Genomic DNA, 71,028 nt, shown 5'->3' with positions numbered 1-71,028 from the left:
ACTCAGGCCAAGGGGGGAGAGGTGTTGTTTTGGTTTTAAACCTACACTTTGGTTTTGAAATAAACAACCTGACTTTTAAAAAGTAAAAATAGAATTTATTAGGGCAACTTTGATTCAAAAGCCATAGCTAAGACTATATCCAGATCTGGAGTAGCTCACAAACTGCCTAAATGAAGAATGACAAACTCTCAGTTAACTCCTACTGGAAGTGGTATTTCCATGCCCTTCAACAGGAACAGACCAGACAGTACTTCTTGCTTTAGGTAATAGCTGTGATCTAAGGCACCAAGTTGCAACATTTCTTATCAGTTTGGGAGAACTGAAGAAAAAGTAAGCGTGTAAGTCCTCCTTTAGGCATGGCTGGGGCCAGGCTCTTGTACCACTACGCCAGCTAATGATCAAAGAGCAAGATTTTTGCAACTACGGCGTTCTGTGTGCAAAATAACATTGTCATGAAACTGATTTTTCCTGGCCTTATTTATTTTTAATCGTTTTACCACCTACTCAGAGAATCTGCACCACATTCTGCTTTGAGCCATGTTCTAGATATTCGGTGCAGACTCAGCTCATGTGCTGACAGCTTTACAGCCGGGTCTTGGACCCTTTAGGCTCACAGAAACAGAACACTAATCTCGTTGTAGAATATTGTTCAATATTAACTTTTTTTCTAAACTTTCTATATGATATATGGGAATATATACCTTGTTTTAAAATTTTAAGAGTCGTATGAAATCGAAGACTGACCAACAACCTCACAAAAGCAGCTGCTGTACAGTGTCAGTTCTCAAACACAGGTAACCCTGGTTCTACTATATAACAAAATACACTATCTTGGCCAAGATGGAAAGAAAAAATCTTATTCTGACAACCCCTCAAAAAGCCAAGTTTTCAGAAACTTTTGGTCTGAAAGTCAGGCCCACTAGGGCTCCTTTAAGGTGGCCAAATATAGGATATATCAAGTCATAAGTGATTTACTAGAAATGTTAGCAGTGAACATTGGTCTCCTTACAAACAAAGTGTTTGTTCCCTCTTCCTTTTTTAATGTCAAATCCCTAATATTTTTTATTTTTCAGGGCCCGTAACAAACTGCCCCAGCCAGTTGCTCAGGAAGGAGAACTAGCTTCCTGGTATGTAAGAACAATCCTTCCAATTTTATACTTTCTAAAATCTTCTATATTTTAATTGCTGAAATATTAGGTAACCGCAGTCCTTAATCTTTAATCTAAGTGCAACACACACTTGATATATAACAATTATTTCTTAATAAAATATAATTATAAAAAATTCAAGGCAGTCTCAGAGAATGTGCAACTGAAACTGTTAATATACCTGAGGGATTATTTCCATGCTCATGTGTATTAGGCATTATATAAACCATAGGATTTCTTGGGACATTATCAACAAAGGAGAGGTTTTTTTAAACCTGCTTTTTACTGATTGCATTATCAAATTCAATTTTATTAGCTTGAATCTTCTGGGAAGGATATGATTTTAATAACGCGTAAAAGGTTTGCCTGGTAGTTGGCTGTTGGCTTTTACTGGATACTTAATGTAATCTGTAATTACTATGGCAGCTCCTGTGTTGGCTAGTGTGTTAAGGTCACTGGAAAGCCATACTGTGTTGTACTTGGTGTACAAGAACATCCTTCTGGTGATTGACGGCTACACCCTACAGAAATGCTTTAATTTTGTCCTTGAAGCACGCCTTTAAGGAACGCTGTCAATATGTATTCTTCCTTGTCAAGCACTACATGGTCCTTAGGAATCTGTAGAGAGCCCAAGATCTGTCTTTCTACCAACGAGCATTCAATAACATCTCCTTTGGATTTCAAATTTGGTTCCCAAGTCTTCAACCGATGAACGTACATACCTCTTATTTATAGAAAGGGCTCCTTTAAAAGGCACATTTCACCTTGCACAAGCATTAAGATGGAAAACACTTGAAGCCCTCACTATACTTAAAAAAAAAAAAAAAATTGTTGCAGGACTTGGCTTCAAGAAGGTAGACTTTCACCTTTTTAAGTATTGTTCCTTCTTGCGATAATTTTTCTTTAAACTGTATTCCTGAACTATCTGAAACACTTGGCCCGAACTTACAGTTGAGAAACACACTTAAAACATTATTTGAACTGGCTTATATTACAAGACTAAACTGTATTTTAAAGAAGTTTAACATTACTGTGCTGTAGCCAAGCCCTGTGACACAGCAGGCTTGCAAGCCAGCAAGTCACCTGCGGCTTCACATGTCACCTGCTTCAGTGGTACTACCGAGATAAACTTGAAAATAGAAGCAAAGTGCTGGAAATATTCCAGAAGTGCAGTATCCCCGAGCTTATTAAACTTGGAGTTTACACTCACAAGATTGCCATGACATAGATTGACAACTAAAACAATGGTCAACATTAATCACAGAATCGGCAATTTAACTGTTAGTCTGCTTCTGTTTGTGATCCTCACTGGATGTAAACCAACTTTTTATCCCGGTGATACAAGTTTGCTACATTAAAAACAGTGTTCCTGAGGGAAAAATCAGTAGGGAAAGTCCTCTGATTGGAGAATGAAAAATCCACTTGGTAGAAAACTGGATGATTTTGAAAAGCTGATTAATGGGTAACTTTTTTTCTGTACTTCATACCAATTTCTGTACTAGATAACATTACTTTCATAGTCTATAAGTTTATTGCAGACAAATGGTTCGCTGAAAGGTTCTCGTGCTTTCACAAAGAAAATCAGGAGCAAGACTCCACTTGTCATTTAGCAATATTTGCCATTCGTTTTCATAGTTTCAAATTCACGGTTGCTGCTCCCTCTGAAAGCAATTAGACACTGATTTATAAGCCATAGGAACAGAAATTTGTAAAATACTTCACCAGTAATATTTTGGTATTAAAAACACCAATAAAGAATCATTATCTTCACCTCCAATAAAACAAAAAAAGGCTCCCTGAGATGGGTATTAAAGATTTTTTTTTTCAGTATAGAACTTCATGCTTTAGCTTGTTGGCTACCTGTTTTTCTCAGTGAAATTCATTTGTTTCCTGTTCACTAAATGACCTGCCCTTCTGCGGGGATGGGTGGCCTCATCTCCAGTCCTAGCCACGAGTGACTATGGGTTTTCTGTATCTCCCAGCTCACGTTGACAATGACGGAGATTCTTCTTGGGACCAGACACATTTAAACCGTAGACAAGAGTCAAAAGGCTTTTTTATAACATCAATTCGTCTTAGCTCTTATTGCAAGTTTAAACCTGCTGCAAGACCGACACAGATGGAAACTAAACAGTTTGTTGTTCATGCCTAATGAAGGAATAGGGAGCTTGTAAACATTGCTCTCTGTAACTGCTAAATGACTGGCACGGACAGACCAATAAGCCTCTGCCTTTGAACAAGTCCTGTGATTGTCTCCACTGAAAATTAATTCTGCCGTACTCATCAGCTGTGTTGCATCATTCTTGTCATCAAAAAAAACCCCAAACAAACAAACACAAGAAACTGAGTAATAAAACACCTAATATTTCTATATCCTGCACGGCCAAGTCTGCGGGTTTACTTTTTTGCTATAAATAAAAACAATCTAAAATCAACATTAATACAGAAAAAAAATGCTATTCAGCACATCAGTGAGAACCCCTGTTACCTGTAAGGCCACTACTGTAATCCCCGATAATTTCTTGGGAGCAGAATCAAAGGACTACAGCATGCAAATTCAATAAAAAAAAAATCCAGCCAGAATAAATAGAGAAAACATGAAAACAGTGATTTTCTGGCACTCTGTTTGAAAGGAAGAGTTAAATTAATACATGAAAAGATCCTATCAGCTCTGACTTGTCTGAGTTATTAATTGAACACCTTCTTGGAAACATGTAGATAAAGACGTGTACCTTAGAGAATACGAGATAAGAGTGAAAGGAAAGGGAGAGAAATTAGCAGTTTTGCCAGTTCACTCCCTTAATTGTCAAGCTAAGGTTGTTCAAAGCCGCCTGGAAGAGTGTAATATGAAATGGTAACTCAAGCGCAGGCTGATGATGCAGAAGATAAAAACTTCAGGACTGTACTTAAACATACTTATCTTTAGACACAGAAGAGGCTGTAAAGCCAGCTGAACGATATAAAGCTGTTCTAAAACAAGACAAATGTATACTCCATGTGTTATAAGCAGTTCAAGCTGCTTCCTGTGATGAAAAACATGGACTGTACGGTAGACATACTACAGCTAAGTACAATAGATCCCATGATACAGTTGTTTAAAGGAATATTAGAGTGATGAAAGAAGTGATGGAATTCTGCTCTTTAGGAGGCTCAGAGGCTGAACCAGAGAGAAAAGGTTTAAGCATGCAGACTTGGTAAATTTTCCGGATCCTGAAAGTTTGCAACCTAGAAGACAGTTTTATGCATGAAGAGGAAACAATAGAGCTCTATGGGTCTATTGCCCCGGGCAAAGGGAGAGGAGGACAGGACGGCTTAGCAGGGCTCATCCATAGCCTCCAAAGGTCAGTATCGTTATCACCGTTTTATAGACGAAGAATCTAAGCAGCTCAGAAGGGCACATCTGGGGTCAGTAGCAGTCCGGGGACCAAACCCCCGTCGTCACTTCGTTTCAGTCAGCTTCACTCCTTTCTGCCTTATTTTGTCCCCCGCGGAGCACAGTGAAGCGTCCAACTGTACAAGTCAGATAATACCAATACAGTAATAAGAAACAACCTTATTAAAATACTAATTGCAGCACTGGAATATTTTCTATGAAATTATCATAGCTGCCAATATTCCATCATTAATGTACAAAAGTCTGATTATCTTTTCAATAAAAACAGAGAAATGCTAGCCTTTAAACTCGTTATCATTGCAAAACAGAATGCTATGATAATGCACGAGAACTTCGGTTTGCAGCTGCAAAATTCCCAAAAGTCTTGTGACTCCGTTATAACTTTGTTATAGATGATTACCTTCCTCGCTCACATAACTCCCACGTTCACTTTTGGGAGACAAAGTGTATATTCCACAAAAGCAAACAGTAAATGTATTTAAATAAATGAGAAATGTGGAAAGCAATTTATCCTACAACATATTACACTAGAAAGGCACGTCTAGTTTCCAATGATACAATGCGCTTTTAGAGGCAAAAGCAAAATCGAAGATCTGCAAATGCTGATCTCTGACGCTATTTTCAGTGGGGTCAAGGTGTCAAACTAATTTGTCAAGGTGAACCCTGAAGTTTATAGACAAGAAATAAAATTATTTAATTTGTGTAAAGGTATGTTTTAATTAATTTCTCAACCAAACACAAACTGAAAATTACTACTGTTGTGAGCAAACTTGAAAAGGAATAAAAATCTAGTGTTAGCCAACATTTCTTCATCACTTGAGTTTATCTAGAATGCACACTGAAAAATGCATTTTTAAGTACCTTTTTAGGTAGGGACAATTCGTTATAGTCCCTTCCTGTGAAGCTTAAATAGCATCTTTCAACATTTTTGCTTTGAATTGGATTCTATGAAAAAAAAAAAATATTTAAATTGCAAAGGTTTCTATTTAATGGCAGTTTACCTGTACTTGAAAAAAGAAGTTTTTACAAATAGTTTCACTTAAATTCCTACCCAGGAATGATCCTACGTGCACATTAAGTTCTGTAATGCACGGAGTTCTACTCTTCTGTTTTACAAATGAACGGCTATTGCCATCTACCGTTGGAAAAAATACAATCAACAGCAAGCGCACATCCAACAGACCTTCACAGCACAGATAAGATGTAGAAAACAAAGACCTCACCAACCATAGGGGAGCAGCTTATCCTGTTGAAATCTGGGAAATACAATATTCAACTGACCAAAGAGAGGTAGAAAAAAGTCTCTTCTACTCCTAAACCATTACCTGGTTTTGGTCTGATGTAACTGGGAACTATAGGAGTCCAAACATTGAAAACTGTTCTTTTTGTACGGATTTGAGGGTTTGTAAGACTCCCTCAGTGACTGCGGCTAGAGTTGCATACGCACAAACTAAAAGATTAACTCATAAAGCTTAATTTTAAGATACTCTTAGGCCCAAGTTACAATCATGCCTCTGCAAACTGAAATCTATAAATGCCGAAGGTAAAAGCCACCCCCCAGCTTTCCATGCCAAGGCCATGCGATACAGAACTCTGGCTCGAAGACGGACCTGAGCTGACCCATCAAGCAGGTCAAAGTCACCGAGCACAGGACCAAGACCCAGAGCTGTTCGCCCAGGCTCTCGTGTCAGGGGTTGAGCGTTGCCTGGTACTGGTTTTCCCAAACTTCTTCTGGATAAAACAGCTTCCCTGCTTGGGTGTGTTAAGCTGAATATGGAGAACCGGGCAAAGAAAGGCACAGAAAGTTGTTATAGGTTTAAACCATCTTTAGTCCATATTTTTAGCTTTTACAAAGATTTGACTGCATGACTTCACTTTACCATTAAATTATTTATTTAAAAATGATTGAGATGTATGCTCCTTCCATTCCCTGTGCTGATAAATCTCCTTAGATACGACATCCAACCACATTTTGAAAGTACCCCTTGTCGAGGCAGTCTACAAACAGAACCAGGGTAGGGTTCTATTAATGTTTGCCAGACCTGTCGGAGGTTAAACAGCCTTTGAATTAAACCATTCTTTACTCTCTGATAATTATTATTTCTCCTTAAGACACTTTCTGTTGTCTCATAAGCAAGGTCAACTTGAACTGTTTTGTTAGACTCAGTAGCATAGTTCAACGTTAACTCTGCTTGCGCTGTTCTTACAAAGCCTGCGTGCACTGCCACCTCTGCGAACAACTTCTGGAAATATTAAGCAGAATTTTCGGTAAGTGAAAAAACGCCAGCTTTTCTATTGCTCATTTCAAGCACACAGCAAAGTCTACTTCAAATTTACTCACAAAGTCACACCAACATATGAATCTATGCTAATTTACTTAAGTTTGCCCATCTTTGCATATAAACCTCTTGATCTAATTTAAATCTTCCTTGTTTTGGTTTGTTGTGTGCTGGCGCATCACATACAACCCAAACAATCATGACTGATTTTAAATTAATGCAAGAAAGCTAAAACGTAGACTGGAAACAGCCTAATGAAACCAATGTAAGATAAAATACTGCTGCTTTCGTATACAGCAAGTTCTTCCAAGAGTGCAAAAGCGTTCTTGTGGAGATTGGGAAGGGTAACGATGTTGAGAGGGGACTGAAGGCAGAGCCCAAGGCAGAGCCAGGAGTGGAGCACAGCTCAGGAGCCCTGCGTGCCACGCAGTGCCACAGGCAGAATAAGCTGCAGCTGAGACCTCATCCTTAGAAACGTGCACTTGAAAATGTGGTGATGGGGGAGGTACGGTCATCCCCCCAGCGTCCCCAAATCTGTCAGTTCTTGAAACGCCCTCAGAAAAGGGCTATTTGCACAGGCACGGTAACATTACACCTCCTGCTACCCCCTCAATCCTATGGGATCTCCTAAGGGATTTCATCCACATTGTGCTGGTTCTTTTTTTCTAGGTTCTACCCAGAAAGGGAGCGATTTCCCACAGTCCCAAGGGACAGAAAACTCTAGGGTGTCTAGAAATCGCACGCTAGAAAGATGACCGTGCAAAAGGAAGGCAACCCTGTACAGGTATTAGCAGAGTACAGAGGAGCTGTTTTGTGCTGGTGGGGTGATCGGCGGTGCTTTGGCCAAAGCCCTTTCCATCTGCCCAGCCTGACAGGACAAATGTCGTCTGCCTGATCTCAGACAGTGAGAACGTCCACACTAAGCAGATGCGAGCAAGGCATCCTTCGAAGTTTATCACCTAAACATTGTTAGAGAACCTCCTGATGACTCGGTGTTAATTTCTGAGCATCTGACACTCAGTAACGAGTCACCCAGGATGCACAATCCTAATTCCCAAACCATCTGAACGCAGCCCAGAGCATGAACCTCGATAACGCGCTTTCATAATTTTATTGAGCACAAGCGCTCCTCTCCTCCCGGACGTCATCACCCCTCTCTGTATCACTTTGTGTCACGGCTAGCAGTGGTGGTAACTTTCTCAGTGCACACAAGCTTCAAAGGAACCATTAGATTTTTTAAAACAAACAAATCTGGAGATATTAACAAGAGCACTTATGCTCTGCGGGGAAGAAAATCCACTTAATGCCAAGTGATTCAAGCACGGCGCTGAGGTGGACCTGCTGCCCCGAGCTGCTGACGCTCGCAGGTAGCTGCTGCTCACTGCCAGCTGAGTTCTGCTTAGAGGAGAGCCATCAACACCGATCTCTTTGACACACCGAGGCGGCTGCCACTTGCAAATGGTTTTAAACTCTTCAGAGGAGAAATTGCCGGGAGCTTCCGTCTTGATTCCTAAAAAGCCACAGTAGCACCTTTTTTGGACTGTTTCACTGGGGCCGGGAAAGCCGCTGCAGGCTGTTCAGAAACAGTAGCGAGCTGTAGCAACAGCAGCTACGTTTGTTGTAGTCTCCACAACAATACCATCTTGCACAAAGTTTTCCTTGCTACCATAAATAGAAACAAAAGTAGACCAAGTTCTCAGTTTCTAAACATTTTTTCTCTGACACATGAATCTGCAGAGCACACGCTTTTTCATGCATACAGAAACTTGGCAGCTTAAGCTTTTTGCCTCTTTCAGAAGTGACAGCGGGGAAAAAAAAATCATTGTAAATGCCACAAAAACAGATACATTTAGGAAACAAGACTTTTCTCAGGGAAATGAGACATTTGTAAGACGAGAAGAGTTTAATTTGAAAACATAACATACTGAGCATGTGAAATATCTTGCTTTGCATGTTTAGTTGCAAGTCAGAAATAAAGCACTTGATGCTAAGTGAAAGCTGTTGCTCAGAAACAAGATAAAACAATGAAAACACAGAAGTTACTTTGAAGCAAGAAAGAACATTACCAGTGGCAGAGCCAGCACTAGTTTTAGCTAGATTGGGTTTATTAAGAGACATTCGGATTCCACTACCAGGAGAGACCTTTACATCCTCAAGTGTGTGATGCCATTTCCTCTTATTCTTACAACAGGTGGTTTCCTTCAAACGGAATTAAAAAAATTAAGTACCCAAGTTCACTCCCACCCTCTGTGGAAAGGGAAAAAAAAGAAGGCCACAAGATGGCACTGGTCAAACGCTCAGGAAATTATTGAAGGGTTGGTAAAATGTGAGCATTGAGTCATGCCCAAGCCCAGTTTCTAGGGCCATGTCTGTTCCCCGCTGAGGCGAGACTTGTGGTGGGGCAGCGGCGCACGCTTGGTTTCCATCACACACGGCACACATGTATGCCTGCGTTTCTGGTAAATGTTCTCTAAGTGGTTGATACCGGCTACGGAAGCACGGGAAAGGTTTGGCCTATGGTGAGAACTACCAGCAGAGGTAACCGAACAGCCTGGTTCCATGATGGCGAGCAGCGTGACATGGGCTCTCTGCACTCTGCTTCAGGGAGACGGTGCTGTGGCTTGGCATCCAGCGGGTAGGTTTGCTGCGTGGCTGGGCCAAAGCCTCGGTGCGGAGAGGAACGGCTGAGGACAAGCCCCGACGCTTTCCCCCTCACAATCCGTTCCTCCACACCTCAACAAAATATTTGTCGCCGGGTCCCCGTGCTCAGAGGCCTGGGTGTTTTTGCAAATTCAGCTCTGTGCTTCTAAAATCGATGAGTAAAATTCGACATTTCCTAAACTCGATGAGTAAAATTCAACGTTTCCTAAACTCGATTATTAAAATTCAACGTTTCCTAAACTTGATGAGTAAAATTCGACATTTCTAAGTTTCCATCGCCGCAGGGCTCTCCCAGATAAGATCGTACCGGCGGCGCGGTGAGCCCAGCCCTCCCACCGCCCGTCCTCTGGGAGGGGAGGTGGGAGGGAGCGAGGGGGTACAGAGCAAATCTCGGCGGGGACTGACATTCTGGGGCCTCCGGCCGGCCCCCTCTCCCCGGCCGGCCCAGCAGAGCAGACCCCGGCGGGCCCAGCGGCCGGACCCCACCGCGCCGGGGCCGCCGCGGCCCCCGCCCGCCGCCCGCCTCAGCGGGGCCGGGCCGCCTCACGGCGAGGAGGGAGAGAAAGGGGGGGGGGGGGGGGGGGGCAACGGTCGCCCGCTGCCCCCCGCGAGCCCCCACCGGCGGGAAGCGCGAGCCGCCGCGCGTGTCGGAGCGGCGCCGGCCGCGCGCCCCACGGCTGAGGGAAGCGCGGCGGTTGAGCCCGGGGGCGCCGCTCCCGTTTTGCTCTGCTGGGGCCCCCCGGCCCGGGGGCGCGCCCCTTCGCTCCCGACCGCCGCCGAGGCTGACAGAGACGAACTCTTCGCGGCGGCAGTGGCGGGAGCCGGCCGACCGCGGCCTCCGGACGGCGCGGCGGCGGGAGCATCCGCGGCGGGCCCCCGGCTGCGGGGAGGGGACAAGGGACCCCAGGGCGGGCCGGGGTGAGGAGCCCCCTCGCTGACGTTTTTTGACGACGGACCCCCTTGTCCCCCCTCCCCCCGGGCTACTCCCCTCGTCCGCTGAAAGTCAGCGAGGAAAACAGCGGACGGGCGCGGGGAGCGCGGCAGCCGCCATTAGGGTTAGTCACCGCGGGGCCTCCCCACCCGCCACGCGACCCGGGGGCGCCCCCGCCGGCCCTCTTAAAGCCTCCTCGGCCACGCCCCCCGCGCCTCCATTGGCCGGAGAGGCAACCCTCCCCCGCCGCCATTGGCTGCGGCGGGGCCAGGTGGGCGGGAGCGAGAGAGTGGCGGGAGTTTGGAACGCTCGGGCCATTCGTTCCCCCGCCGCACCACGTGCTCCCGGGCGCGCGCCTGGCCGTGCCCTCCCCTCTCCGCCCCTTCCCCGGGGCCGGGGGCTGCGGCCGCGACTGGGGCCGGGGCCGGGGCCGGGGCCGGGGCCGGGGCCGGGACCCGCAGCCGGGCCGGGGCCGGGAGCCGCGACCCGCAGCCGGGCCTGGGGCTTGGGGGCGGGATTTGGGAGCTGCTGCCTGGGGTTTAGGGCCGGGATTTGGGGCCTGGGGGCTGGACTTAAGGCCCGGGCCCGCCTTCAGGCCCTGCCCGTCGCAGTCGAGGACCCTGGGGTGAGGAACCCGGCCCGGAAACTGCCCCCATCCGGTTCCCCCGAAGCAGGGCCGCGCCAGCCCCCGCTGCTCTGTTGGAAGAGGGTATTTATCTCCTCCACGGTCTCTCTCCGTGCAAGGCGTATTCCCCCCGCGCGGTACCTGCTCCCCGGAGCGCTCGCCTCGGACGCCGCTGGCTCGCCTCTGCTGCGCCCTGTTCCTCAGATCGGGGTTGGTTTGCTTTTTGACCCTGAGATTTCCCCGGAGAAGCAAGGCGTTTCAAGGCTGCGCAGTTTTGCGGGTACAATGGAGTACGAAGCTCTCGGTCTTTCTAACTTTGGTTGTACACATACTGCACAGCACTGGTAAAGAGGTAAAGAGCCTCTTTAAAAACGTATTTTCCACCTGTTCAGAAAGCCGTATTCGTGGACTAAGAAGGAAGTATCTGTGCCAGACGTTGTGATTTTTATTGGACTTTCAAAAGGCACGCTGCGGACACAGACTTCCCCCTGGGCGCCAGCTTCCAGGCAGCTGCAATCTCGGGTTCTTTTCCATGAAGTGTTAAATAAAATCTGTTATAAAATCACATGTACCCTGGAAACCTTTTCTGTGCACCACGTGAGGCCCAGCCTCCCTGTCTCTGTCACGGTAACCTGCGTGGGCTGGAAGGCGCTGAGGGAAGCGAGGAGGCTTCTGTCCAAACTGAAATCTTCTTGTTAGGAGGAGCGCTGACTTTCACCTTGACACCGCCTGGGACCATGCAGACTGTCTCCTCGTTTAAGCATTCTGCTTAATTCCAGGGAAGAGGCTGAAACCACCAGAAAGGACTGGAGTGGAAGTAAGTCCTTATGCCGACATCGGTTGGAGCCGAGCTTCTCAGTCCCTGGGGACTCTACGCCAACATCAGGAGGGTGAAAGGGGGTTTCAGGACAGTGAAACCTTTAATTCTGAAACATAATTTCATGGCTACCGGGAAGGTGGTAAGTTTTCCCCCCCTCACCAGGATTCTTGGTCATCTCTTCCTCGAGGCTCAGGCACACACAACGTAATTTTAATTTTTATGCCTCGTCCAAGCAGCTCCTCAGCTGTGGTGACTCCTCAAGTGCCGCTTTCTTTCAGAATCCGTGTTAGGCGCTCTGTAAGTTCACAGCTGTCCGAGTCAAGCTGGAGAATACCACGGGGCAAGCAGTAGCCTTCAGACATTGGTACGGTGTGGGTGACGCTGTAACTGGAGTCCGTCGCACGGCCTGTGCTGAGACCTGAAGCACAGAGTGCGAGCGCAGCCGGGAGAGGCAGAGAGCTGGGACCTCGGCGCGCTCAGGGAAGAGCTCTGCTGTTTTTTCTCGGTTAACCAGTGGGTTAAGCGGTGCCTCGGTCAGAGTCACTGGCTGCTCGCTACTTTTCATCCTCGGGTCGTCGTCACAGACGTTCTTCCGCACAGCCTCCCTGTCTCCTCAGGACGTGACAATCCCACGCTCTTTTGGGTACCTCTGGCAATGAAACACAATACAGCGGCACCGGACAAGTAGTCCTCCACCCCGGTCTCCACGGCAACACCAGCATCTCCCCGTGGTCAGGGTAGGCTGGCTGGGGATGTCCCAGGTAAAGGACGTGAGGAAAAAGCACTTCACGTACATTTAAATTCTGTGTGTTGTTTTGAAAAAATACTGGAAAGACATTTGGCCCTTTCACAGGCCAGGCAACTTCAGCAGCTGTGAGAGCTGAGACCCTTCAGCTCCTCGGAGAAGGTTACAGCACGTTACCTAAACAGGTCGTTCCTTCTTTAGCTGTGGTTGTCAAGCCGTGACTGAACATATTATTATATCAATAAGTTAATTCATGTTTTGTGTATTATTAGTTTATTTGCAATTATTAAAATGTAATCCTCAGGGACTGCTGAAGACCTTGCAGGAACAAAATGGGTGTTATTACTATTGGGGCGATATGCGACGGGGCAGAGACGTGGCTGCAGTGTCAGCCTTTTTGCGCCGGGTGCTCCAGCTGTACACAACGGATCTCGTGATCGTGCTGTGCCGCTATGAACACAAGTGCATTCCCACAAGTGTTTTTCCACACGGACCTGAGAGATGTTGTAAGCATGAAAAGAGCCAGTAAGGAGGCTCATTTTTCCAAAATGCTCTATTGTGGCACCTCTTACACACACATCCTTGCAGCTATTAGAAACCCCTGCACGATGACAGCAGTAGCGTTAAGAAATCGTGCAGCTGCCACTGCCAAACTCAACAGAATATTGTCACTGCTTGCTTCCAACTTTCTTCTGTTTCTGCTTTCCCTTCCCTGTCACCGCTTTCTTCTGGAGCCTTTCCTGTTTCATTTCTCTTGGCTTTTCTCACTCCCCGTCCCCCTGGTCGGGGTTTGGCTTGTGTTTCCCTTTGCAAAGGATGGCAAAGCTGAGTTCCCTCCTACAGCTCCTTCCAAGACCAAGCATTTCGGTGCCCGGTGCACTAGAAAATCCAGGAGGATTAGTCACTTCCTCGGTTTCCAAGTGAGGGCCTGCAGGGGAGACGTTGCCCGATGGAATGCCCTCCGTTCAGCTCCCAGCTTGCCTGCGCGCTCTGGCTGGCTGCTTTATGACACTCCTGCCCTGCAAGGCTGGCAGTGCCAAACGCCTCCCGTTCTCCTCTTTGGCCGGGGCTGTCTCGTTCCGATGTTCACACCGAACCTGCCCTGCTTTGCCCCTGCAGGAACCGCGGCGCTCGACGCCTCTCCTCGGCAGCCCTGCCTGGTTTGTCCTGCTCGTCCCACCTGCGTCTGCTGGCACCAGCAGGCAAAGATCTCTGTCGTGCTCTGCTCCTCTCGTGTCCCCGGGCTTTCCAGCTCCTTTTGTCGGAATCTTTCTCCTTGTCGGTGCTTCCTTCCCGCCAAAGCGGCCCTTCCATCCTCCATAACCGCAGCAGGAGGTAGATTTGGCACCGCGAGCGGCAGCGTTTCAGAACGACACGCTGGTGTGAAATATTAACCCGGGGTATGGCTTTTTATTTACAGATATGTTGAAAATCAATTATTCTAGGGAAAACCACCATCAAAGTTCCTCGTTCGCACCGACGCCGTTTACTCCTGGTGCGTGTGGAGAAGGGTCGGCGGATGACAGCCGCGGCGCGGGGGTGACCTGCCGCCGCCGCGGCGGGGCGAGGCGGCCCTCGGCGGGGGAAGGCTGCGGGGCGGCGGGGCGAGGCGGCCCTCCTCGGCGGGGGAAGGCTGCGGGGCGGCGGGGCGAGGCGGCCCTCCTCGGCGGGGGAAGGCTGCGGGGCGGCCGCCGGGTGCCCGGGGAGCGGCGGGCGCGGAGGGGTGGCGGCTCTGTGGGGACGCGGGTGCGGGGGAGCCCGGGGCTGAGGGGAGCGGGCAGAAGGCGGGCCGGCGGGAAACTGCCAGCGCGAGGCGTTTCCGTAGTGTAGTGGTTATCACGTTCGCCTAACACGCGAAAGGTCCCCGGTTCGAAACCGGGCGGAAACACCGGCCGCGCGGCTTCTTTTATTTCCCCACACCGCCTGTTGTTGGAAGTCACCGTCCCCGCCGCGCTGCGCACCGGCGGCGGCGCGTCTCCAAACTTTTAAAAATACATTTTCGGGAGTTCTTTTGTTTTTTTGTTTTTTTTTTTTTTTTAATTGGAAGCGCAGGCGCGGCGAGACTCCTCAGCGCTGCTGCGTTAACAAATACGTTAAACCCTTTTTATTTACCAATCCGGGGCGCAGGGCGAGGCTCTACGCCGCGGGCGCTGCCTCAGGTGACTCCCCCCCGCCCGCCGTGCCGCGGCTCCCGGGTGAGGCGGCCGCCGCCTCCCGCCGCGGGGCCCGACTACACCTCCCGGCAGGCGCGGCTCCCCGCCACGCTGACGGCGGGCCCCGCCGCGGCGCGCTGCACGATGGGAGCCGTAGTCCGCGCCTCCCCGAGCCACCCGGGAAGCCGTTCGCCGCCCGGCCCGGCCCGTTCCCCTCAGCGCGGCGGGTCGCGGCCCCGCCCCCGCTCCCCGCTCTGCCGCCGGTGCCCCCGCTGCCCCCCGGCCCCGAGCCGCCCGCGGGAGCGGGACACCGGAAGTTGCGTCCCGGAAGCGGCGGGGGTGGCGTCATCAGAACATGGCGGCGTGAGGCGAAGGCGCCGCTTCCCTTCCCTTCCCCTCCGCAGGTGCGTGGGGCCGGGCTGCCGCCCTCCCGCCGGCCCCGGGGCGGCCTCGCCGGCGCCGCAGCGGCCCGAAGGGCGGGCGGGCAGCGGCGGGGGCACGGACGGCGCCCCGGTCAGCCGGGCCCGGCCGCGGGGGACACGGGGGTGGCGGGGCCGGGCCCGGGCCAGGGCCGCGGCGGGGGAGGGCCCTGCGGGCTCCGTCCCGGGCCGGGGGGAGCCGCGGCCCTTGGGGCCCGCCGGCACCGCCTCTGCTCCCTTGGCGCCGAGGCGGCCCTTCCCCCTGGGCCCCGCTGAGCGCTGGGGACTCCCCGCACCCGGGGTCTGCCCGTTCCTGGGCCCCGCGGCGGGGAGCGGGGCTGTGCCCCGGCGAGCGGCCGCCCCCGCCGCCCGAGCGCGGCCCGGGCCCAGCCTCGGGTGGCTCCTGTTCGCAGAGTGCTCCTCGGAGCCCCGTTTTGACATGACAGCTCATAAGCTTAGGCCGGCTAATCCTCTGATCTGGGTGGAGGAGTATACGCGTCTGTGCCCTCGCCCCCTAAAATTAGCAGCTCCCCAAGTGAAGAAGGATCCACCCGTCTCGCTGTACCTCGTACAAAAGCGCTGCTGCACAAACTATCCTGCAGGATTCGAACACTGAGTCTTTTGTAATCATTAACTTACTCTGTTAGGGGGGGAAAAACAAAGTTAAATCTTGCATGTAAATCAACTTTTTTTGCTTTCCCAGATCAGAACGAAGAGGCTGCCGCTCGTTATCAAAATGCAGTATTCCCATCACTGTGAGCACCTTTTAGAGAGACTGAACAAGCAGCGAGAAGCCGGCTTTCTTTGTGACTGCACCGTCGTTATTGGTGAATTCCAGTTCAAAGCACACCGAAATGTGCTTGCCTCTTTCAGCGAGTACTTCGGTGCGTTTTACAGGGACGCGTCTGACAATAATGTTGTTTTGGATCAGACTCAAGTGAAAGCTGATGGATTCCAAAAACTCCTGGAATTTATTTATACGGGAAACTTAAACCTTGACAGGTAACGTACGCTATTAAAGGGGGAAAGAAAATAGAGAAATAAACTTTGTGTTAAGGCAGTACGGGGTTTTTTGTTCTTTGTAATAAGTTCTGGAGAAACAGATAGTAGTGGATGTGATACATATTAACAAGTTGAAGATCATCTGTTTGTATGTTTTAAAATACCACATGGCATGCAGGTGCCAAAACAAAGGTATGTTGTGTGATATTTCGCTGATTGATAGTTTCACTCTCTGAATCTTTCTGTCTGGATTGGAAGGGATTAACAATCTGACGTGATTACCGGGAGAGGGAAGGGTAAGTGTGTTCTTTCCGAAGTTGGATTGTAGAAGTCCTTTTTGCAGAGAACACACAGAAACTGTATGTACAGTAGAGACTAAAGTCTGAGGAATGCATGAGGATAGGCATGATTTAAAAAAAAAAAGTTTGTTAGAATTTGCATGCTCTGTTACTTAAATCATATATTACAGTATCCAAAAGGAGTCACAGAAAACGTGTTTCCCCCCTTACCATGTTGATTTTGTGCCCGGTGTGTTGCTTCATGTGCAGTGAGGATTCCCTGCGGTGCTTTTCTCTCGGAGATTATCCCTCACGAGGGAGGTGTGACTGCTTAGAAGTACGCAGGCCAGGATTTTACCTCCTCTCTCAATCTCTGGTGTCAAATGCATTTTAAGAAAGTTTTCTTGCTATCGGTGTGTTGAAAACTCATACTCGATAATTTAAGTACGCGGATGCGGAGTTTTCTTTAAATTCACAGCAATAGAGCAGCGTGTACAGGTAGGTGGTGAAGTTAGTGAGTGGTGCTTTGCGAGTTACGTATGAGCAGAAGCATGCAGCGTTCTTGATGTCTGTCTGGGACTGCAGCAGGAGAGTTTCTGGATTCGTTCTGAGCAGTTGAGATCTCTGAAGGAAGAGGAAGGTGAAAGGACCGTTCCCAGCCAGGGAGAGCTGTTTGACTAAGGATGGCCCCGGCAGCTCTGCCCCTGCGCGCCCGTCACCTTGTGCTGTACCCCTCTGGGGGACTGCTGCAGCCGTCTGCAGATTCTCTTGTCTTCTGTGACAGCGAGTGCCGGAGCGACACCAGGAGGGTGTACTTTGAACTCGGAGCTAGTATAATACCCGATACTAAACCACTTAGATTCACATACAGAGAGTAATTGTGGCTGGTTACTTATTGATTAATTACATTTACTGTGTAATAGACTGTTACAATGATGTTGTTTACCATTAATCTCTCTTTAAAGTGCTGTAAATCTGTAAATGCGTTGATGGTACGAGTTGCCACCTTTTCCACATGATTTTTTTCTAAACCGTCAAGGCCTGAGTTGCAGGAACTGAAAAATAGAGCGCAGTAGTTTAAATGATGACTTCCTCGGTGTTAATGTTGTCTGTGCGCAGGTGATACAGAATTAAGACAGTTTGCAAATCGTTTTATAAAACAAGATTAATACCTGCCTCACAGGAGCGCTGAGGTGAATGCGCCGCTTGCGAATTACTTAAGACTTTTGCCAGAGGGATTACAGGATGGTAATTTATGCATTTTATTCTCCAGTGTTTTATCCCTTTGTGCTGTGATTTCTGAGCTTTTTGGACCAACGGCCCCACGCCTAGCCTCACCACCTTACAATCGGACTTTTAACGTAAAATTCTACAAAAGGCATGTAATTGAAAATAAAATTCTCAGTTCTGTGGATCTGCAGACCCCACTAGGCACGGGCCATCGGTTCGGGAGCGATTGTCATAGCAGCGTCTTCCGGCACTGCAGCACTAAGAGATTAGATCTTGCTGTATGTGCTCTCAAAGTTATGCTTTCTGACAGCGTAACTTTTCTGTAGCTGCGCTGTCTGTATTTGATACAGTTGGTACAGAACGAATATTTGCTTTGTCCAGAATATTGTCACCCACCTCTTGTTTTCTTGCAGCTGGAACGTTAAAGAAATTCACCAGGCTGCCGACTATCTCAAAGTAGAAGAAGTGGTCACTAAATGCAAAATCAAGATGGAAGACTTTGCGTTTATTGCTAATCCCTCTTCTACAGAGACATCTAGTATCACTGGAAATGTTGAAATGAATCAGCAGACTTGCCTTCTCACTCTCCGAGATTACAATAATCGGGAGAAAGCAGACGCTGCTTCTGCAGAGCTGGTTCAACCACAGGCAAAGAAAGCAACTCTAGAAAAGAAATCTCCTCAGACCAAAAAGCGAAAGAAGAATTTCAGCTCCCCCAAAAGCGTACAGAATAAAGCCATACAATATCAGAACGATGTGACCGAGAACACATCCATTGAAATGTTTTTAGATGCAAATAAGCTGGCCACCCAGATAACGGAACAGGCTGCCCAGGGCAGCGATAACGCTGAACTACAGCTGGTGTCTGTGGTGGAAAGCGAAACGCTGGCAGCGCAGGATATCCTCGTTCAGACTATTGCAGCAAAACAGAAGCGGGGAAAGCCTCAGCAAAGCTGTGCGCTGAAGGAGCACTGTATGTCTAACATAGCCAGCGAAAAGAACGCTTACCAGCTGGAGAGTTCAGGGGAAGAACTTGACCAGAAGTACTCCAAAGCTAAGCCGGTGTGCAACACCTGTGGAAAAGTCTTTTCAGAAGCCAGTAGCCTCCGTCGACACATGAGAATACACAAAGGAGTGAAACCGTACGTCTGTCAGCTTTGTGGGAAGGCATTCACCCAGTGCAATCAGCTGAAAACACATGTAAGAACTCACACAGGTAAGCCGCTGGCCTCGTCTTCAGGGACTGCGGAGACCCGTAATCACAGCCTGTGCGTACAGGGCTAAAAAGATCTTTGCATTCTGACTTCTTCCCCTAGAAACTGTGTCTGCTGATGGCACATGCATGGGGACAGTACCTGTATCCTGGTAGCATGGAATGTTTCAACGTTTTTCAGTACAAAATCATAGTTTCTACTTTAAATAGCTAGAGAGGACTTTATTAGTCTGAGCACCTTGATTTCTGGAAAGACTCAGAAGAGGTGGTTATGCTTTAACTGTAGAGTGATTAAATGGGATGGCGTGCCAAAAACTGTTACCAATAGAGCATGAAAAGCTCACTGTACTTGATACTAGAATTTCTGTTGCTTTTTTTTAAACATTAAATCACAATATATGTTTGATAACAAAATTGAGGGGGAAAAAGCAATCTCGTGACAAGTAGGTTACTTCTGCCATAGGGTCTTCAGAAAAGGTAGGGGAGGTGGCTGAATTACTGCAGCATTTGGGATTTTATTTAGTAAAATGTGCAGCTGAATTGTGTGATGGTGTTATCATCTCCGCAGTCAGTAGCGTTACCGGAAGTTTGTGTTGTGTCAAGAGCTACTGAGCAAAGCACCAAAGAGAAATCAATTACAAACACTGAAACGTTAAGACAATATATCTGACTTAAAAAGATTATGAAGAGCAAATCACTGGAGCCTGGGAAGCCGTACGGGAGAAGCACTGTGCTTGCTTGTCTTTTTGTATGTTCTTCCCTAGGGATGAAGACTCGATGCCGGGTTGGTTCGTTCTTCGGGCTGATCTGGCATAGCTGTTGTTCTGCTCTCGCCTTTGCTGCTGTGCTTAGCCCAGTGAGCAGCAGAGGGACCTGGTTTATGTCGTTTTCTTCCTTTTGTGGCTGGCATTCAGAATTCTGAAGTAACAGTGAACCAGATAAAAAATTGTTTACTTTTGCTCTTTTTTCCCTTTGGAAAACTCTGAGCAGAGGCCAGCAGTGGAGCTCTTTCCAGGAAGCCGTGAAGATGTGAGAGAGGTGAGGTGTTGAGGTACAGCTGCAGGAGAGCGCCTTGCTCTTTCAGTAACCGAGGGAGAGGATTTCAAATATTGGCAGCCAGTGACTGACCAAAGATTCGTGTGCGAGATGGAGCTTGCGAGCAGTGTTCAGGGGCAGTTTGCTGGTAGGAACGTCAGCTACGCTTTCTACTTTTGAGGGTGTTGTACTGATTAAAAATTTTAAAAACGACGTTACTACGTAGTTTTTGCATGAGTAGGTAGGGAATTTCGTGGTGTCGGTTGCTAGATGACAGGTTAGATGTCGAATACTTTTATTTTTGAAGTTTTTATGTACACAATATACTTAAGAATTGTGGAGTTCCTGGTTTGATGGTGCACTGCCACAGAAATGCAGAGATAGGCTCTTTTATGCTGTCACCTAAGACCGTGGAGTTGCACGGTCCGTTACATGAGATGGTGTTGACGACTAAGAAAACATGAACAGCCAGAGAAGCACCTGTAGCATTCTACAGCAGATGCTAACGAGAAATTAGTGAGCGCTAGACTGTACATTGAATACTTGTTGCTGTTTGACAGGCAAGAAAAGGCAGGTGATTTACTGGTGGTTCATCTTGAGTATTCGGAATCATGAATAGGCATAACCAGCAAAAAGTCTGAAAATGTAGTAGTAGCATTCTTAACAATTGTGGGGAAAATGGCATAATTAAAAATATTAATTATGACTTTTTTTCCACCAAAGGCAACGTGTTCAAAAATAGCCTGTTATCCGCTGTATTCCTGGCACGTTCCACTTCGGTGGACCGATGACGGGCTGTTCCAAGGTGCTATTTGTAAGAAGTATTAGAGCAGACACTTGAGCTGTGGTCAGGTAATGGGTTGGAAAGCTTCCTTACGTAAATGCAGAGAGCACAAGGGTTTTATTTTTCGCTAGGGGAGAAGCCATACAAATGTGAGCTCTGCGACAAAGGCTTTGCTCAGAAGTGCCAGTTAGTGTTCCACAGTCGGATGCATCACGGAGAAGAGAAACCGTACAAATGTGATGTCTGCAATCTGCAGTTCGCAACTTCAAGCAATCTGAAGATTCACGCCAGGTAGGCGAAAGTGAGATCCTGCAAATGCTCATCCATATGTTGATTTAAAGAAAATATTTTACTCCAGTGCGAGCAAGAGTTACACATTCACATAATTTGGTCATTTCTGCTCCTTTTCTCTCGGGTCTTCTCTCGTGCTGCATAACAGAATAATTACGTCTATGTCCTTGCTCATTAGGGAAACAATTGGCAATTTATGAGTTGTATGAATACCAGCATACGTGCTGTTATCCTTATGGCAGTGATGTCGGGTTTGTTTTATTTTGTTTTAAACTGCTTGTAGCACCAAAGAGGAGAGAGTTCCTTGATGGGAAGTGAAACAGAACTGTTCTCACTGTTCACTGTCTTTTTGCATTTTTGGCAGGAGCAGGAATTACGTTCCCTTGTTCGGAATCATCATTTTGTCTTTCAGTAGACTATTAGAATGCAAAACGTGCCGAGTTCTCCTGGTGCGTGTGATACGTGCAGGGCCTGTCGTTCTGTTCAGCTGCCGTTGAAGTCACGGATGTGCCGATTCCCAGAGTCAACGGTGAATGTCACTCTGTGAGAAACGGCTAACTCAAAACCACACTCACAGTTGTTACCTTTTTTTTGGTTCAGAGAACATTAGCACAAGGAACTTTGGGGATAAAGTACTAATTCAGGAAAGTTACTTAATCGCGGGTGTTGCTTCCCTTTCTGCCAGGAGGTCACTGATGCCTGTGTTCCTTCGCAGGAAGCACAGTGGCGAGAAGCCCTACGTCTGCGATCGCTGCGGCCAGCGCTTTGCTCAGGCCAGCACCCTCACCTACCACGTGCGTCGCCACACAGGGGAGAAGCCCTACGTCTGTGACAGCTGTGGAAAAGCCTTTGCCGTCTCGAGTTCTCTCATCACCCATTCCCGAAAACATACGGGTAAGAGGCGGGAGAGAGAGCACCGCGGCACCAGAACAGGCCTGGCAGGGGAGGGCTGGCCGCCTGCAGAGCGGCGGGAGATGGGCAATGACCGGGAGGTCTGGAGATGGGGAGTTACCCCCGGAGCTGTCATCCAGCTCCTTGCTCAGGTTTTTTCCCTTTGACTCCGGTTTGGGGAGCTCTGTCTCCCAGTGGACGTTACCTCTGTTTCATTTTGATTTGTTCTTTGTGTGTATTCTGGTTTATCTACTGAAATAACAAACTCCTTGTGTTTCCTTTAGGAGAGAAGCCATACATCTGTGGCATTTGTGAAAAGAGTTTTATTTCCTCTGGAGAGCTCAATAAACATTTTCGGTCCCATACAGGTCAGTTTCCAGACAGGCTGCTTCCTGCACTATAAATAATATTCTGCCTTTACCCTTTTGCCTTTAAAACACACCATATTGTGCTGTACTTGAAAGTAGCAGAGTTTCTTAATTTATGTATCTCTGTGTTAACATAATTTAAAGAAAATATTTGTGAATTTTTTTTAATTGCCTTTTTCAGGCTAATATCTGTGTAACAGCGTAGGTGTTGATGTATGATCGTGGCTTTACTTCTAACGTTTGGGGTTTTTTGCTTTGTTTTAATCTATTATTCTGGAAACAATTTTATTCTGAATACAGACACACAGACAAAATAACAGAGTTACAAAGTTGTACTTTAAAATACAACATTGAAATCCATTATCCTACATCTCTAACTGTGTTTTCTTTCAATTTGAAGATTGTTCTAACTGTCAAACGAATTTTTTTTCAGGTGAAAGACCATTTATCTGTGAAATGTGTGGAAATTCTTACACGGATATAAAAAATCTTAAGAAGCACAAAACGAAAGTTCACACAGGTGAGTTCCTTGTGCAAAGAAAGGGTAAGAGCCTGCATCAACTGTTGTGTCTCCAATGCTGAGTAACATTTTCTTTTGCTTATCCAGGCCTAAAATTAGAAAATAAAAGACTTTTGCAGTGTAATTCTCTTTAGAGCCAAAAGTGTCCACTTTAGAGGTACCCAAACCTTTTAAAGCATAAAGTACACGCTTTAAAGTAGATTCAAAACAAATTTTCAAGCATTTGCATTGCTATAGCAAATACATATTGAGCAATGTAGAAGTGGATTGCTGCCGACAAGAATTTCTGTACGTGAATATTTACTTTCTTGTCCCAGTAACTCGTGAGAGCTTCCCACGTGAAGGCGTAGTCTGAATTGCAGGACATTTTTTACCTCTTCTGAATACGTCAAAGGAGTATGTCTTTGCAAGGGTAGTAACTGAGGTGAACAAGGCATACTGGTTACAGGAATTACTTTACATCTTGAAGGCATAAATATTTTTAAGGTAACAGTGAAAGATATTTTTTTTTTATATATATGCAGTCAATGTTAATCCAAGTCTGAGCTGGATTAGCAAACACAGAAGATCAGACAGCTGGCAAAATGTTCCCAGCTGCGAATACTGCTCTAAAAAGACTTTTTCAAATACATTCAGTTCCTATTCTAGATAGCAGATTTTGATTAGGAAGAAATTTGACATATATTACATGCCTATGGTACAAAGCACAGAGGTGTTCAGATAGCCAGCCTCTTTCAATGCTGGCTCCGTACACCTCGTTATCTGTCCATCCTTAAGTGTATTGACCATAATTCCCTTGCCTCTGCCATATGGAAAAAGGAATAATAGGTGTCTGTGTACGTCTGGATTGGGAGGGAGAGGATGAAAAAACAGGAGTCGTACACAGAGGCAGTTTTGACTGTCAAGAGCATGAGGAGCCCCGTTTAGGAAGGCCCCGGTGGAAGCAAGGGCGAGGTGAGAGCAGCAGTGCGTGTGGAGAGAGCCCGGGGGCGTGGGCTGGGAGAGCTGCCGGGGCAGGTCAGCTCTCACGGAGAGGCAGGAGGCAGACAAGAGCGAAATAACTGAAATAACAGTTTCACAGGAGTGAAAACGCTGAAGTAACAGGCTTCGGAGCACACTTTGGTAGAAGAAGGGTCACATATCCAATGTGGCTTAATCGGAAAGCCGTCCAAGAGCAGCGGCAGACTGCATTCGAACAGGAAGGCAGTGAGGAATCTGTGAACAGTGATTTCAATTAAGAATAGAAAATTAATTTCTCAAGTGACTGGATAAAAACTGTAATGGGTCTCGCTGGAATGGAATTAACAAATGTTTTCTTCCGAAGAAGTTTATGGATAAATGATATATTGTACATTGCTATCTTAGTTAAAAGAGGATGCTTGGATGTGGCTGTGGTTCTTAGGTTTTCTGGGGTAGAAAATCTCAAGGAAACCTTCATAATTACATTTTTTCCAAAGCTCCTTTGTTCACTGTGATGTTAAGGATTTGTTATCTTCTGTACCGTGCCAAGTAGAGATCAAGTTGGAATGCACCGTCCGTCTAGTTGTCATGCTATGAGCAGCAGAGGATGTGATTCTCAGTGCTTACATTGTATTTTACAGCTCATTCTGTATTTACAGCTCATTCTTGCTTCGCAGCCTGTTGACAGCACTGATAGCCCTCTTTGACACACTTGACACACCAAGTGTTTGTTTTGACAGTCATTTGAAAAGGAATTTGCAGAATTTGCGCAGCAGCTTTTGAACATTTCTTTCTTTTTTTTCCCCCCCCCCCAGGATCTGAAACTCCCCCTGATTCTAACGCACTTGATAATTCTTTCAATGAACAAGAATCCATTCAGAGTCAGAAAAGTCCTTTATCGGAGTCCATAGACGTGAAACCCTCTGAGATGTCTTTAGCACTTCCTCTTCCCATTGGGACTGAAGACCATCAGATGCTGCTTCCCGTGACGGGTAGTCAGTCTCCTTCATCAGAAACATTACTAAGATCTGCTGTGACTGGATATTCAGAACCTCAGTTTATTTTCTTGCAGCAGTTATACTGACGGTGCAGTACAGAGCCATCCAGGTAGTTCGGTAGTGAACTTGCATACGTTTGGTCAGATGAACATAAGCAAGCAAGCAGTCACGTTTTTTGAATTGGACTTGTTCTTTTTTTTCCTCTGTGTAAAGACACTCGTAAGGCATTTCCATTGTGCAGTGCTGTCTTTCGGGTTTTGTTGAATTGTGCTAATCTACAATCAAATTTCTATTTGTAATTAACACTGATTTCCAGGAGACAATTCCTTTCCAGTAACACTTGCCTTAAGAATTCTCTGTTCAATATGTACTTCGGAGATCTCCTCCCATGTTCCTGCTGATCTGATGTGTCACAATATCATTTGAGAGTAGATATTTTAAGCCATATTTGATAGTTTAAGAATATTAACCCAGAGGTGTAAGGGGAAAATCGTAATTGGAATGTACTGACAAGCTTGTCCTCCTGCATTCCGAGGCGATGTAACGGTACACGGTGGAAGGCAGGCCGGTGCTCTGGTGAGGTGCGTGCAGAGAATTCCCGCTCTCTGCCCGAAGTAGCCGTCTTCAGCTGAGGTCTGACCAGAGGGAAAGAAAGTTTTGTATATATTTTCCTGACAAGGCAAGTAAAGGAGGGTTAATTTTTTTCTGTAGTGTGGTAAGTCAGAGGGTTCTAATGGCATAGATACTACTGGGTATTCTTTCCAACATGTCACTTTTTACTTTTTTTTTTTTTTTTAAGTGAATCCAGCATTGTTGTATCTTGTCCCAGATTTATTTTTCCCATCCCTAAAATGCCCTGGTTTTGGCACAAGCAGCAACAGTTGCTCAAAAGGAGAGCTGGAACATGCATGTTGTAGATGAGACGAAAAGATGCAGTGACTTACTTGTGAGGCACGAATCATAGCTTCATAATCCTTTTTTTACAGCAGCGCTTCTTCTTGTGCTAGACAGTAGGTACAAAAGAGGAAATAAATCCCACCCTTCACTGTGATAATAATAAGTGAACGCTACACGAGGGGGCATTAAGGAAGGATACAACAGAGCAGACTGATATTCTTCCAGGCAAGGTTTTGCTAGAATATGACTGATTTGTTTTAATTGAAATATTTATGTGTTGCTTTACCTCTCATGTCACTTGTCCACAGTAACTGCACAAAACTGGCATCTAGCAAGACACGTGTAAAGGTATGTTTTATTACTAGCAATGTAAATTTTTAAAAAGCCACATTTTTAGTGTCTTGATAGGGTCATCATTTAAAGACTAGTTGACAATAGGAGTACTTTTATACTCCGTTTTGCCAGTTTGTGCCATTAACATAATGTAAGCATTATTTAAGTAATCATCAAATAGTAAGGAAACAGTTATTATACTGTACCAACAATGCATTTAAAGATATTATTTGTTGGTTATTTACTTGGTGCTACCATTTTATTTCCACTGATGCCTTGTGTCCAGACACTGATAAATAGAAGAGCATAGGAGATACCTCTTTAACTGATTCTGTTCTACATGGAGTAATAATTAATCTGCACCTTAATTAAACAGACTTGTGAAAAATTTCTCGGACGATTTCATTTAAATATTCTGCAAATAGTCCCGTGACTCCTGAGCATGACTAGATTTCCCCCCCCCCCGTATATATTTGTACTTGTAAAGTAATAGGCCTTTCGCTTCTTTGTGTTGATCATCTTAGTATGTGGCACGTTTAAAACTCTGCTTCTTGACCATATTTTATGCTTTAATATATGGCCAGTTTGCTGATAAAGTCTACCACAGACAGCAAGGAGTACAACCGTGTTCACCAGGAGTGTTCTTAATGCAGGCAGCTCTAACTCTGTCCGCTGAAGCTAATTATTGCCATACCTGCCCGACCTTTATTTGCTTTGCTTACCTGTACTACACCACTTATGAACAGCTGATGTCCTTCATAGCGCTGGCAAAGGACAATGGATGAAGTTCTCCATTTTTTTTTTTTCCTGTTTGTTTGGCATTTCCCCCTTTCCTCCCCCATTTACTTTTTTAGCTTCTGTTGTTGATGTAGCTCCTGAAGGATTCCTTAGTCTTGCCATTTAAGACTGAAGAACCACAAAGATCAGGGTCTTCACTCTGTGTAAAATAAGCAAATTCTGTGTAGCTTGTCCTAAGGTTCCTCTTTACTTTCTCTCTCTGAAAATAGAGCAGAAATTTGGGAGAGACATAGGCTTAGTCACAAATACTGAAAAAGAACAATACCGTACAATTGATACATTTCATATTTAAACAGCTTTGGAAGATAAACTAATGATATGCTGCTGTTATCTGAGGAAAAGTGTCTGAAGATTAACACATCCAGGATAAATGACCGCAAGAGAGAACTAGCTCTGGAAAAAAAATAAAATAAAAAAAAAAAATCACATTCCTACATAGAAAATGCATTCCATAACAATGTTTGTTTGGACTGTTTTTATATTTCTAAAATTATAGCTTATTACTGTATTCTTAGATTTCAGACTTTTTTAAAAAATACAGTGCTTAGATTTATACAGGATTTGTTTAGATACTTATAACAGTAACGCTTTATTAGTCATTTAGTTTTCTTTATAGACAAGAAGATAATCATTATTTTTTACAAGACAACAATTTTAACCTTTCTTAATAGAATACACAGGCTTGTAGTTTTGTCTCGGAGCAATAATTTAGTGACCTGCACTCTTGAGTCCCCATCTGAGAGTCTTGATTTTTATCCTCATCTTTCGTGAAGATATCTCAGCTGCTGAGGTATGATCTCTATGTATTCATTTACTAGAATATAGATTTTAAATATATATATATATATATTAAAAAAAAAAAATTGTAGGTGTGTTCAGGCTGGGTGCTGTAGGACCTGAAGAAGCAGGTCGGTACCTTACCTTTTGCCAAGAGATGCATGGAAATCAGCTGCACGTCTAACTCCTAGGCGTAAGGGTTCTGAGTTCATTTTGGAGGTACAAGGTTTATAACAGTGTCGATAATTTCTGTAAGGGATTAATGTGGGAAAGCATGGAATCTTTTCAGGCAGACGTCTCCTTCTTGAGACCTACCTGCAAAATGAAAGAGGGAATTTTAATAATTCCATTAACAGTAATTTAGAGAAAATGACGTGATTTGTCACACCATTGTTTCAGTCAACTTTGCGCTGAAGTCGGGGCAAGTTTTGCCTGAATAGGTTATCTGCATCTAGAACTTTCTGAATTGGCAGTTCAGAAATACTTACGTGAGAATAGCTCCTGGGATGATACTTACTTCCAAATGTGTGCCTAAATGTGGGCACAAAGCATGACAACTTTTCCGAAATCACGTGTTTCTAAAAAAACCTTTCAAGTATGGACAAGTCCCTTGTTAAGGATTTCAGGGCTGTGATCTTGGAGAGGCTATCGATAAGCCTTGCAGAATTAAGTTCAGATAAGGACTAATAACTGATTTTTTGGTTAAATTATTTTTAAAATATCTTCCATGTATATACAATTTTTCCTCTGTTATTTGTACATAGCTCAACTCTCGATTTTTATAATCCCCTGGGAAGGGAGGGAGTTGTACATATTTAGCCTGAAGTGTTTTATGTTAGACTTTAATAAACTTGTTTTGTAATTTTCCCTCACCTTGTGTCTCCTGTTTATAACTGCAAGGGGTAGCACCAAAAGGAGGAGGGAAGCAGTCTAACATAACCACCCTGTCAGAAGGACGCAGGGCAGCCCTTTGCGCAGCAGGCTAACGCAGCAAGGGCTACTCCGTTTTCTTCTTGGCAGTAAACACACCCGATTTCTCTCACAGAAGATACTTTGGGTCTGTTCAAACTACATTAAACAAGAACTTCATGCTAAATACAATCTAGTGTAATGACTCTTAGGTTAATTTTTTTTCCGCTTGTTTTGAAGGGCTTGGGGTGAGGTTGTTTGTTTTGGGGTTTTGTTGTTTTTACAGAGTGCTTTGAAGATGTACTTTTTATGTTAAAGTAGATATTCAGTGAATTTCTTTATCACAATTTGTATCTTAACTTATTTTTACTAGATTGTTTAATTTTACAGAAGGTGGTATGGTGGCTAGATCACACAGTAGGACGTAGGGGACCTGCCTTGTACCACTGGCCTGCTGGATCAGTCATTTTCCTTCCCTTTAAACTGGGGCAAAAATGCTGCCTTTCAGCAAGGTACTGCGAGCTCTGGAAGCTGAAGCAATGGTTTACAGAGCAGGATGGTGCTTGCTTTTGCCACTAGAATAACTTACTCGGAAGGCCATGGCAAAAATGTCTAGCCTGTGTAAATTCTCTCATTCCAAAGAACACACGATACATCTTTTAAGAATTTCAAGGTTTGGTTTTCAGAGAAAGGAAAGCAATAAATGTCTCTGGCGTAGGCCTATTTAAGCAATATGGGTTTCTGCATAAATAATTATTTTAGTTTGCAGGAAGCTGTTTATACCTAATTCAGTAAGAATTACTCTGCAGCCCTTTCTTACAAAGGAACGTCACAGTGAACTGTAACACATGAGCTATTTTCATGGATATTGTCAGTAACGCAGAGTGCTCTTTTGGGCCAAGCCTCTTGCTGTCAAACAAGGGTTCAGAGAGAGTAAAAATATTTCAAAAACATACACTAGCAATTTTGAAAGTAGATGCCATTTATCCTGTTACATTTTGTGTATGATATTGTTGCCATCTTACCACATCTACTAAAAATAAAAGACTGCTGTTGGTAGAGTTGGGACTGACTCGGTAGATTTGGTTCCCTGTTACCGCAGCAGATTGACAAATGTCATTCATACAAGTAAATTAAGACTTAATTTGGGCAACAAAATTAGCCTGAACTTCATATACAGGACAAGGGAAAGAAAGATATATGGAAAAAAATACACCTCGATCTGAATCTTGTAGTGGTCTTTCTGGCAAGAAATTGTATCATCAGTGTCTCGGTACCGAGAGCACTCTCTTTAGACTACCAGAGTATAACCGGCAATGCTCCAGAGCAGCAACACTCAGAAAAATATCAACTTTGATAATACAGGCCTATCTGATTTTTTAAAAACTTACGGATTTTCATAGCATGCAGCAGCTTGTCAAACAATCACATGCTGTGTATCTTCAACTTCTGTTTTCATGGCTCTGTTCTTCTGTGCAACAGTATTTGAAATATAAGCTCCTCTCTAGAACAGGGTTTTCACAGTGCCACCTATGGACTTTATGCTTACCAAGATGACTACAGGTTACGATGTCCCTGTGCAGGCCACAAAGATAATTCATTTCTGGTCTCCTGCTCTGCCCTCGCCTTTTGGGTGTCTGTTAAGCTATTCTGTGAAGCGAACGCAGGGGAACTCCTGGTCTGGAGGGTGAAGAAAGCTTGATCAGGTCTTACACATGGTCTCTAGCAGGCCAGAAGGTTGAGCGGGCAGAGAGAGAGCTCCATGTCAACTTGTGTGTAGTAGAACAAACGTACCTGCTCTGCGGCCTTACCTCTAGCTCCTCTTAGGACACTAAGTGCTTTTTGGATGAACAGAGCCTCACTAATTTGTGTTCAGGGGCGAGGGAGAGAAAAGAAAACCCCAACACTTACCACAGCTATCAGTACCGCTTTGGTCATTTCAGCTCGGTAAGGGGTATCCATCCGTCTCCCTGTTTCTCCACTACCACTGTGATAATACAGAATCGGAACATCAGCAGTTACTTGCTGCTTAGAGGCAGTGTTGTTGAAATGACTTTCTTATCTTTTTCCCCTCATACTTCAGTCTCGTAGGTCTTTTGCCTGCATGCACGTACATTGAAGGATTACTCTGTTACTTACTCTGTCCTCGTTTTTAACAGGCGCGTTTAGACATGCACAAGATTGCACTAGTGAAAGCCTTTGAGCAAACCTCTGCTGTCCGATTTGGTGACTTTTTAGGAGCATGGATCTAGTCACTTCTACAGGTGCAAGCAGAGTGGGTGTACAAAGGAAACGAGCTAAGTGATCCCCAAACTTCTAAGAAGTCTGTATCCAAACCATTAAACATTTTTTACCTACCATTATATGCATATGTTGTCTTATTCATGTGTAGGAGTTGCCACATGGCTCTAATGATACAAATATTTTTAAACAGTTTCCAAGAGACGGGAAAGAAATAATGAAACCAAGTGTGGTGTTTTTCATTTGTAGTACAAGAAACAAGTACATGCTGCAAGTTAATCAAAATACCATTTATATACCAGGAAACTAGGTTCACTGGCTTTAAAGTGCCAGCATTATAGTGGTTTAACACTTAAGTTCATTTAACTTGGTTAAAAAAAAAAAAAAAAAGCCACTCTTGGATAAAGATCAAAAGCATGCCATTACTAAGTAAAAGGAGAGAGTATGTAGAGCGCAGCAGCAACAAACGGGTTTACCCAAACCTCTCTCAGCTTCAACAACAGGAGCCTTTTTCTACAGCATAGCTAATTTGCTGTCAAGCAAAGCTGCTGCCCAGCGGCAGTCCGGGGTGGAAGCTTTTGTCAGTTCGATCTGCCTGGCTGTGCTCCAGCCCGCAGAGATGTGGTGACATTACCTGTGGGTTCTCCCTGCTGCCTGGAAACCTGACTGCAGAGAGCACGGCCCAGGAGGGGCAAGGGCAGCTCTTCCTCCGCAGCTGCCGTGTGGAAGAGGACCCGGTGGTCGTGGCGCTCCATCCATCGGCTCTGCTGCTGCTCCGAGCCAGCCTCTGCAGCTTTTTTAAATAAGAAGCACTTGGCAAAAGTCCTGATCTGAGAAATAGAGCGGAGTAGTTCAGCTGCTAGGAGTTCAATTCATGCATCTGCGCTGCTGCAGTCTGACCTCTTCACGCTGCCCTGGGCAGTGACTGTTCTACTCCGTTACTGATGAGAATACCTAGCGTCACTCTCGGTGCACTATGCTGCGGTGAAAATGTTTTCCTCTTAGCGTGTTATTGCACTAAATTCATCTGTCACCTGGGAACCCTGAACTACAGCTAATCACGGTAAGGCGAAGGAGACAGAGTCTGCAATAGAAACGACTGCAGCAAAATGAATGCATTTTCATATTAATAGGCTTTAATAGCTTGGGCATTTTTAGCAACAAATTTTAAGGTCACTGGTTTGATATTTTACCTCTAATGCCACTTCAAGTGTTGTTAAATTCCTTCTACACTAAAGACCCTGAAGAAACGACATTTGGCAAGTTTGATCCTGATCTAATCTATTTTACTAGAAACAAGATAGGAAAACTTCAAGCACGTGGAGTGCATCCGGCTGCTACCTCACTCACAAGTGTTCTGAAACCGCCGCAATCGCCAGACTGGCGTTAGCATCTTTGTTCGTCACCTCCCCACAACGCGGTGTCCAGTAGTAATGCTTCTTCAGGCCGTGGGAGAGCTCCGCGAGGTGAACGTGCCCATCCACTTCATACGGTTCCACGTCTGTACAATTAAGTTTCAAGCGGCCCGTCTGAATTAATTCTGAAAATGCCTGAAATGAATAAGAACAAGAACCTGACATATAATATCCCACTTTGATTGCAGTGAAGGCTCTAGAAGATAGCACACCACAGGTGAGTACTTGATCATTTCAGTATGCTGATGTCCAGCGAGTCTCATTACAGCACCACCATATTGTAATTACTTTAAAAAACCCCAGAGTGAATCAAGTATCTTGTTCACAAATTGCTGTAGTCTTCCCAATGACTGTAAAAACAAATTAGAACAAAACTCAACCCTCTTAGAAGAGTTCAGAAACAAACACTTACCATACAGGTGGCTTCATCAAATTTGTTACCCCAAATGTAAATATAGGAAAGTTCCATGTTTGTTTTCATTGCATCTGAAAGAGCTACAAGTCCTTTGCCACTTATGTTGTTGCTTACTACTGACAACCTAATAAGCAGAGAAAAGAATTATGCAAATCTGTGCCAAACCACTGAATTCCCATCTCCCAGTTAAAACTAAGAGTTTAACTGTGATTTTTTAAATATTTTATCATTATATATCATATATGTATATTGAAATTTTATATTTGTTATTAAAAAGGTATTTATTTATTTGTATCAAGTCCAGGCCTACTATAAAATCTTTTTCAGGTTGCTAAAGGCAGTTTGGACTACGGACTTGTACTATTTCTCAAGGCATTTCCATGATGCATGCAGCCAGGTTCTTCACTATTTAGTTCTTCAGCATCAGTGACTTACTGCGCGGTGCCCAGGTCTCATCTCTAGTCTGCTTTGAAGCCCCAGCCTTGGCATTTATCCAGGCTAAGCTTTGATCTTTGTGGAGTGGCAGTTATTTTTATATTAGTGAACCTGGAAGGCTTTCAGAGGCACCTAGCAGCCGCCACCTCCTCAGTCTGCTACTTAAAATTAATGGTTTCAGGTAACACCTTTGATCAGCTTTTACATCCTGCCGGCGCACGGTTTAACGTGGGCTACAAAATACACCCTGACGGAGGGATTACAGCTCTTCTGGGTTCACCTGGAAGCTAACTTAAACAGAGGATTTTCTTAAGTGTTGAAGATCAGAATCAACAAATATAGTGCCTTATCCCTGTCTGGAATATGATTATCTTAAAGTTCTGAAGACGTACAGCTCTTGGTTTGTTTTCGTTTGCGCGCCACAGGGGCCTACGCTTTAAAGATGCAAAAAGAACTAAGATCTAATTGTCTTCCCCCCTCCTTAGAATGACTGCAAAACCTGTGAATCACATGTAAGCAAGCTGAACCACTACAAAACTGATCTAAGTGTCAACCCCAAAAAACCCTGACATAGGAGAACAAGCCTATGTCAGGCCACACAGCAATGGGTACCAGACGAAAAAAAGGAAGTATAAGGAAAAAGGGATAAAATGAGTTATGAGTAGGGCTGGCAGTGTGGGAAGGTGAAGACGATGCATTCCCACCCAATCCGTCATTCCCATTTTTTTTCCTGAGAAAGAAAAACAGACTAAAAAGTTTGGAACTTCCTGACTTTTCCATTTTGATCGGTAACGTCAAAACACACAGTTTTGATGTCAGTTCAGCCACTGCAAAGTCTGAGCTGCTCCTACTCTGAGCCGTTACACCTGCAGCCTCCGGGGAGGTTACGTAAATACTAACGCCCGAAGAGTCCTGTTGTACAAAGCCAAGGCGTCACTCAGGTAGATGGCTCCATCATCTTCTATTCGGTTTGCACTAAGATCTAGGATTTCCAGGGTTTCGTTCCATTTTAGAAGTTCTCCCAAAATTTTCACACCATCACGGGTTATTTTATTACTGAAAGAGAGATGCACACATTTTTTTCAAAGGGTGCTAAGAAAATGAGCGTCTAATGTTAGTCAGGGCTATGTCGCGTAACGACTCTTACCAGCTAAGATCAAGGTATCTAAGGCTGGAGTTTTCACCCAGTGCCTCACACAGTCGCTCTACACCAAAGTTTTTCATTTCGTGCTTGCACAAATGTAGTTCCACAAGAGAAGAGTTATTTTTCAACATCAGAGCTACATGAACCGTGGTCTCTTCCTAAAAACATACACTCAGTTTTATTAAGCTGTACTTTAGGATAAGGTATGGTCTTGCTTCAGTAAAAGGGAGATGCACAACCAACGGCAACATTTGGTCATCCGTAGTGTCCTATTTTGTATATTGCAGCTTTGTATTAAAAATAGCCAGGAAACAATATGTTATGATAATGCTGAAAATAAAAAAAATAAAAATACCAGAAAGATCTTTGCAGATTTACAGTACTATATATATCTCTCTCTGCAAATGTCAGGAGCATCAATGTTTAAATCATTATGTCTAATCAGTTTTCCTCCCAGTCGTTGCTCTTAAAAACTGAATGGTTGAGTCAGTCTTCACCAACATTAAAAGTATTTTGTCATGACGCTAATCTATTATTTCGTAAAAAGAAACAGGATTGCTATGGGAAAAAAGCTGTCCTGTCACTGTAACACAAAGTAAGTTCACTTTGAAGTTGTCTCATTTAGTTAAGAAAATAACTGAGTGAATACTGTGAGTCAAAAATAAGGCAACAACCCAGAGGCCTCAGAAAATGAGAGAGTCGAAGGTGGGAAGAACAGCAAATAGAGTCTCCCACAGATACAGACCAGGCCCTTCATGGCCCATATTCTCAAGAGCAGTAGTTTAAATTTATTTCTAAAATGGTTTAGGCAGATCAAGCCCTGTCTTAGTAGCAAAGAAACAACTAAAATCCGGTCAAACTGTTGAATTCACCTTTGGGGATTTAGGAAGATCTGGCCTTCATGACAGCTTAATTTTGTTATCCTGCCATCAGGAAAATACCGTACCTATTGCAGACATCTGACACCTGCTGCCAGTCTGGTGAAACCACCACCGCAACCAGCTCTACAGCCAAGACTTCAGCAGGACCAGCGATGCCCAGCAGCTGCAAGCCTGCAAGCAAAAGCCCCGCAGCTCCGCGCGCCTGTACACATCCTGCGGTGCTGCCCCCAGCAAACACTGCCTTGCAGGTTCCCTTTTTAGTGCTTGATTGTTTTGGAGGGTTGGTGTCTTTGTTTTGGCTAACAAATGCACCATAGGTTTTACATGATGAGGTTCATTCACTTGTTAAATTCATGCTTCGAGTTCACATAATGAAACAACAAAACCACACAGGCCAGTGAATATGGCATATTGTTGAAGTGTGCCTTTCTTCTTCAGGCTGCGGGCTCTGTATGGCACTGCTCAGATAAACAGCAGCCTTTTGTTCTTCCCCTCATTTCCTGCTAAACAGCATTTCTCCCTCAGTTTGCTGAACGAGGCATAAAACTCTCCGTGCTGTAACAGCAGAAGGAACACTTGGTTCTCCAATACCAAGCCCTCTCCATTAGCCCATTATTTAACAAATGCATATGTACCAAGAAAGAAATTTTTAAAAAATTTACCTTCTAGTTAACGAGGGGCAGACTGTGACTGCACAAAACTTGGCACAGAAAGAGCAAAAGAATATTTCTGCAACCATTTACTTCACTTTGTAAGGAAACCCAGAGAGCCGTGTAGTTCAGCTGTCCATAAATACATCAGTACTGACTTGACTTACTCATGCTTCTCTCTTTGACTGAGCTGACACTACAGAATACTTACATACCTCTTGGCTGTATAGTAAAGGACGATTTAGGTTTATCGCTTTGACTGATTTGTTCTGAGTCAGGGCTGTTGCTATTGCTATTAGACACTGCGTACCCTGGAAATGAAAATAAATAAACTCTTTAGAGAAACATGTCCAACGTATAGATCCAGCTACCAAATTACCATGACTTCTTAGAATTGATTGTCAGAAGATCAAAAACATCAAATGAGCTCAGATTGGAAATACTATTATTTCTGCCTTCATGTACTCTGGAGAGATGCAAGTGCAGCAGGCAACTGCTTACAGACACAATGTATTTTCCGATAATACCAATGCCAACTCCCTATGGAATAATAGAGTGGAATTAGACTAAAAGAAGTACAGATGACCATGAAATTTGGCAACTCGGAAAATAAAGAGCAAGAATAATGCATCTCAAAGATACTTGTCCATTTAATTGATCCTGTATTTTGGTTTTCCTGATTTATGAATTAAAACCAGCTTGTGTGTGTTCCCTAAGGTCTTTGGTAAAAGTCTTAGGTAACATTTATCCACTAGGTAAATTCATACTAAATGTGAATTAATGTGGTATAGAGTAGTGAGAGTCTAGAACACAGGCCAGTTCAGATTTTTCTATTTCCTTCTCGCTTGCTCACTAATTTATATTTACATTATTTTCCAATTAGGCTGGTCTACACCCAAAGCTATTTCATTTTAAATCAGTTTTCTATCAACTCCCTACCGAGCATAAACATATTAAGCTTTGAAATAAATCCTACACTGGCTACACTTCCCTTGTTTATGTTTTCATAACACCCTTCACAGTTTCTGTGAGCTATTCCCCCTTCTAGTTCAGGAGTAAATGCAGTAATTTCAGGAAACAAATATAATAATGAAATTTTCATCTGACCGCAGCTCTCTCCCTCCCTCCAGGTGATAGTCAGAACTGTTAGGTTACAGTCAAACTTACTCCTTCTGCCCACCATACACTTCATTATCTCCTGGAAAGACGAACACCCTTAACAGGAAGGCTGAGAGTGGCCCATCTTAATCGTACTCCTAGCTTGGTTAGAGCGTTCTCCCGGAGGGCAAGATACAGGACCAAACTCTCCCAGGCAGGGAGAAGAACCACTTCCACCTTCCAGCCCCCCGATGTGATCACACAAGGGCAAACCATCAGTCGGGTGCCGGGACCTTGCACCAGGAGGAGGTTCACAGCTCCAGCTGCTACCTCCTGATGTACCCCACAGGTTTTTAAAAGCCACCCACAGGCTTTTACTGGTTAGAGTGGGAAGCGCCCTGCTTAGTGCCTTGAACCATTTCTACCCTCCTGACTTGCCCTCTGCACTGTGTAAGAAGTCTCCGCGCCCAACTCCAGGAGGCAGCAAGTTATCTAAGATCAAATCGGGTGCCTTTCTACTCAATTCAGCATTCTTGTGCCTATGTCCTTTATGGATCGAGCTCTGACAGGAGCAACACAGCTATGGGACTGGGTGACTTTCAGGTGTTATAGCACTGCACACTTCAGAAGGAAAAGAACCTCCAGGGAATAAGAAGTCCTTTCTTCAAGAGGAATTACACAGGACTTACTTAGCATAACAAGAATGAACAGCAGAAACAAACCTTGGAAAATGTGAAAGCCAAGCTTCTATGATAAGCATCTGAATTCCCAGGGACGTAGCAGCTCTAATGTATCATCAGGTATGACTTCACAGGTGTTTTACGCAACGTGTCTTTCCAAGCACACATTGCAATATTATATATCGTGTTACCTCTAGCTATCACAAAATGTAAAATCACAGGTGGCATTTTCCCCTAACTAAGCACTGCAGGACCTTTGCAATACCCTTGAAAGACTCGTGTCATTGCTGATAATTTTACTGGGTTACTCACCATATCACAGTCTCCAAGATCCAGTTTCTCCAAGGTTGAATTAATTTGTAGCATTGAAGCAAAGAACATCCCACCTTTGTTTCCTATTTTGTTCCCAGTCATTCTCAAATACACGAGAGTTTCGTTCCTCTAGACAAAATTAAGGACAAAAAAAAAAAAAAAAAAAAAAATTCCTTTTAAATGGCCTGAAAAACAACACTGTCCTTTTTCCTGTGAATCCTGCTGGTTGTCACACCAAGACAAAACATCCCTCTGGAATAATTGTGTCTAAGTGATAACACTGACTAAGCAGTTGGCTCAGGCTCCCCACAGCGGAATGAAACACATGAGAGTCTGGAAGCAAAACTCAAGTATGTATGTGAAAACTTTTGTTTCTCCCAAGTTCACAAATTTCACACTCATGAAAATGATCCAGGCAGATATTTCTGCCTAAATTGGCAGCTGAAATGCAAGTTATATGAAAACTGATTTGAATCTAGTAAGCGTATTTTAAACAAGAATACAATTATTTGCATTATTTTTTATAGTCTTTTAAATCACATGACCAGTCAAAGCTCAGTGAAGCCGCTCGCCTTAGGCAGAACTACTTGGTGCAGAGTCAAGCCAGTGTGTAAGTCTTTGCTGGACTGGAGACTTCTCTGGTAATATAAAGTTCTGTTCAGAAGTCTAGAAAAGCCAGCATGTTTCCCCTCACCCTCCACAGAATTTCAATGGATATTAAATATCTATTCCCTGTTAAAGCCCTAAATGCAATGCAGAGTGGGTTTGTATTTTTAATTCCTCAGTACCACTCAGAGATTATGATTGATTAAGTGATTACAAAATAAGCAGTTCTGCGAGCAGCAGAACTAATGTCTTCCACATGTCCCCAGTACACCTTCCTCTGCTGTGGTATCTCCCTACAGCATCTCCTTCCCCTCCCTCCCTCAGGAGCACCCCCTCTTCGCCCCCGGGTCCCCCCTGCCCCACGCAGCCAAGGGGCTGCCTGGCTGGTCGCGTCCTGCCACCCGCCTGCTCCGCAAACCCAGCAAACGCTGCCAGGGGGCTGCACAAAGAGCTTTGGGGGTTGCTCACAAGCCCAGCGTTGTACAATCTACTGTACAACCCAGCGTTTTGGAGGCCTGTCAAATTTAGTTGAAATCAGTGCAGAGTTCAAAGACTACGAAGGAGGAAGAAAGAGCTCACGTGAGTCTCATTTCATAAATACAACCAATCTTACACACAAGCCTCATTTCCTTGGGAAACCACGTTAAAAATAACAAACATGTTTTTATGCTGCTGCTGTAAGGTAAAGTTTTGAAAACATGTCTCAGAAGTCTTGAGTCAAGACAAATATTGACATCAAGGTATAGGAAAATTTAATACAACTTAAAAAAAAAAAAGGAAAAAAACAATGGCATTATATATCCTATAGCATAGCACAGCATTTTTCACACAGAAAAATCCAGCTGCGACAGTTGTGATAGTTGTTAATGGCAGCACAGTGCAACTTTCTCTTGTGTGAAATCTGATTTCTGAAGTCTGCCTTGGGAAAACAAGCAATCCCTGTGATACAGCAAAATGCTGAATGGACTGAAGACAGAGGGCCCTTTCAGCCAGCTCTGGTGTTGGCAGGACAGCTAGTACTGTTCATCAAAAGCAAAACTATCAAACGAGATGCCATTGTCTAAATCTCCCAGACAAATACTCACATGGAGTGCTTTCGCTATCAGCTCTGCTCCACTTGTGCCAATATCATTAAGCATCAGGTTAAGGTACCGCAGAGTGGAATTTTCCTTAGGAACAAACAAAGCAGAAAGCAATGAGACTTTTTTTCAGAGCATGCCTGCATTTTTCAAAAAGGAGCTGCATCATACACATACTTAAAACCTTTTTCCTTCACTGCATTTCAGGCAGCCACTGGTTTGCAGAAGTAGTTAAAGAATGCCAAAGTACATCAGATGATGATGGAAAAGGCAGAAAAAAGCGTAGTGTATAGGTCCTCATGGGGCTTACAGAAACCACCTGGGAACCCGCGTGCTCAGCATGGCCAAACGAGGTAGGTGGTCAAGCTCAGATGCAGACCTGCAGGCATTTTGTGAACTTAATGGCCCTCCCTGAGCTCCAGGAACCCAGGCACGGAGTGGCAACTCACCATTTTCCGTCTGTATTCCAGTGCTGACAATAACAGAAAGGCAGCATTAAAGTTTCCTATGTTTAGACCTACAAAAAGACTAACAGAGATGATAAAGTATCTAAAACAAAGGCCCTGGCACACTTGACACTACCATTCCCTCCTTTGCTGAATTGAACTGTAAGCCTAAAAGCCCCACAGTTAATTCCACTGTTCTTTCTTCCTGATACCCTCGCCAAATGTCCAACCGTTTTCTACCAGACATTAAAGATGTCCCCAGAGAATACAATCGGAGATTCTGGTGGGATGGATTTGGATGTGAAAGTCAAAATGTACAGAATTTTGCCAAACAAATGCATTCTTGTCTCCAATTTACCACAGATAAATATTATCATAGCCAAATAAATTACAAGATGCTGAATGACAAACATAATTTTGGCACCTGGAGGAATGTTGCCATGTGCTTTGCTCCAGCATCAGTCAATACATTACACCTAAGATCCAAACCTGAAAAAGATGAAGAATGAAGAATGTGACAGATGCGTATCTGCAATTAACTGATCTCTAAACAAAAAGAAATAAAGATGAACTGAGGCTGAAATCAAGACTGCTTATGTTTACTTAGATTAGCAACAAACATACATGAAAAAAGCTTACCTGTGACAAATACAGCATTGTGTAAGACAGAGGCAAGAACCTGAAGATCGTCATCTGTCACTCTCTGCACAGGCACTAGATGATTATTTCCAGCTATTTTTAATGTGATCCCTTTTGCCCATCTGCTGGAACATAAAAACGTAAGCACATGGGGAGAAGTAAAATGATAGAGAAAAAGGAATTCTCTCTCCAGATAAGTGGATCCATGCTTGCCCTCGCTGCTGTGGTTGCACACAGTTAGCTGCTGCCGCTGCCTTTGGTAACACCATGACAGACGACGTGATTCAAGCTGTACCTCAGCACTGTCCTTTCTGATATTCTGAAGACACTGCACAGCTGCAAGACCACGCTTAGCACACGTGCACAGAAAGCAGGAAGAAGCAAGATGAGGGGAAGGTAGATGGAAATAAAGACTATCCTGGATGTTACCTCATCATCTCCTTTTTACTTGTTGACTTTCCTTTATTTACTCTATCCTGCCCTCAGGATCAAAACCTAACACAAACCATTTCACTACACTGTATTTTCTCAGGTTTTCTCTGCAAAGGACAATTAACTTTGACCCCAGGAGCATCCTTGAGAGGAAGCCCTACCTAGCCACATAATGAGAGAGAATTTGGGTGGTTAATACCTTGAGCAGGATTTAGAGACAGTTCAGGGAAGCATTACCAGCTGGAAGCTAACTGGATGCAGCTGAGGCTTTTTAAACAGGAGGGAGACGAAAGGAAGGGGGTTAGGATGACTAGATACTGGGTTTGGCTTCTTTAAGGGACACAAAGGCACCATCCTGTACATTTTTCACTTTTTTTGATTTCACTGCTTGTAAAGCTGCCCAGAAGGGATATGTAGCTACAAACCTCTGCCAAGATGATGTCAAGATGAGTCAAACCAGAACTTCAGCAGTAAATGCTAAATATGATTTGCGTTTAAGCCTGAAACTGCATGAACTTTCTTACTCTTCAATCCCTTGTCCCGCTATCTTGTTTAAGGCTTTCAGAAGCATCTGAAACATGCTGTTTGTTATTTCCTTACATTTTATCATTTTTATCAGCTTCTTGAAGCACATGAGCAATGAAGGGGTTTTCAGGTTGGCCCAAGTTTTGGCAGGCCCGCACATAATGCTGGTGAAGATCTGGACAAACTGACATGACCTGCTGGAAAACAAAATGAAGTGTTACTGCATCTTTACGGCAGCCTAGCAACATCACCATGGACCCAAGCACGGGGCTCTGCATAACAATAAACATGGGCTTGGTCTGAAAAGGGTTACAGCTCTTGGTATGCAACACAAGAGTATGAGATAGACACAGACAGGAAAAGCATGAGGAAAAAATGTGGATTTCTGGATGCGTTTCTGATCTGCCATCGCACAGGATCTGAGCTAGCAGAGAATTAATATTCATACAGGCAGGTTGTTTTTCCCTGTAAAGCAGCTGGGCCCCCAACCTCCGCAGGCCTACCTGAGCGATCAACGCCTGCGCCCTCTCCCCGCGGTGACCGGCCCACGGGCGAGCTCTGCCCCACGGCCGAGCCAGGCTGCTCCAAGGTCAATAACGTGTGGTAACGGAGCCCGTTTCCAAGGAGGCTGTCCCGGGCCCTCCACCAAGAGGGAGCGGGAAGGTGGCCAGGCCCAGCCCGGGGCCCTGGCAGGAGGCCCCGCCGCCGCCCCACCCCGCTGCGGTGCTGGGCCCTCCCCACGGCGGAGGCCTGGCCGCATCGCTGGTGCCCAGCCTCTGCAGGGACGGGAGGGGAGCTGCCCTCTGTCACCCCCAGAGTATTTACTTAGTGGTCTGCCCGCGGTCTCCGAGGAGCCTTTGCAAAAATTTCCGTGGTTACACGGATTAGCGGTTTACTTCAAAGGTGCCTGTGCCGGTCCTTTCCACCGAATAAATCCTTCTAGCGACTTCACTACTGCCCTCGTACGCAGGAGGGGTGGGCTGGGGCCGCACGCTCTCCCGTCCCGCGGTGTGTGGGGCTCACGCCCGAGTACTGAACTCAGCGACAATAAAGAAGAAAATACCCTTGTGCAACATCTGAATTAGACTGGGAAGCCCAGCATGGGTCTGTCCCCATGGTGGTCGCTCAGTTCTTCCTCCGTGTCCTGGTGGCACCTGGAAACCACCCATCTCTGGAAACGCGACGTCCTCCCGGCGCTGTTACGGCAGCAGAGAAAAGGGCGTGAGGTGGGAGATGACTGGCAGCTGCCTCTCGACCTCCGCTTCCTCTCTTATCGTTCCTTAAATGTCAGCTGAAAGGTTTCTTCCGTGCAGACATCAGAGGTTGCTCAGGTAGTCGCCCCTTCCCACCTCTCGCTCTTTCGCTCTCAGCAACAGTACAGCTTTGAGGGTTATTAAATACCAGATTCACCGGCATCTCTCTGGCTCAGAAACCACCAAGTGCTACAGAAGAAGGTGCCACCTTTTTACAATAGGACTCTTCCAGTTTTACAATCAGCATAGCTGAAGACAGATCTCAGTCAGTGTTTGTAAATATAGGCCTTCAAGACTCAAGAAGGTTGCTTCCTCCAGCTCCCCTGACTTCACAAGGTCACCCTCCGAACTGGGCTGTTGGGGCACTTCAGGATGCACCGGGATTCAAAGATGTGATCCTGCTGTATGGACTGCAGGATTTGATCTTAATGAACACAAGCAGCTTTTTGCAGGGGCACAGCTGAGACTAGAACCTGTCCCTAAATGCTGAATTCTGCCAGTATTTATTTAGTATAGGAAGGTCTTTGAGTACTGTTGATTTTTAATTTTTTTCTCTTCTGAAATTAAAAATAAGGAGCAGGGATGGCGGAGTCTCAGCAGAGCCAGGAGGCCAGCGCAGGGGGCACTCAGAGCCCGAAAACTGACTCTGTTGGTTTTGAGGATGACCATGATCAGACTGCACAAGAAACACCAGTGAATGAAGTGCCAGAGAATGAAGCTCTTTCTCCCACACGCGTCACAGACCGGGTATTTTTCATTGATTTAGCCAACAAGCAACTGCGAACCATCTCATCAGGCGTCTTGAGTCTAGAATATCTGGAAGAGCTGCACATGGAAAAGAACCTGATCGTAAGCATCCCCAGAGACATCAATCGCCTGAGGCACATGAAGGTCCTCTACTTGGATCAGAATCACATACAGGACATATGCGAAGAACTGGGGGAGCTGAAATGTCTTCTGAGCTTAGATTTAAGTAACAATCCCCTCTCTTGTAGTTCACTGCCAGTTATCAGCAAGTTGCAGTCCCTTCGTCAGCTCAGGCTCTACAAAACAAACTTGGATGAAATCCCAGTGCAGATCTGTGAATACCTCCATCATGTTGAACTGCTTGGCCTTTCTGACAATAATCTCGAGTGTCTGCCTAAAGAAATAGTGAACCTGACAAAACTCAAGGAAATTTACCTCCAGAAAAACAGATTTAAAAGTTTTCCCAAGGAGCTTTGTCAGATTGCTAATTTAGAAATAATAGATCTGGAACAAAATCTAATCAGTTTCATCCCAGAAGAGATAGGCTTTTTGACAAACTTAGTTAAGCTATTTTTAGCTTTTAATAACTTATCCTCCATTCCTCCTACACTGCAACACTGCCAGAAGCTGGCTGTGCTGGATCTGTCTCATAATCTCCTGCACAAGCTTCCCCCAGGTTTGAAGAATCTCACCGAAATGAGAGTACTCAGACTGTCCGCCAACAGCCTGGAGAAGTTCCCACGTCAGATCTGCTGCTGGCCGTCCCTTTCCCGTGTTTATCTGAGGAACACCGGACTGCGCACAGTACCCAGGTCTTTCACCAGATTAACCAGTGTCAGGATACTAGATCTGAGTGAAAATTGCTTTGATGAGATTCCTAAAAGAATATGCACTATGAAAAATCTGGAAGTATTGGCCCTGGATGGCAATCAGATACAGAAGGTATTTGTTCCTTTGTTTTTATTTTTGTTTTATTGATACCTCCCTTTTGCAAAATCTAAGTTCTTCATAACAACCAAGTGCCACCTTTCCCTACTGCAGTGAGAAGGCATGTTCCACCTGGTATGCACCTGAGCCTGGGTTACTCATTATCACTGACACCTGAGTATTCAGGCAGGGATAAAAAAGCAAGAATGTGGAAACACTGACCTTTGTGTTAATCTTAAAGATGAAATACTGACTGGAGGGACTGCTTCAGTCATTTGCATCTTTTTTTCTGTGTACACTGGAAAATAAGAGCTGCATTTGCGTAGAATCAATACGTCACAAACTGAAACAGAGCAGAAGGCAATTTAAAAATGAAGGTGATATTGTTAATGCCTTTAACACCATTAACATTTGCTGTTCATTTGATAATGAACAATTATGTACCCTAAAGCTGTGCTATTATAAATGTAACAGTATTCATGGACATACTCATTTTAGGGCTCAGAATATACCTTCCTTTTTATATAATGCAACGCTTCTTTTCCAAGGAGATTTTCACTTGTGCAATTTTCTTCTTGAAGGTTACGTTTACAGAAGTAGTAATTTATGCAAAAGCATCACTTTCAGATTTCATTCATTTAAATTACTCTTCCCTGCACTGTGCATACAAAGGAAATGAAGAAGCAGACTAATGTTTCTGCTAAGAAATAAAATGAACCCCATAAGAAATCTTTCCAGCAGAGGAAACAACATGGATTTTTTTGCCAGAATTTCCACCATACTGTGAGGGATAATGTTACATTAATGAGCAGAATATTCTGCGTTCATCCATCAACAGTAATGAAGCTCCACAGCATTTTCTTGGAGATTTTTCCCTAAAAACAGAATCCCAAAGATTACTGTTTAATTGACATAATGTATCTTTTTAATGACTGTGTCTAGATACCTGAGGAGGTGAAAGAACTGACAAATTTGAAATGCCTTAGCCTGTCTGAAAACCAATTCAGTATCTTTCCAAATGCAATCTTTCTCCTGGAGCCATTAGAGAGATTATACCTGGGACAAGATAAAGGAATTAAATTCACAAGTCTGCCAGAAGACATCAGCAAATTGCAGGTAGGAGCAATAGAGGGGGAAGATCTTGGTCTGCTGTGGCATGGCACTTCCGTGGACTTCAGCTGCTCCCAAATGCAGGACGGAAGGTTCTCCTGATCTCTTTAGGTACATGGTGCAGCATCAGGGCTCTCAGAACAGGAATAATATCAAAACTCAGTGTTTGAAACTCATGTTGTCTCTCTGTGTTTAGTAGTCATCCCAACGATAGCTCAGTTTATAAACCTTACTTCTGTGCTTACTGATATTCTCTGTACATTGATTATATATGAAGCTAAGGAACAGTCCTTTAATTATTAAAAGCTATGCACACATATTTTCCAGAATCTGAAAGAACTGCATATAGAGAATAATTGTCTGGAGTACCTGCCCGCAGCCATCGGCTCATTGACCCACTTGAAAATACTCGACTGTCGCAACAATCTCCTTAAACAGCTCCCAGACTCTGTATGCCAAATACAAGGTAAAAAATAGTCTTTGTGTTTGTAGCCTTAACGACACAAGTACCAGTAAGCATTCTGGAAGCAGGAGGGAGAGAAGGGAAGGAAGAAATGCAGTGCATCGTTTAGGGCTCATCCTGTAATTGTAAGGGAGCCAAATAGGATAAAAGTTAGGAACTGGGAGGGTGGGGGAAGTGCTGTGCCCAAGCCAAGTGGACAGGAGGTCCTCCCCCATGACCCATCTCACCCTCAGGAGTCCAAGGAAAAGGGTGTTTCCCAGAGCTCAGCTCCAAGCAGACCCCCTGATGTGAGAAGACCCACTGGGTCAGCACCAGTGACCCCAGGGGGGTGGTGCGGAACCAGCTCTCTGGGGGTGCTCCCCAGCCCGGTCTTTCCATCTTCCCCAGTTCATTGCACTTCTGTGTGGCTTAGTTCACTAGCACTGTTGCTGTGCTGATTAGCAGGACTTTTGAAAGCTGGATTTGGCCACCTGGCTGCCAGGTGAATAGTCTTCACCTAGCGAAGTAAATGCTTTGCTAGGAGAGCCCGAGTCCCATCCTTCTATATTTGGGAGCAGATACTTTGAATTTTAAATGCTCTGGTGAGATGTTCAATACACATATTCATGACATGCACAGACTGAATTGTTTGTGCCTCATCCATGTGCTGTTTATGGGGAGCATGCAGGAATGCTCCTCATCATTCCTGTTTTTTGTGCTGCAGCTCTTTGCTTTTGCGTGTTCAGGTTTGCAAAAACTGCTCCTTCAGAACAACCACCTGTCCCGGCTGCCCGAGGATCTGGACAGTCTTCAGCAGCTGGAGCTGGTCCTTGTGGATGGGAACCCTATGACAGACCCCCCGCTTGAAGTGTGCTGTCAGGGGACATCTGCCATCTGGGAATACTTACGGGAAAAAAGGTATAAAAAGGCCATGAACTTAACGGTAGGGGTGTTAAGAAAGCCAGCACAATACACGTACAAGGCTGTGGTTTTAGTAATAGATACTTCGCAGAACCACCTACGGGGCACTCGATGCAACATCAAAAATGTCTTAAAGCACCGTTTCCATCAGCTATGGCAGAGGAGTACTTCTGTCACTGATCACGTTAAGGTAGGATACAGGGAACCATCAGGAAATACAGCACTGGGCATCATTCAAAAATGGGCCAGAAGGCTGTCACTGCCCCGCCAGGCCACAGTCAGCAGGGCCAGAACAGCCCTTACAGCTTGCAATGGAGCTTCCCTTAGTTCCCTGTCCAGTGGAAGGGTTACTGTGTCTAAAAACAGGGCAGATCCTCTAAGTCCAGGCATTGCTTATAGATGAAACTAACTGCAGGTGGCATTTCCCAGTCTTGCTGACTGTATTTTGACTGTAGAGAGTTGAAGATCCGTTGTGCAAACACATTGAACAAAACACATTTTTTGTGTGGTTTTGTGTGGGTTTTTTTTCCCCAAAAGAACATCAGTCTGTATCACCAGTGGGCCATAGAAGTAATTTGCTCAGAAAAAATACAGGGCAAGAAGGAAGGAAAGGCAAATCCTCAGTCTTTGATTCTTCTGAAATGAAATTATTCCTCTCTTTCTGTAATGTCTGTAATTTCTTCATGAACTAATGCGTTTCTCCCAAACTGTTCTTCTGAACTAAAAGGTGACATTTAAAGATGTGTAGACATAGTCATTTACTGCTCTAATCAAAGGGTCTGAAGGACTACAGTGTTAGTGTCCTCCCTGGTAAGAAACTCCTCTTGCAAAAAATAACACACAGAGTAAAACAAAAGTCAGGTGGCTGGCAGTCTACCTCAGCTGCAAACAATGTAGTCTAATACGGAATAAAAGGTGTTTTTTTGAGACCACAATATGCCTGCCTTTTTGCATCAAGAATATCCACCCGTAATACTGTTCCACATGACTGTTTGCTTTTACCCTTTTCCTCCAGGTAACCAGATTGTTCTTCTCTCTTTTTCAGATCCGAAGTTTGTAGCATGGGCTGATGAACCAGAAGGGGATCGGACCTTTCTTGACACTTAAGCATCTAATGAAAAAAAGAAAGATGGAAAAGAAAGGAAAAGGAAAGGGAAAAGAGAAGCCTGTAAAAGGATCAGAAGCCAAAAAGTGATATTTGGGCAGTAAACTGCAGAGAGCTCTTTTCATTTACAAGAAGGGCAAATGTGAGCAGAGATAAGCGAGTAGGAGACAAGCAGTATTAAAGCATTTGAATCAGTGAGTGTTACAATGAAAACAGATGATTTTTTGAGGTTTGTTTCTGTGTTTTTGTCAACATTGACTCCAGCTGAATCAGACAGATTCTGAAATATTCTGGAGATGCCTCATTCTGAATGTATGTTATCTCAGAGTATCAAGGCAGCTGATTAAGTGGAAATTAAGGTAATCTGTAGGAATCTGGTGCAATGATGTGTTCTTTGTTCTGAATCGCGAAGTATTTTACATGCAATTCTTAGAAATCTGTTTTCCAGTCAGTGAGGTACAGCCATATCTAGAGTGAAACAATATTTGTGGCCCCACCTACTAGCAGTTATTTAATGAGTTTTACATTCAGAAATGATCAATACCTTGTTTGGAAATATGGAGGAGGATTCCAGGCAGTCAGAACATATGTACTTCTACCAGAACCTGCATTACCATCCTGTCTTACAGAGGTGTCAAAAGCTGTTTTGTAAGTATCTCTACACTTTTGCAAAACTGTTCACTGATGTTTTGACACTCTGTAGTTATCATATTTTGAATGACTGCAAGCTGTCAAATCCTTAGTGTTATAGCTCATCTGTGAGATAGCTTGGTGACAGTTTGTAAAACGTCTGCGTACGACAGGCTTATTTGAAAGCAGAGAGTCTGCAGAATGCAATATTCTGCAATGATTCTGGGTCTTGGCATGTCATAATACCTTTGTTATTCAAAAGAACCATGACAAACACTCCTTACTATAATTCTAGAATGCCAAATCTATATGCAACCGCGTCTTTCCACAGCACTTTACAGGCAGCCGTTTGTCCTACGCATCTGATGTCCTTGTCTAGTTTTTATTCTGCATTGCTCAGTTACTCCTTAAACCCCTCCAGATTTTTATTTGCAGCATACATAAAGCACAGAGCTGGACTGGGACCGGCCACCGTGCAGATTCAAAATGCACGAGTGGGTGGGAGCAGAACCCTTTATTGAGTTTAACTGGCGGGTCGGAACTGCAGTCCTGCTCTCCCTCCCCTGGTCTGAGTTGCCTCAGAGAAGGTGGTGGCATCTGGAAGGAGGTGGTGAAGGCAGGGTCACCGAGACGCAGCTCTTCCTAGAGCTCCACCTCCGGGCAGTGCTCTCTGGATGCTGCGGCTACATCTGCATCCAGGGGATGGATCTCATTTCCGTTTGGCTCTTGAATCGATCGATACTGAAATCTCATTAATACACTTGTTGGCAGGAGAGAGCTGGTAGTGCAGAAAAATGGGATGGCTTAGTTTTGGTTTCCAATTTCACTACATAACCGATGCTGTTTTGACTGTTTGGAGGTGTCTCATGAAATTTTCTCACCCTAAGTGAAGGCAATGAGGAAGAGAGAGAAGGATGATTCAGAGACTACCGAGGAGGCAATCACTGGAAGAGAGAGGTTTCCGGGAAGACTGGCAGATAGACAGGACATTTAATAAAAGTGATTTAATGAAAGCTTTTTAGTGGCACAATAGGTATCAGAGAATCACGAGAGGGCGAAGGACTGAGAAGGGGATCATGAACAGCAAGTGGAGAGGTTGCTAGCAGCGAGTCCGTACCACGCTCTGGAGCTGAGAATGAGGAACCCCACTATGACAAAGCAAGAAACCCCAACACTGAAGTCCAGTTCAGTCAGTAAGGTTACAACAGATACCGGACATTAAACATGGGCCAGCTGCTTTACTGAATTAGAGAGGTTCAGGTCGGAAAGGAGTGATTCAGAGAGATTCTCACAGAGCAGATAAAGGATCAGTTTCCAAGTTGGACCAAAGGCAGATTTGAGGAGGAAAGGCACAGGAAGGCAAGCGATTAAGAGAAGAGGTTGGTGTGCTGCTCTTAAACAGAGATGATGGTACTTCCCCATTAGAATAACTCTCCTGGCTTGAGTCACTGCTTGAAAGTCTCTCTTGTTATCCCTGTATGAAACGGGGGCTCTTTGCTTCATTTCAGAGGTTGACGATCTCTGTAGAAAATAACTGATCCCACTGGGCAGCAATTCCCTGCTATCTGACCAAGACACTCCAGTTCATCTCACATTTCTCAGAGCTGGGGGAGCCAAGTGCACTTTTCAAGTGGAACTGAAACTGGAACCAGGAAGTCCATAGAGACCCCCACATGAAATCATGGATTAAATGATCAAGAGGTATCAGCACAGCAGGCTCAGCTGCTGGTATAACCCTGACCGCTGTTGGAAGGGTCAGCTGGACTGAAAGCTGAATATCCATCTGCATCTGCATGGGAGAACTTGCTGAGAGGGGTCCTAGCAAGTTAGGAAACTGCCACTGAATGATCCTGATGTGCCTCTCCTCCAGGAGACTGCTGCAGCATGTAGATATACTCAGGGCTAATTGAGCAGTACTTTATCCCTCAAGCTGCCTCAGGATTTCTCTAAGACTCCTCACTCAGTGGGCAGATCTAATATCTTTACTTCCTAAAATACCTTACCAATGAATAATCCCACTGCAGTCTTTGAGCTCACGTGTGGGTTAACATGCTCCATGACACGAGTGACTATGCCAGAATTTGGCTCTGTGTAAGCAAATACAATAAAATACCAAATAAGAAATTATCAAATGAAAAAAGGAGGAGCCACTTACATGTCCCAGGTCGGTGCTTTTTCTAAGCCTTGGGCATAGAGCAGGGTGCTCTGCTCTTAGCTAGAAGCTGCCCTGTGGCTTTGAATAATAGACTTTGCTCATTTCCTTCATCTTTATGGTAAGGATAAGAACACTGTCTACGTCACAAGGTGTTGTGAAGGTCAGTGGATTAATCCTGAAAGCAGGAAGCATGAAGGCACTGCGGGGACTCCCACTGGCTTTCATATGCTCTTGATCAGACTCTTAGATCTGGAAGTTTGGTTTTGTGCTGCATGTCATAAAAGGGTCCGTACAGAAAGCGCAGTCTGGGTGAGGCTGAAACAGCTCAGGATGAGAAGGAGCATCCCTGAAGTATCCTGAAGTCTTTGCATAGCCTTATCTGGAACGCTTATGGATTGCTCTGTATCCAAAATCCTTGCTAAGGTAGCGGGACGTATCTCTGATTTAACCTACCACAGCATTTCCCTTGCCCCTGAGACATCCAAAGACACCAAACAACTGTTTCTTACCTTGATTTTATGCTGATTCTGTACACAGGACTCATTTACACTACGAGACAGCATCAAGGGCCAGAGCAGAGGCAGAAACACCTCCTTCTGTATTCTCCTTACTGGACTAATATATAATCCTGAGTTGTTGGGATGCTTTCCAAATCTCACAATTATGTAGATTTAATGCATTCACGAAGAGGCAAGAGTTTTGGAGGAGAAGAAACTAAAAGTTAAAACACAGAGGTTTCAAGTATTTTCACATTAGAGGCATTTTCCTCATACACACAAGGCCACATTCACACTGCCCACCCACCTGCATTAGCACACACCCCAGCCACTTCCCTCCACTGGCAAACCTGCAGTGTGTCCATCTGAAATCATCACTGCTCTTTTGACAGTAGTCATGGCTGTATTCACAACAGGAAGATTAAACATATATAGTAGCGTCAGCATAGCAGTGTAAGCATGGCCCAGAGAATCTGAAAGAATATGTCATTAAATTGAATGATCTATGCACGTAGAAGGTTAAATAACAGTTTTATATAATTATGGAACTATTTCAAGAGCTCCCATGAGATGAGACAAGATTGCTAAAAACTGGGCAGTCTTCTAAGTCAGCGATACATAATACTTGGTTCATATGCTGCTTGTGAAAGGCCTTCCAGAAACCTTCAACCTTCATCAACAGTCAAAACGAATGTTTCTTTTGTTGTCTTGATTAAAGCTTTCCAGTCGTTTCCGCTGCGATTCTGAAAGGACCCATCTTTGCATCCCCAGCTCTGCCAAGGCAGGCAGCTTTGTCAGTGCTGCTAACAACTCGCTGAACCACGTCCCACAGTCCCGGCAGGACGATGGGCGAAGACTGACATCCAGCTCTGAGAGTTCTTTGAATACTGCTAAGCCTTGACAGAAAACGACCCACCCTTCATCAGAGATGTTGTTGTTATAACTCAAATCCAGCTTCCGTAATCTGGCTAGATGGCCATCCTGCGTCAGCAACGCTGCAAGAAATGACAGACACAAACACAACTAATACATCCTGGCAATCGCTTTAAAAGCTTTTTAAATAATACCATACTATTTAAGGCCTTTCAGCAGTCAAACAGCAAGATTCAATTCCTCAGCAACATAAAATCACTCGCTGTTGATCTCAAAAAGATCGTTTTCTCACAGATGAAGGAGTGTGCAACATTTAAACCACAGGCAATTCAAAAGGAACAGAAGTATGCGGTTAAAATTGTATGGCAACCTGAAAAGCTTTGAGTCAGTTGGAAGGAGGTTATATCAAGTGCCAATTAAAATAGGCAGACAGGCTTTACAGGGAGGCTTAGAAAGAGGAAAGCAAAACTAGATGAGGTTGCATGATTACAACAGCCAGCTCTCACTGTGGGAGGGTAATGGGCCTAATATACCCTAAAGGGAACTGGGATCCTTAATGTATGATTGGCAAAGGAGACACCCATCAAGGGTGATGTTTGTAAAGTTAACAATATTCAGGCTTCATCTCACCAGCCTTCAGATTACAGGGCCTTAACAGCCGTCACACAGCTATTGCCAATCATCTCAGACACTCAAAACCCATGAGTCAGGCTCACAGAATCACGAGGATGATTATAAAATAAACAGGTTTTTAAAAGGATCCTAGAATTTATTCCTTCTTTGGGTTCCTATTTTCCAGTATTTCTCAACAGCTGCTAAGAGGTGGGCTAAACTATTTCTGTTTTAATTCTCCCGTAATAGTTTGACTCCAGAAACACACCTAATGGACTGAGAGCTGGTAGTGCCTGTATTACCAGCTGTCACCACGTCCATTTCCCATAAATTACTGAACCCCAAACCAGCAACCAAGCAAAATAAAACTCCTCAGACGCAGCTTTAAATATCTGACATAAAAACCAGATGTAAACCCAACATTTTTCTAAGAAGTGATCTCTTTTTGTATTAATAGATAAAACTGCTAGAATGATTCTTTGCATTTTTATCCTTTTCAGTTTTTGCACTGTGCATGTACAGGACACAGTCTTCAGCAAAATGAAAAGCCTTTTTGGGAAAAATACTGCTGTATTTTCCATCTTTTAATTTGATTTATGCAAAAACGTGCTCAGGCCATGGAACAAGTCCCTTCTGAATTGTGGTCTAAATGCCCTGGCTCCTTGACTGCTAGTAAATACCATGTTATACGTACTGAGAAGTGCCAAATCTTCAGCCACCAAGTTACAGCTGCTCAGTCTTAACACTTGAATCTCCGTTGCAAGCTTTAGCGCTCCCAAAAGCAGCTTTAGGTTCCCACCAACGCACTTATTCCAAGAAAGGTCTAATATCTCCAGTCCAGGAAGGTGAAGGGCAGCCTCAGCTGAAAAGATTAAGACCAGCAACTTCTGCTTACTAAGAGAAAACAACATGGCCTCAATAGACACCTCACCGGCAATTCACCTGTAGATAGGCTCCTAACAGGCTGCCTACTTGTGCTTAGAACGACTTATTTTATCCTAATAAAAGCCAGACAAAAAATATCTCCTGTGCTCTGCAAAGAATATAAGAAGGGCCTGCCTACAGAATCTTTAAGGACTCTGTGGAGGGGTTTCTTGTCTTTCTGTTATTGGCTTAACCTTGTCCCACTGAAGTCAATTTAATGTAACAGCTTGTTTTTAAACCATTTTATATCAATTTAAAGACAGCAATTTTTTGCTGTGAACTCACCATGCAAGGTGAAATGCTCTGTATCTTTTGACAACACCGATTTCCATGACGTCACTCTTACATAATTGCAATGATATAAATATAGTACTGTTCCTGCAGGGACCTCAGACCAGTTTAGCTTGCTACTGCTTCTGCTGAAGGCAGTCAAGTTTTACTATAGGTTTCAATGTCACTAATAAACAGTACAAAATATATTGTAAGTGCACAATACACAGTAACTAACAGATCCCTCTGTACTTAGATTTCATGTGCCATATGGAACACCTATCAAAGGGACAGGGTAGCCGCTAATCCACTGAGATTTGCAATAAGTAGGTAAAAGAGGCTGAATTGACATATCCTGTCTTAGACTGGACTTTTCTTCATGGCTGTGCAATATCTTTTCCGCTACTGCAGTCATTGCCTCTGTTCCTCCATTGCCCCGTGCTTAACTCTATCCCAGAAAGTTTCTACTGAAACTTTCACCTGCAGTGAGGTGAAAAACATTCAGTGAAAACTTTACCCCACTAAACTGCAAATGCAGTGTTACAACCAAAATATAATTACAGCATAATATGAAATCATGTTTTGCTTTCTCTTCCAAAATTAGGGAGTATTCGAAAGCTCACTATCAGACAAAAGGCTAAAAGGACTTCATCCAGTCAGGTATAATGGGGGGAGACATACAGTGGTCTTGCCTTGCAACCAGGTCCTATGAAGCACTGGTTTCATTACAGGCTTTTTCACTCAGGACCTGTGGTATAATGTAACCATGATCTCTGGAGTTCAGTCAACGGAGAATGAAGCGCTTTGTCCCACAAGGATACAGAGAGAACAGACACACTTTAAAAAAAAACCATTCCTACCTAGTGATGAAAACGACTCTTCACCTAAACCACAATTGCTGATGGCCACAGATTTCAAATTTGGTAAAAACCTGAGCCTGCCCAGAAGAGGATCAGACGAAATTCCTACGTTTTTATTCGAGGATAAATTCAGCTCTTGAAGACTGGAGAGTAAAGGTATCACCTGGGCTATGAAAACATGAAATATTTATTAGACAGTCACCGATCCAGAACAAATATGTAGTTGTATATTTGCCTGACATAATTTCTTTTCTTTATAAATCAATCCAAAAGTCAAGGCCAAGTTTTGACACTCAAATTTATGGTGAGTAATGTTTTACTCCATAAATAGCCTTGTCATTTTCAGTAGGAATGTTTAAGAAATTAGGTATTACACACTGTGTGGAAGGTTGTCAGAACACAGCTTCCTGTTGAAATCTTCTAGGTGAAGTAGGGAATTTAACATTAAATGAGATGGGGGTTATTTCCAAATGTCCTCACTGCTAACTGAAACTCCGTTATATTAATGTGATTATTCTCTATGGGTCAAGAAATTAAAAATAAATCATGATTGCTATTACTAATAGTTAATATTTCCAAGTGCTTCAGCAGCAGCTTTTCAAATTACCTTCTTTATCATGGAAAGTAAGATGTGGGCAATATAGATTTTTTGTTGCTGTTGTTCTAAAGAGTAAAAACCAGTACCAAAAAGTTATGATAACGTACACAGAAAAACAAACTGTCTCACTGATTGAATAGGAAATGTCTTTTTCTTCCTAATAGTATTTATGAGTTGGATCAATTTATGAGTATTTATGAGTTGGATCAATTCAGCCTGGAGACTGTAGTCTCCAGCTTTTCTGTAAGACAGAGAGCAGCAGCAATGCAAGATCTCCTAACATCACTCTCAACTTAAAGTTCACCAAGGGAGTTTTAGGCAGCTACATTCACATGCACATATGCACCTTGGATCTGTGCCAATTTATACCACTAGGGGAGCTGTCTCTGGATATTTCCAAAATTACTGATTATCAAAAAAAGCAGTGCTCGGTGGCAGTTCCTACATTCACATCATGAGTCTGAATCATGGTGGATTCAGGTCCTTAGTTGCACATGGGACCAGACACTATGAGATTACCTTTGATACAGCAAAAAACCATTCCATACTGATCGAGAAAGCTATCCTGCACGCTGCACTTCCAGAACTGCCTAGTGAAAATATACTGAGATCTGCTAGACTAGGTTAGGCAGAATCTCTTACGCCTTTGAGATATTTTCGGAAGTCAAAACCTACATTCTTAATGGATTTCCTCAACATGTCCTTACACAAAACGGTCATGTCCTCTTCTGTTACACAGCACTGGTGGAGATCAAGGACTTCGAGATTTTTCAAGCTGGCCAAATGAGCTGTTGAGTCTTTAAAGCCACCGCCAATCTCTTTGTTACACGATATGTCTAATTTTCTTAGCTTGGCAAGATGCTGTAAAGCAGTGTCTGAAATGGAAAAGGGAGCATGCTGGTCACTGGCTGCTACAATAGCACAGGTCACGGCTTTAGCATTTATTTACTTTAACATCAAAGTTTGCACAAGGTATTGCAGGCAAAGCTCTTAGACTAAGCTTCAGCATGTAATCACAGCAGACATACAGTAATATTGCAAAGCTTCCCCATCTATGCAACTCCATTCTTCTCTAAAAGAGCAGGTGAAGGTGAGGCCAGTTCATCCATTCAGTCCTCAGCCTTTTGCTGAAATTACTACTGGATGTGCTAATTAGTGCACTTAATTAATTGTCTTATGGATAAGACCTCCACTAGGGAGAGACACAGATAATAAGCCCATTTCATATGGCTTCACTGGACAGTCATTAAGTCACAATGGTGAATTTGGATTCCCCTCTGAGAGTAGGATTAGCTTGTTAAAAGTTAGCTAGCCTGTCTGTGCCCTTGTCTATGTTCTGTCTGGGGAGAGAGGAAGCATTTCCAGAGAGCCATTAATCTACCCTAAGATGTATCTCAGATAAATGGTGTGGAGCGTGACTCTCCCCACTGACTTTCACATGCTTGAGCTCAGGGAAGATAAATGCAACTCCTGCTGAAAGTCTCTGTAGTCTTTTATCAGTCCTCAAAGAGCAAATAACGATTGCCCATTAATACTGCCAAACCATCAGCAAAATCCCACCTCATTGCCTTTCTTAAATGGTTTTCAGATGTACAATTTATTCAGAATGAAAGTCTTTCTGAACGTAAAGTCTAACCTAAGCCCTGGAGGCTGTCTTGCTTTAATCCACACATGTGCAAGTTTAACTCTTTCAAGCCTGGCACATTTTTCAGATCCTGAGCGATAACCTTCACGCTGCAGCCGATGTTTTTGTTGATAGAGAGATCTAATACTTCGAGGTCTGGGATCACATTTAGAAGTTCAGCTGGGGAAAAAGAGAGAAGAAAACCAGAATTGGTAATTGTCTGGAATATATACAGATGAACCCTAGAAAAATACAGCACCATGACAAACAGGAAGAGGTAGGCTGGGTTTGCCTATACGTGTGGTTTAGACTTACTAAGTTCCTGTTCTACTTAAAAAATACAGCAAAACAAAGATTGGGTAGGAATCAAGAAAATCAGTGAAAAATCTGTATGAAAATAAAGGCGAAAAAATACAAGGACAGTTAGAAAAATACAGGGGAATAAAAAGCAGGAATACAAAGAGAAGGAAAAAATTCTTATGAAAAGATACAGGACTGTATGTTGCATATGGCCATCTCCTGCAGTGGCGATGAGAGCACAGGGACTTCTCTTTAGGGAGAAAATATCTTTTAAAACACAGAATCAGATCAAAAGACCACACATGATTAAGCTACGGTGAGAGGAAAGAGGGGAGGGGTGATCAGTGGTTGCCAACTCAGCCTAAATTCCCACCCCTCAGGCCTTCTTTTCCATCCCATCGCTAACTACATATTCAGCTGCTTAATTTTAAGCCATTGGTGTTGGAAATTCTGGCACACATGACTTGCTCAGGGTCTCAAAGGATCCAGTGACCCTGGACCACTGAGGCAGCCAGACTGTGGTTTAGATCTAGCTGTTCTTCCTCTCAACCCTACCTACCTGATTAGAGAGGACAACTTTCTTCTTTGGAAGAAAGCGCATTAAATCCCAATACCATGTGCTAAATACTATTATAATGCAGAGCCTGAAATAAATCAGCTTTCAACTAATATTGAGCTCAATACAGCCATAATCTAAGGCAAACAAGTTACATTTTTGTGAAGCCAGTCTCTCAGTCCAGCTCTGTGGATACACATACCAAGGGATTCTCCATCCTTTGCCGTCAGGTTACAGTCCGTAATTTTCAGAAGTTTTATCTTGCATCCTTTCTGGAGTTTTTTTGTCAGGAGTGATAGTTTTCCACCTATATTACTGTTCCATGATAAATCCAGTTCTTCAAGTTGAGGAACAATTTCAAACGCCTCTCCTGTAACGGAAGTCTAAGATGATTCATTCTAGGTATCACTTTCAGTGCAAGACAAAAATACAGGTTTCACATATATTAAAGGGGAAGGTTAGCCACTTAATTCTCAAATTATTATATTTTGTATGGCTTGCCAGGAAAATTGGTGTATGCTATGAATTGTTGGTACCACAGCAATGTTGTATAAATTCTCACCTTGTCTAAGGAGCAATATAGATCACAAGTCATTGTCACAGCACACACAGATTGCTTGGCCATCATTGTAGACCTGTGCCAGGACCCAGAAAGTCTAGTCCATAGGGAAATCAATACAAGTGACAAGTCTGAATTTACTGTCCTGTATAGTTCTGCTCTATTTTATTTGACAAACTTCCAACGTCCTCTGTCCTGTGTCCACAGGTCATTTTGGAGGAGATGAAATAAGTCCTCTCACAGCAATTTCTGAAACTTAAAAGTCTCATTTCTGACAGGAATTTCTGACTCACTTCATAAGGAATCAAGATAAGCATTGTTTTGACCCAAACTAACTTCCCCATGATTTCAAGGCAGACAGCACTGACTTTGATTACATTCAGAAAAATTAGCCTTTTTCAGGCTTGATGCACCTGCCAACGTGAACTGTGCTAGTGCTTCTTTGTAATACTAACATCCCACTGTAAAATCCAACTTCCTAACTTCCTTTGTAGATGAGGGACGCAGATGTTTATTTGCATAAACTCATTCCCAAGAAAGATCAATTAATCAGACCATATGCAAATGCAATTTCAAAGTGTCATACACAAACTTTTGATCTAAAGTCTCATCATCAACCTAATAATTGAGAATTGTATTTTAGTAATAAACCCTTTCATGTCTGCATGCTTTCATAATTAATTCTTCACAAAAGATTTATAATAGAAAAATAATTATGTCTGTTGTTGTAAGTGAATATCCAGGTTTGAGACAAAAGGACATGTCTTAATGTTTATTTCTGCATTTATTTTAAATTATTACCTCAGTCTTGAATATTGAGCAATGCACTACAGTTGAGAAGTGCTTTTGCCTCTGCAGCATAGCCTGTTTCTGTTTGACATGGGGACTAGCATTCCAGATACATTTTCCACCCAGAAGATAAATAAAGGACTATAACTCCAGGAATGGTTTCCTACCACCTCTCACAGTCACAGCTCTGAGCAATCACACAGAAGAGGTGGATATTATGGTTATATTTGAGGCATTGATTTCTAAAAAGAATGCACTGAGTGGCCCCATTTCCACGGATAGATGTGGACACAGTCAAACAGGCATTATTGGCCTAAATACGCATGCTATTTTCAAAATCACAGGCAAAATCAATGCAAACTGCCTGTTGCTATTCCACACCTCAAGAGCATCACATTTTGACTAGAAACTCAAGTCCTCTGATCAGTTTCGTGGCTGTCTCAGCAGAGGCCAAGCCAGAAAGGGGAAGGAAACAGCACAGAAGAACCAGGCAGAATAAATCAATTGGAAATATAACCAATAAAACTCAAGAGAAAAAAAATGTATCAGAAAAGGGTTTGAAAAAGAATGAAATAAATTTGAAAAAATCTGACAGAAAATGAAACACAGATTTTAGCCTCATCAGAAACAGACCAATTATTTGCACCGGCTTTTGTAGAGATGCGTGTTTCCTCTCCAACAGGTAGCGTGACCCACTTTTGAGCTACCACCATATATGTAATTTTATTTCTGAACCTTTCCTGCAAAAAGCCTGGGTATGAATGACATAAAATCCAGCTTTATAACTCAGACTGGTTTTTAGAACTTGCAAAATAAGCAGCAGTTTTTTAGAATTCTTAGTTGATTGAGTTTGCTTTTCTTTTAGATACATATCACAGACCCACCCCAGAGTAAACTCCAGGCCCAGAGGTAAGTGACTCAGCGTCAGAACCTGAGCGCGTAACACCATCTTCAAAACCTTTAAATCTCATGCTTTGCAGAAAGCAGGGTTTCAGGCACTCCGAGCAAAGAAGTACACAGAGGAATAAGCTTCTCCCAGACTTGCAAAAACAAGTTATAAAGCTCCAAGGCAGCACTGGTTTTAAGTCTCCTCCAAAAGACCATCCATTTTTTTGTGCTGAGCACTGCATCTGTCCTGCAGCATGAAGACCTAAGCTGACCCTGTTATGACTGACTCTGTTTCAGTTCTTCTGTTTACCATTAGATATGAAAGGTAGCCAAAAATATACTAATCTAAATTGAAAACATGCTTTCCTGCAAATAGGACTGAATTCAGTTCCCTTCTGCATGTGAAACCTTCATGCCCTGAGGAATGCACTCCGCAGAGCCACTCAAATGTATAAGATCTCTCATAAACCCAAGTTCTTTCTACTGTTTCACAGCAGGAGTTTAGATTGCCCAGCGTGGAAGCAGCAGGGGTAGGATGTAGGAAGAGATGAGACGGATTTCATTAGACCCAAGCTGTCTGGAAGTAACTGTAAAGGAAAACCTGTACCTAGGGAGGTGACATCCTCAGCTGTCAGCCTACAGTTGTTAAGTCGAAGGACTTTTAACAGGTTCACGTGATGAAGATGAACAGTGAGAGCTTTCAAAGTCCCACCAACACAACCATTCCAGGACAGGCTGATCTCTTCCAGCTCTGGGAGAAATGGCAGTAAAGAAGCTGTAAAAAAAAAAAAAGAAAAGAAAAAGCGTATTCTGTTTGCATGTTATCTGCACGCCCTGGATGTTAATACATCTTAATACAGAGATGCTTTCTACAACCAATATAGCATTACAAAGCCATGGCAATTTGTACCTCAGTTTTCTTATCTGTAGTTTGAGTGTAAGGACATTCATCTGCTTCACAGACCTGTATGATTTTTAAATTTTTATATATATTACATAATTTATATAACTTAGTAATTAACATTTCTCAGGGACCTGGGACCACCAGATGAAATGTTAAATAAAGCCAGGCCTGTATAAAAGACAGGGAGGGGAAAAGAGGAGAGTGAATAATTGAACAGGCAAATAAGAATTAAAGAAATGTATGAAGTGACTAGTTGAATAAAATGTGTATTTACCCAGCTCTGTTACATCTGCTGCACTTAATGCACAATTATTTAGATCCAGATTCTTGCTGTTGGGTTTCTTTCCCAGTTTCTGCATGAACTGGTTAAATCTCTGCTCACCAGATGGTGACTCCGCTTCAGAAATGGGATGTGAAAGTCCATCTGAGTAACAAAGAAATAGGGCCCTGGTTATCTCTGCTACTAACACAATGCGTAAAACCTGTCTGCGGCTGTCGGGTCAAGACTTTAGGAAATTAGTGAAATCTGTCAGTAAACTGGGCTCTATTTTTGATCAATGTGGACCAATAACCTGAGCGGTAAGATCACTATAGATCAGATCACTACAAAGCTCCTGATGCAGAGCGAGAAAAGAATCTCCTGTTGCACATCTCCACGCTACCTTGTGCCAGTGACTTTGGATGTTTGCACCACCAGTTTAAGGACATGAAATTTGTGAAAAACTCTGAACTGCAGCTATTGTGGATGCACAAGTCATATAACCACCTCTGTATGCCTGCACCGTAGCCACACTGCTGCAATACAGTCTGTACTTGATCAGTTAGCACCGAGTGGCCCTGCAATTGTGTGGTGAACCTGCAGCTTCCTTCATGACAGCCCGTGTTCGTTTTCATACGTTGTCTGTGTAAGGCAGTTCCTGCTTTTCTTGGCTTTGCAAAGCAACCCCTACTTACCTTCTTCTTCCATGCAGTTTGTACAGCAAGGAAAATTGCATTTACATTCATTGCTAAGCCCTTTAACAAATCAGTAACTTCATCTAATGCCTATAGCTGGAAAAAAAGCAGCCAAAAATTACACAAAACAGCAATCCCACTCTCAGTACCTATCCCCTCATTGTTTTCCCAAACCTCCCCGAAACTCTTAGGACAAAGGACGGGGTCTAAGCCTCACCTTCCAGCTCCTTTTTAAAAATAGCCTCATTTTTTCTGGTGTGGATGTAAAGAGTATTCTTGTGTCCGCAAAATAACATACATGATGAATTTCCATTCCCTTCGCCTCCCCCTCACCAGTGTCAAGTGGTAGGAAACATCTGCTCTTTTTGTCTTCAGATTGCTTTAGCAGCAGGGCAGACAGAGACCAATCTTAAATACAACAAAGCCAAGCTACTGCTCAAAGCTGGGCTTTGAAACCAAATAAGCTCTGCAACTAATGAGCTGACTCCAGCACTGACCTCTCACATTGGAGATCAAGGGAGAGGTCACCCAAAAGCTTTATCCCTCCTCAGCAACATGGATCTCACTCCTTGCTTGGCACCTATCAAATTAGAGGGCACATCCTTGATAATGTTCCAATCAGAGGCAAATCCTGGCTAAACTATGGGCAGCAAAATACAGCATTTTGGCTAGCAAGAAAAGCAACTGATTTTCTATGAAATGAAAATATATACCCATGCACATGTATTTCACTATAGTACCAGCATTACCTTCTACAGAGAGGTCTTGCTTCTCACTCTGATCATCAGCCCCAGCGTTGTTTACTTCTGTTTCTTCAATTTCCTTTCTGTCCTTGCCTTCAGATTTCCCAAAGTCAAAGCCCCTGAAGAATTTTTTGATGGCTGAAGGCTGCTCTTTTCTTTTTCCAGGAGAGGACCTCTTCCCTTGGAACTGTTTTATAGCAAAGGCAAACAGGGAACTCTTCGGGATGTCATCTTCATGCTTATCCTGGCAGCTCTGAATGTCATCTTTCAGAGGATCAGCAGGTGTAGAAGGAATTAGTTTCATTAATGTTTACTCTTGCTTACCCTCTTTCATAATGGCAGATGCACTGAGAATTTCCTACTATTCCCTCCACGCTTCTATCAGAAAAGCACTGTTTAGTGGACCAGACTCTGAACTCATTTCTCCTCTTTCAAAAGGAAATGGTAGTGCTCAGTATTTGCACAGCAGACTCAGTGGCCCCAGTTCTCAACGGTACCAGTATCACCCTCTGCTGCCTTGTTAATGCAGACTGCTCCTAAGGCCACCCCACCTGCCCACCGAGCGCTGCAGGGCTAACCTGCTGCTTCCCCTGTCACTTAATCCCCAGGTTCAGTTCAGAGTCTTGTGGCCACATTCAAAAAGCAAGGCTGAGATGTCCCTGTTCTGAGGGGAAACCAGGTTAAGTTTAGCACCAAAGTGATTCTTCATGCCAAAGACCAGTCCGGCAGTCAGGAGGGTGAGAGGAGGAGGTGTCCCACAGGGAGTACAAGGACATCCTTGCCTGAACAATGTCACAGGCTCCCAAGCTCAGGGTGGAACATGCAAACGAAACCCCATTAACCTTAGAGCAAAGCTGAAGTGATATAGTGCAGAAAACAACCAGATATCGTAGCTAGGAACACTGGGAGTGTGCCAATGCTGGAAGAAAACAAGCCCCCCAGACAGCTTGTTTGGAACAGTTCAGTTCTATAGTGACCTCAGTTTCAGTGGCTAATTCACAGGTAAATTAAAGATTGACTTCATAATCATTTATACACATTCTTTCCTTACTGCTGTTTATACTACACAAGCTATAGCATCATCTGGTGATTCTACAGCTGCTTCGTTTTTCTCTAAGCATTAATTTCATGCTCTTTTTTTAATTTTAATTCCAGCATTCTCCTGCACACACATGCTTTAAACCGTGCAATCAGTCATAAAAACTAAGCAGACATTCATTGACTTTTGCTTTGTGAGGACCATGTGGAAAAGGTATGTATCAAGCACTACTGTGTGCCGTTGACTGCAGGGGGAACGACCTGAGCTCAGACCTCGATCCCGTAATGCACCAGAGCTCATGAACGGGTTTCTGTGCTCACACGGATTCCCCCTTCCCCAGTACAGACCCACACACAGAACTCATTCCACAATTCCCCATCATCCATAGCGCACATGAACTCCATCATTTTAATAATCATCTGTGATATATAATGTCGCTGGCATCAATTTTCCAAAAAAGAGAAACACGTGAGGAAGTATCAGTAATCCTATGAATTTCACAGATAGATAGTTTTTATGCTATTACAGCAAGAGTCAGGTCAGGGGGGAATGTCAAAATAAAGCAAATGTAGTTTTTATATACACATACTTTTCTTTTTGTGTGTGTGCGTATATAAATGTGGGTATATATACTGATGTATCTATATATATGTACGTAAGTTTTCTTACCGTGTTGGAAGTTATCTGCCATGAGACAAGTGTTCAAGGGCAGAGCACTCACAGTAACAAAAAGCTGATGCATTGTTTAGTCTTGCTCTTAATAGCCTGTCACAGCTGTCTTTCTTATGAGTAAAGTACAAAAATTATACAAAACAACGTACACAGCTGTACATGCACGTTCACTGAGCTGAAAAGCAATGCTGGTTACCCTGGCTGTGTTTTCATGCTGTAGAATGGTATTATTTTCAACAGACAAAGAAACATACCTGTCTCTTCCATTGCTACACTTGAGGATCTGTTTCACCTTGTACGGCACTTTCAGGGCTTGCAGAAGTGAGCCATGACTTGCAAACAAAATCTCGCTTCTTTCCCTAACAGGACTTTCCACGTACTTTTCTTTCAAGAGTTTCTGTCTTCATCAGTTTGATAGCAGCAGCTCTGCACAACTGGTTTGTGGGCTCTTTCCTGACGCCCCTGTTCCTCCGCGCTGTCTCCCGACGTCAGCCTGCTGTCCCTGGTCTCTTTTTTCTGGGGGGGGGCGTTGAGAAGTCCATTTAAATGCTCTGATCATGTCCCAGCTTAGCTCACTCAGCAGGCAGAAATCAGGAAGTGGCGGCACCGTCCGATACTGCACGCTAACCACTGCATGTCCCTGAAACAGCTGTTGTTCCAAGCGGCTGAGTCACCTTACAGATCAGGTTACAAAACTACCTGAAGAAAAGCTCTTTGTTTTCCCACCCCTTTTGTCCATACTGGTCAGAAATGCTGCTGGAGGCTGAGCAAAGCCCTGCTGTCAGCAGGACGTTGCATAGTTCAGTAAGAAAAAGGAATACAGAGGAGTAGCGCGCTCCTGTTCATTTTAGGGCAATGGGAGATAGGAGGGGAGAGGTCCTACTGCATCATCGTACAATCTGCTTGTGGGCAACAGCATGATACAACATTACGATGCAATCATTTGATGCATCAAACTTCACTATACCTTTTTTTTGTCTGTCTGCCTTAGAATCTGATTTCCATGACGGCGAATGTTACAATTTCTAGCTTAAACATACTCATGGCCATTTTCCTGAATCTCTTTAGCTTTGATGATTCTTTTTAATCTATGAGGTCTTCGCTTTTGTAGGCTAAACCAACCAAACTCTCCTTGTCTCCCCTCATGTGGAAAACTCTCCGTTTCCCTTATCATTTCTGCTCACCTTTGTCTGCACCTGCTGCAATATAATATATACTTCCTTAAATACAAGGGACCATCCACCGACGTGTATACACTAAAGACATATGCGAACTGGAGCGCTTTTGGTGGGGAACGATAAAGCTGGTCAACAAAACCGACGACTCCTTTGAAAGCAGCTGAGCAGACGCCAGCCGTGAGGACAGGCTTGACCCAGTGTGTCAACGTACAAATGATTCAGACAGGGTGGAATGAGGCACGGGGTGCTGCTAGGAGCCAACAGGATAAGGTAAAGCGAAGAAAAACTTAGAGCGAACATCAGGAAAATGAGAAGTATCATGCTGGGAAACATTTACAGCAGGAAAAAATGCACAAAACCACTGCGATGAACCGTCTTTCCCTGCAGGGATGGAGGGTACGGTTCTATTCCCAAACAGAAAGGATCTCCAAGTTGGTTTTAGGGTTTTCTGACAGCAGGAGTGGCTGTCCTGTCCCAGTTTCTGAAACTAGCATCTCACTACAGACCTGCATCCACTGGGAAAGATCACCTCCTTGTGTGCCAATTCACTTCACGTGTTCAGGCACCTCAGCTACACGGACGGTCAAAAACCCCAAGCATTTCTGTCGGTGAGGGACTCATTCAATTTGACAGCTCTTTTCCACTTTACTTGTTGTGCTTAACAACGGAGCGGCCAGGGATGAAACACAGACAAGGCAACCCGTGTTCGTGAACATCTGCCAGGCTCTGCTGGCCCAAGACACCCGATGCCCACCGCAGCTCAGTGAGAACGTGGAATGGGAATATCTGATAACCTCCGCTCCCCGGAACTGGGGAAATCCTTAAGCATGTTAAGCACCCATTACAGTGCTTAGGCTGGGCTAACTTAAATGCGCTGACATCCGTGTGTTAGGTGATGTGTTGCCCATTCAGAAATTCTTTCCCAACAACCTAAAAGGTTGTTGAATGATAGTGAAAATACCTCACGGCACCATGACAGTGTCCCTGTAATCCAATGACAAGGGAAATGTAGTTTTGCAGTGACCTACTTTCCTCTTCCTAGAAAGCAAATCTTTACCTTTCTTTACAGCAGCTATGCGGGAAGATGGGACAGCAGGGTTGTCCCAAAGCAAAGCAGGATAACTAGAGTAAGGCAGCTGCACCGGGCTGAAAACATCAGCATTACTTTGCAATAGCCTAGGCTGTGCCATGAACACGCAATGTATCGCAACAGCCAGGCCCAGCCAGGCCCCTGTGCTAGACCAGGCCATGCTGCATCAGTTGCTGTCTCCTCCATGGCATACTTCTGAACACGTGTCCTGCTCCCGCCTCGCCGACCTGTGCGTCTGCTTCTTGCAGTACGTCATGGACAGCTTTTGGAGTTTAAAAATAATAAACGCCTTCCCCTTTCTATCCAGTTAAATGGCTTGTGACCATCTGCTGAGCGCTCAGTGTCACACTTGTTTATATCTGCTCTTCCCTCTGTGTAGACCTGGGGCAAGGTTAGGAACAGAACCAATTTTGGAACAAAATCGTTAAAGTTGCATCCCACACAGCATCCACTGGTGAGAGATTAATGTGGATTTTTGTACTTTGCCTCATTGTGACTCCTTAATCCGGCATATATTCCAAAGAAATAATGCCATTAGAGGATTACTGCCACAAGTTCATTTGAAAAAAAGGATTTGCAAACATTGAAATCCTATATTCTATGTACTTAATCACTGAGTATCATTTTGGGGATTTCCTCTCCGTTTAGTAGGGTCTCTTTCAATGAAATCCAAGCAAATTAGCAACTCTGTTTTGGATGGCTTCTTATTATTCATTAAAGGAAACCAAAACTCCAAGCATCTGGTTAAAATAATACAGAATCTAAACACACTGGACTAAACCTTGCTGTCATACAATCATTGCAGTTATACCAGGGAGGCACTTGGCCCAATATTTATATAGAATTTAATGATTTTGGATATTTATCTGCTAGGGATTTTTAATATTCTAAGTCCTGTAGCATGCAGTAACACAGTGACCTTTGCTTGCTTCTAAGGCAGTTCCCTTCCCCAGGTTCGCTCACACCCAGTGAAACCACTGTTCTCCTCTCTGTGAAAGAAGGAGACTGAATCACTGCCGTGCTATTCTTTCTCCCTTTCCTTAGCACACATCTCTGCTGCTCGGTCTCCCCTTTCTGCATGACTGTCACTGCCTGCTGCAGCCTCCGTGGGCTTCTCTTGCTTGGCTCGATTTGTTGCAGGCTAGGTGAAGTGGGCAGCTGCATTGGCCAAGAAATTGCTGGGGGTGGAAAAATGCTTATTGCCCCACTGCTGACTTTGCCAGTGCCAGGGGAGTTGCTCTTGGGCTGTGCCGACTCAGAACACATGTGCCAGGAGCTGCTGCCAAATGAGGGTAGGGAAGAGCGGCCTGCTCCAGTACCAGGTTCACCGCCCTCATCTTTCCCAGCCACGCACATCAAACCATGCCCTCCACAGCTCTCTCCATCCTCTCTCTCCTGCTCTGTCCCTTCCCTTCATCTCTGATGTCGACTCGGTTCTGACCCCGTATAACTGAGGCAGCAAAATTCAGCCTTTCCTACATAGCTGAGAAGCCTTCGGCTGGCACCAATGGTATATTGCTAGCGCCACAATATCTGTGTCATCCACTAATTTGATGTTGACTCTCTTTACACCCAGGCAATTCACAGAGCAGCAGGGATCAGCTTTAGGGCCAGACAAAAACCTTCAGAAGAGACTGCACCCACGATGGGCTGGAAGGACCATGCCCCGAGGGTGAACGAGTGACACAGCTGCGCTCACCAGCGGGAAGCGCTCTGCAGAACCTAGGCTAGGAAACGTAGCTTGGGCTTCCAGGTAGAGCTCAGCAGCGTGCTGCCGTCTGGATAAACTCTTTTTCCATATATTCTTATACTCTTAGAAATATTGTGCAACACTGACGCTTCCCTGGAGCAAACTCATTCCACACTTCCCTACACTGAGATCAGTGTGCATGCCTAAGGATTCAACTGGGTCCAAAGTATCTGAGTATCCTCATCGTTTCCCACAAAATAAATATTTGACCTTCTGATTTTAATAGCCCATCAGCCTACAGTAGTTCCTGAGGCAGCTGTTTAGAATAAATTTCATTGGGTTACGAAAACTAAACCCAACTCTCTCATTCCTTATTTATGTACCATCATCGACTGATCACAGGAGGGGTTTGAAAAGGCACTGGGAACATACAAAACCAGCTAAAACCTTGGGTTCAGAAATGCATACACCTCTGAGCATCCTTAAACAGTCCCCTAAAGTCAGTGAGACTTTTCACGGGTGGACAGGCTGAGGAAGATTCTGACATTTCACTGTACTTCTACACTTTAAAACATAACAAAAAGTAAAGTTATGAAACTCTGGTGGTAGCGTGCAAAGGTGGGCCCTGCCTGACCTGAAGGGGCTGCACACCTGGCAGGACAATCGTGCTGGTGCACGTGCTGGATGAACTGGTTGTGAGCAGAGGTGTCCGGCGGCCCCTGTTGCCATTGATTTATTACAGTTATAAGAATTTCAACCTTGCATATACCAGCATAAGCTGCTAAACACAAACTGTAGAATTCTAAAACATACTCTTTTTCTCAAAGCCAGAATTTACCTTACCTACTATAAAATACTAGCAATGATAACTAGATTTTTCCAATTCCTATTTCATATTGAATATGCATTTTGATTTCCATAAAAAGCATGATTAGAAGATCTATCACAGCAGATGTATCTTTGTATCCACCATGCAGATATTTTGAACACTCTGATATTGATTTACTCTTTTTGAAACGGAACTACACTAATACAAACTTACTGTTTCATTCTCTATTACAATATACTACTCTGTCGGAGAAGATTTTCAGGGCTGGAAAATTCTTTTTGGTTGAACTTATGCCAGGAATAATCCTTTCAGTTAATCATTTACATGAATGGGTAATCTGCAGAGTTCATGCAAGGCCTGCAAACTATATTAATTACTAGAAACCTAATTAGAAATCAACAGAGTCAAAGGATCAGTGTTGCTTCCATACGGTACCATCTGGTACAATGGGTCTGGATAGTTCAGCAAAACTCCCCATTGCGTTCTGTGGAACTTCAACCTGGATACGTGTTGCCAGAGAGAGCAAGTTTATGCTGATATATGAGCTAGTTGTAAAGCATTTTTAGGGTCGTCCTAAATGACAGCATCTGACTCCCTGTATTTCTAGGTGTTATTTCAAAAGTTAGTTTAAAAATGAGCATTTACTCAACAGTTTTCTTTTTGAATGTGATACCACTGCAGTCCTAATTTGCCTTTCCACATCCAAAAATACCCTAAATCCATACACAGGCTCATGAAAAAAATCCCCAAACAAGCAAATATGAAAACATGTCCGCCATAAAATGGTTTCATGAAAGATAATAAGTGTGTGTATTGTCATTTGCTTTGTTCATTACTACTTCAATGTAAAAAGGCACATCCGGAGTGGAAAAAGTGAAATTCCATAGATGACACAAACACGGCAGAGTGTGGCTTCCATTACCTCTGGTGTGTGTGCGTGGAAATGGTAATATAATTTTACCTACTGATTTACTCTTTTAGCATGTGGCCAGTTTGAAAATTTTGACCAAAACATTTCAGTCCTGTTTGAGACCATGCTAGCCAAACAAAAAATCAGGTCTTTGAAAACTCAACTTGTATGGTTTTAAATCCAGACCTTTCCAACCATTTTGATTCAGGGACACATAAAATACAGTCTTCTTTCCACATACAATGTTTGGTCAATTTAATTTTCAAAGGAACTTAATGGTTAGCCATATTTCATCACTTAGATTCACTCATTGGCTTTTGGAACCGAGATCAGCTACGCTAAGTGAAATCTAGTAGCTTCAGTTTTGTCCCTGTTTGGGTCCGGTTCTCTCTGGTTAATTCCCAGATTTCCATTGGGAATGAGACAGCTGTGTAATCCACCTAGTCTCTCCAAACTTCTCGCAAGAGCTGTGGTAACTGTAATGCTTTTCCATTGAACAGCCAATTGTGTTACAACCCATTACCTTTCCAGTGAGTATTTGCTGATCTTGTCAGTATGTATTTAGTACAGGGGAACACCAAAGTTGGGCACTTCCCTCTTCAGAGCGTCCTGCAGCTCAGGAAGGAACTGGAGCACCTACCCTGCAACCAAGCAAAGGGCTGAGGACCGGAAAAAAATTGAACTCCCAAGGAGTGCTACAGCTTAGAGGACATTCTGCATACCCAGGTGTCAGATGACTGCAGTGACACCGACACACAGCTTTGCCCATTCCCTTCTCTAGTTATTTTTTGATTTCTTGTGAGTGGACCCACAGGGAAGATCCCGTGTGTTTCTAAGCCAGCTGTGTCACCATAGAGTCTGGTGATTGTTTCTAATCCCAGGATTCCAGGACACCGCTTCTTGTTCAAGCTCATTCTTGGGA

At 44.0% G+C, this 71,028-nt stretch overlaps 4 protein-coding genes across 6 annotated transcripts; 2 read left to right on the top strand and 2 right to left on the bottom strand.

The window, feature by feature from the left end:
• The first annotated feature begins 15,101 nt into the window (after positions 1-15,101).
• On the top strand, positions 15,102-28,422 carry MYNN (myoneurin). Of its 3 annotated transcripts, none has more exons than XM_082320779.1 (8): positions 15,102-15,160; positions 15,879-16,177; positions 18,099-18,901; positions 20,849-21,008; positions 21,724-21,902; positions 22,184-22,267; positions 22,701-22,787; positions 24,563-28,422. In XM_082320779.1, the coding sequence occupies exons 2-8, from the start codon at positions 15,912-15,914 to the stop codon at positions 24,829-24,831; spliced, it is 1,848 nt and encodes a 615-aa protein (XP_082176905.1). In that variant the 5' UTR covers positions 15,102-15,160; positions 15,879-15,911; the 3' UTR covers positions 24,832-28,422. The 3 variants fall into 3 exon arrangements, with proteins under 3 accessions (XP_082176905.1, XP_082176903.1, XP_082176904.1); XM_082320777.1 differs by having other exon boundaries at positions 21,694-21,902; XM_082320778.1 differs by having other exon boundaries at positions 15,104-15,160; positions 15,884-16,177; positions 21,694-21,902.
• A 3,624-nt stretch (positions 28,423-32,046) lies between these two features.
• On the bottom strand, positions 32,047-41,648 carry LRRC34 (leucine rich repeat containing 34; the record flags this gene model as incomplete). Its single annotated transcript, XM_082319412.1, has 10 exons — positions 32,047-32,250; positions 32,528-32,654; positions 33,866-34,021; positions 34,113-34,267; positions 35,856-35,951; positions 37,731-37,859; positions 39,422-39,505; positions 40,286-40,350; positions 40,501-40,622; positions 41,533-41,648. 10 exons carry the CDS (start codon positions 41,646-41,648, stop codon positions 32,047-32,049), a joined length of 1,254 nt encoding a protein of 417 aa, XP_082175538.1.
• Positions 41,649-43,292: 1,644 nt separating this feature from the next.
• Positions 43,293-47,917, top strand: LRRIQ4 (leucine rich repeats and IQ motif containing 4; the record flags this gene model as incomplete). Its single annotated transcript, XM_082319008.1, has 5 exons — positions 43,293-44,399; positions 45,327-45,500; positions 45,822-45,960; positions 46,683-46,879; positions 47,903-47,917. 5 exons carry the CDS (start codon positions 43,293-43,295, stop codon positions 47,915-47,917), a joined length of 1,632 nt encoding a protein of 543 aa, XP_082175134.1.
• Positions 47,918-51,919: 4,002 nt separating this feature from the next.
• LRRC31 (leucine rich repeat containing 31) lies at positions 51,920-64,729 on the bottom strand (the record flags this gene model as incomplete). The annotated part of the gene is made up of 10 exons (XM_082320939.1): positions 64,664-64,729; positions 62,705-62,962; positions 61,276-61,425; positions 60,705-60,872; positions 58,064-58,231; positions 57,018-57,185; positions 56,089-56,256; positions 54,784-54,951; positions 53,424-53,591; positions 51,920-52,239 (listed from the first exon to the last, which is right to left on the bottom strand). The coding sequence occupies exons 1-10, from the start codon at positions 64,674-64,676 to the stop codon at positions 51,920-51,922; spliced, it is 1,749 nt and encodes a 582-aa protein (XP_082177065.1). The 5' UTR covers positions 64,677-64,729.
• Between the last annotated feature and the right edge of the window lie 6,299 nt (positions 64,730-71,028).

The sequence above is a fragment of the Platalea leucorodia genome (assembly GCF_965183815.1).
Source record: "Platalea leucorodia genome assembly, chromosome: 8".
NCBI lineage: Eukaryota > Metazoa > Chordata > Aves > Pelecaniformes > Threskiornithidae > Platalea > Platalea leucorodia.
Note: the sequence above shows the minus strand (reverse complement) of the source record. Positions and strands in the feature narration are given on the sequence as shown.

Coding starts and splice junctions, on each gene's coding strand:
- MYNN (XM_082320777.1), top strand. CDS start 15,912: ATGCAGTATTCCCATCACTGTGAGCACCTTTTAGAGAGACTGAACAAG. Junction 22,268..22,700: donor ACATTTTCGGTCCCATACAG/GTCAGTTTCCAG, acceptor ATTTTTTTTCAG/GTGAAAGACCATTTATCTGT. Junction 22,788..24,562: donor CAAAACGAAAGTTCACACAG/GTGAGTTCCTTG, acceptor CCCCCCCCCCAG/GATCTGAAACTCCCCCTGAT.